Source organism: Podarcis vaucheri (genome assembly GCF_965113315.1).
Source record: "Podarcis vaucheri genome assembly, chromosome: 17".
In the NCBI taxonomy this organism is placed as follows: domain Eukaryota; kingdom Metazoa; phylum Chordata; class Lepidosauria; order Squamata; family Lacertidae; genus Podarcis; species Podarcis vaucheri.
This window is the reverse complement of record NC_138755.1, coordinates 2,283,675-2,355,763: the sequence shown is the minus strand read 5'-3', so window position 1 is coordinate 2,355,763 and position 72,089 is coordinate 2,283,675. Positions and strand designations below refer to the sequence as shown.

The following is a 72,089-nucleotide window of genomic DNA, read 5'->3' as shown; positions in this document are numbered from 1 at the left end:
TAAAGTCTGGAAAATCAAAGGCATATTGCTAGCACTGGGAGCTTTCCAGGAGACCCTGTGGTTAACTTTTCAAAACTGCCATCCCTAGAACATTTTAAGTGCCAAAAAGGAGCAAAAAATAGGCTTCTGGTGGAGTTGTAAATCAACCAATGATAGATTCCTCAGCTGTTTCCACTTAGATGAAACCTAATGAGAATGGCTCTACGTTTTATATGACAGTCATATATGCTGCAGGACATTGTTGTTTCTGTTGGGAAATAACCACGGAATACCAACTATTCCTGGAGTCCCACATGTGTGGGAAACTGCAAAAGAAAAATGGCTGACTGCCTGAATTGAAAATGTGTGGGCCTTGGCTCTAGTCAAAAGAGCTCCCCCCCCCACTGGAATATACCATTTTGGTCTGAATATAAGCCCCCCCCCACCACATTTCGACCGTGAAAAGTTAAAGTGCAGCTTAAAATTGTGACCTTACAAAAATTGGCTTTTATGATATCGCTACTGAAACAGAACGTTATGGTAAAACATATGGTAAAACGGGTGTGAGTGCCTGCGGATTTTTAAGGGAGCTGCTTATATTTGGGTATTGCCCTTTTTTCTCTCCTACCCCCCTTTAATTTTAAAGGTGTGGCTTATATTCAGGTGCAACTTATATTTGGGGTAATACGATATTTAGCGTTTGCAAAGCATGGGGAAAAATGGTTCTTAGGCTCCCACTCTCTGAGAAAGGCTCTACCACTCTCAGTCATTGGACCACAACCTTAAGCAAGTTTAAATGCTTTACTTAGTAATCAGAGATCTCACTCGTGCTTTGTAAAATGCTACAGCAGAAACAACACAGGTAATGTAGTGTTGGTTGCAAAATAGCCAAGTGTTCAAGGGTGAGAAAGGAGTCATAATGTTAAGAAAAGGACCAAAACTCAGCAGTGGAACACACTCCTTATATGAGCGAAGCAGAAACATTAGCACATCAGGTGCTGTTGGAGTCCAGCTCCCATCAGGATCAAGGTGCATGGGAGGAGAGCTTGTTCCACACCAATGGGTCCTGCTAAAAATCCCTGCCACCTCCCCCAAAGCCCTTGGAGGGAAGCTTCCTTTGGCGCCTCCTCGGGCAACAGCAGCTTCTGTGAGTGGGGATTTTCAGTTTCCAGTATAGAAACACAAAAACACATACCATAATAACAAAGAAAAACAATAACACCCCCCTACACCCACACACCACTTAAACGTCAAAATTTCAAGTTGAGTTCTGAAATGGGAGTCCCAGATGGGCGCTGAAGGGCCAAAGGTTCACTACATTTGCTTTTAAAAAAACCTTTCCATTACTTGCTGCAGCTCCATCCAGCGACGACTTGTATGTTCTCATACCAGAAACAGAACTAGGTATCTCCTCAGACCCCATGCTTTCCATTGGAGTCAGAGGGACATATGAAGCTGCCTTATGCTGAGTCAGGCAGACGACTGCTCCACCTAGCTCAGTGTTGGCAGCCGTCACTCCCAGCCCTACCCGGAGAAGCCAGGGATTGGTCCTGTATGCAAAATGCAAATGCTCTGCCGCTGAGTTGACTTTGCACCTTTCTTGATTCCAAGGCACTGGGCAATACATGCATATGTGTGAAGCAATCCTCACCATCTCTGCTATGCTTGTGTTCGCTTCCTTGTTTTTTACCTGCAGCAGATCCTGACTTGTGTCCTTGGTCCCACTCCTGATTCTGATTTTAGGACAAAGGAATAAATAAGGTATAGCAAACATCTCACAGCATCCCCAAAGTTCTAGCATGGATGCTTTTCTATTATGAGATAATAGCCTTTAACTGAGGCAGGACTACAACTCCCACCATCCCTAGATGTTGACAATGCTGGCTAGGGCTGATGGGGACTGAGTGTAACAACATATGGAGGGCATCATAGTGGCTCTCCCTACACTTTGGAAAATAGTTGTAAAATTGCCTTTTATAACCCCTTATTGTTTATCACTTACAACATTTGCTCTTGTGGGTTGAGCACATTGTCTATTGTTTTGTCTATATGATTGTCTATATGATTTGACCTGCTCTGAGACCTTCTGCTGAAGGTGGGTAAGAAATCTAATGGATAATATAATGGTGAGGAAGAAAAATAGTGGGCAGACAGACCGTTGAAATTTGGACAGCTGGCAAGATAAAACACACATAAAAATATATCACTAAGCTTAGGGCCTAGCCTGAGAGTTCTGTGTTGCTCTTCCATAACCATTTTTTTAAAAAAATACCTATGAAAAGCAGCCTTGAAAGGCTCTTGATGGAGGTGGACAGAAAGAGTGGATGATCTCCCATTGTCATTCTGCTGGTTGTCCTCTAAAAATCACTTCCCCCAGGTGCTTTCCCACCCATGCACATAACTTGTTATTAATTAGGATAACCCTAGCATAGATAACAGGATAGGATGCTGTTGCTTTTGAGAAAACGAATGGGCAATTTAGAGATTACTATGAATAGTGTGATATGATTGGGAGGGGCACAGTTTTACTGAAAGTTATATTAGCTTCACATAGCCAATAAAGTGGGCACGCAGGGACAAGTATGGTGGTGACAGAAAGAGCAGAGTCCTGGCAAAGCATTTCATTCATCTCTGAGCTTAGAATTCTGGCACGCCATTGTTGAAGTTATGGTAAAGAAGATTTCATACTCATTTCATTCCCAAGTAGGGAATTTTTTGCATGACACTATGGGAATCCTGGTAACTGCGTGGCATCATTTCCCATCACCCTGGGCATGTGTCATTGTTGCGGCATTGTGATGGGACAGAAGCATGCTAATGTGGATTGTAGCATAATTGGTAGGAAAGCTTGGGAAACCTGGAATAATGTGTGCCTCTGTGTGTCAACATGAATCACCAAGGGTTCATCAAGAGTGGGATGGAGGACCTGGGATTCTATCAGATGAAAGGGAAACTGATTTGCTTCAGGGCCACCATATTTACAGTACATGGCGTTCTGGCACTTACACTCTCTACTGTCTTTGAGAACAGGATCTCCTGCATATAGCCCTTCTCAAAGCAGCCTTGACCTCCTTGTTGCGTAGGGTGTAGATCAACAGGTTCAAAACAGGTGTGACTGCTGTATACAACACAGTCACAGCCCTGTCTGTGTCCAGAGAACCCTCTGAGTGTGGCCGTAGATACATAGCTCCAGCACAGCAGTAATGGAGGGCCACTACAGTGAGGTGAGCCCCACAGGTGGAGAAGGCACGTTGGAGACCTTTTGCTGAGCGCATGGCCACCACTGCCCTTAGAATGAGAGCATAGGATGTCAGAGTTAAGGCAAAGCAACCCATGATGATGGAGCCAGTGACCCAGTGGAGCCAGTGGAGTCAGAGTTTGCAGGGCATCAGTTGAAGAAGGAGCAAAAAGGGTTTTCTTGTGTCTGTGTGTTTCTTTCTGGCTGATTAGCTGTTTTCCCTGTGTAAAGGTCAGAGGGGGCAGGGTTTCTGTTGAGGCAGGGGATTAGCTGTGGGAGGAGCTTATCAGAGTTTGCAGGGCAGCGGCGCGCGCCTAGCGGCACGCGCAGTTAGATCCATCTTTTAGATTTAGGGGAGCTAGTCTCAAACGTTTGTTGGGGGAGATCTAGGTGTTTTTTTTGTGGGGGGAAAGTTATTTGTCCTGTCTTCAAGCTTTTTATGATGGAGGACCTCTGTAGCCAACCCCAACGACACGATCTCAAGATGGAAGGGGAGGGAACAGCTGCAGTCGCCTGCGATTCCTGCGCAATGTTTGCCATCTTGCCAAAGGTTGCAGGCAGCTTTACCTGCAGCAATTGCATGTTGATTGCCCTCTTAAAAGACAAAGTCCAGCAACTGGAGGAACGTGTAGCTACGCTCCAAAGAATTAGAGAGCTGGAGCTCTTCTTGGAAGCAACAGAGCACACCGTCTCCACCAAGGAGGAGACAGGGGACTCCCCTGAGAAGGAGTCTAGTTCACCAACACAGGAGCCAGATATATGGAAAAACGTGACTCAAAGAAGTAGGAGGCCCAGGGTTCACTCTGATTGCTTAGAAATACACAATCGCTTTGAGGTCCTCTCCCCTAGCATGGAAGACGAAGAGCAGACTCCATTTGAGGATCTCTCCCTCATTACAGTCGATCAGGTATATGAAGACGAGCAGCAAAGTCAGTCCTCAGGGAATGTGCAGGCGACCTTGGAATGGACAGCTCACGGAAGAACCCCGACCAAACCCAAGAGGAGGCGTGTAGTGGTGATAGGGGATTCCCTACTGAGGGGAACAGAAGCAGTGATCTGTGGGCCTGACAAGATGTCTCGGGAAGTGTGCTGTCTCCCCGGGGCTAAGATCCAAGATGTAACTGAACGACTGCAAGGAATCATAAAACCCACTGACAAATACCCCTTCCTCTTGGTTCATGTGGGAACCAATGACACTGCAAGCAATAGCCTCCAGAAGATCAAAAGAGACTACGAGGCTCTCGGCAGGAAATTGAAGCAACTAAATGCACAAATTGTCATCTCGTCTGTCCTCCCAGTTGAATGACGTGGCCCAGGGAGAGAGGGGAAAAGAGTGGAAGTGAACAGCTGGCTTCGCAAATGGTGTAAACAGGAACGGTTTGGATTCTTAGATCACGGACTGCAGTTTCTTGAAGATGGACTTCTGGCAAGTGATGGGCTGCACCTCACAACGGTTGGGAGAAATGTTTTTGCCAAAAATCTCAGAAACCTCATCAGGAGGGCTTTAAACTGACTAATGTGGGGGAGGGAGACAGTGCTCCTGAAGGTAGGGGTCTATCAATTAATGAAGATGATCATCCAAATGTCATAGACCAAATGGAGCAAACAGCACGCGGACCTAGTGGTGGGAGGAAAAAATCCTTAAATAAGAGACACGGGGGAATGATTAATGGACTTCAATGTCTGTACACTAATGCGCAAAGCATGGGAAATAAACAAGATGAGCTTGAGCTCTTGGTACAGCAAACTAAATATGACATAATAGGCATCACTGAAACCTGGTGGGATAAGTCCCACGATTGGAATGTAATAATGGGGGGATACAATCTATTTCAGAGAAACAGACCAGACAAGAAAGGAGGAGGAGTGGCGTTATATGTCAGGGATGTGTATACCTGTGAAGAGATCCAAGATTTAGATCCTCAAAGCCAAAGTGAGAGCATTTGGATCAAAATTAAGGGAGAGAAGAATAACAGAGACCTCATAGTGGGAGTTTACTATAGATCCCCAAGCCAAACGGAGGACATAGATGATGCCTTCCTGGAACAGATGGCCAAGCATGCAAAAGGAAGGGAGATAGTAGTAATGGGGGACTTCAATTACCCGGATATTTGTTGGACGTCAAACTCAGCCAAGAGCATAAGGTCAAACAGATTCCTTACTGGCCTTGCAGACAACTTCATTGTCCAGAAAGTGGGAGAAGCAACAAGAGGAACAGCCATTTTAGATCTGGTCCTAACCAATGTTGATGACCTGATTAGTGGGGTAGAAGTGGAAGGATCATTAGTGATCATGCTCTTCTGAAGTTTACTATACAGCGGAAAGGAGCAGCCAAGCATACTAGGACTCAATTTCTTGACTTTAAGAAAGCCGACTTCATAAAACTTAGGGAAGTGCTGGGTGAGATCCCATGGACAACAATACTAAAAGGAAAGGGAGTTCATGATGGCTGGGAGTTTGTTAAGAGGGAGATACTAAAAGCACAACGTCAGGCAATACCAATGAGACGGAAACATGGAAGGTGCCTAAAGAAGCCAGGGTGGCTATCTAAAGAACTTTTAACTGAATTAAGATTAAAAAAGGATGTGTACAAAAAATGGAAAAGGGGGGAAACCACCAAAGAGGAATTCAAACAAATAGCCAGCACGTGTAGACACAAAGTCAGAAAAGCTAAAGCACAAAATGAACTCAGGCTTGCTAGAGAGGTTAAAAGCAACAAAAAAGGCTTTTATGGGTATGTTCGTAGCAAAAGGAAGAACAAAGAAACAATGGGGTCACTCAGAGGAGAAGATGGTGAAATGCAAACAGGGGACACAGAAAGGGCTGAACTACTCAATGCCTTCTTTGCCTCAGTCTTCTCCGATAAAGAAAACAATGCCCGACCTGAAGAATTTGGAGCAAATGATTCAGCAAAGGAAACACAGCCCAGAATAACTAAGGAGATAGTACAAGAATATTTGGCTAGTTTAGATGTATTCAAGTCTCCAGGGCCAGATGAACTGCATCCAAGAGTATTAAAAGAACTGGCAGATGTGATCTCAGAACCACTGGCAGTCATCTTTGAGAATTCCTGGAGAACAGGCGAAGTCCCGGCAGACTGGAGGAGGGCAAATGTTGTCCCTATTTTCAAAAAGGGGAAAAGAGAGGACCCAAATAATTACCGCTCAGTCAGTCTGACATCAATAGCAGGGAAGATTCTGGAGCAGATCATTAAGCAAACAGTCTGTGAGCACCTAGAAAGGAATGCTGTGATCACCAATAGTCAGCATGGATTTCTGAAAAATAAGTCATGTCAGACTAACCTGATCTCGTTTTTTGACAGAATTACAAGCCTGGTAGATGAAGGGAACGCAGTGGATGTAGCCTACCTTGATTTCAGCAAGGCATTTGACAAGGTGCCCCATGATATTCTTGTAAAGAAGCTGGTAAAATGCGGTCTTGACTATGCTACCACTCAGTGGATTTGTAACTGGCTGACTGACCGAACCCAAAGGGTGCTCATCAATGGTTCCTCTTCATCCTGGAGAAGAGTGACTAGTGGGGTGCCACAGGGTTCTGTCTTGGGCCCGGTCTTATTCAACATCTTTATCAACGACTTGGATGATGGACTCAAGGGATCCTGATCAAATTTGCAGATGACACCAAACTGGGAGGGGTGGCTAACACCCCAGAGGACAGGATCACACTTCAAAACGACCTTGACAGATTAGAGAACTGGGCAAAAATAAACAAGATGAATTTTAACAGGGAGAAATGTAAAGTATTGCACTTGGGCAAAAAAAATGAGAGGCACAAATACAAGATGGGTGACACCTGGCTTGAGAGCAGTACATGTGAAAATGATCTAGGAGTCTTGGTTGACCACAAACTTGACATGAGCCAACAGTGTGATGCGGCAGCTAAAAAAGCCAATGCAATTCTGGGCTGCATCAATAGGAGTATAGCATCTAGATCAAGGGAAGTAATAGTGCCACTGTATTCTGCTCTGGTCAGACCGCACCTGGAGTACTGTGTCCAGTTCTGGGCACCACAATTCAAGAAGGACACTGACAAACTGGAACGTGTCCAGAGGAGGGCAACCAAAATGGTCAAAGGCCTGGAAACGATGCCTTATGAGGAACGGCTAAGGGAGCTGGGCATGTTTAGCCTGGAGAAGAGGAGGTTAAGGGGTGATATGATAGCCATGTTCAAATATATAAAAGGATGTCACGTAGAGGAGGGAGAAAGGTTGTTTTCTGCTGCTCCGGAGAAGCGGACACGGAGCAATGGATCCAAACTACAAGAAAGAAGATTCCACCTAAACATTAGGAAGAACTTCCTGACAGTAAGAGCTGTTCGACAGTGGAATTTGCTGCCAAGGAGTGTGGTGGAGTCTCCTACTTTGGAGGTCTTTAAGCAGAGGCTTGACAACCATATGTCAGGAGTGCTCTGATGGTGTTTCCTGCTTGGCAGGGGGTTGGACTCGATGGCCCTTGTGGTCTCTTCCAACTCTATGATTCTATGATTCTATGACCCCAGCTAACAAGGCCTTGTTGAGCCAGGTGTCTGAGCAGGAGAGTGCCAGGAGTGGAGATATATCACAGAAGAAGTGCTCCACCTTGTTGTCTTGACAGAAAGAGAGCTGGGACATCATGATGGCATGGAGGAGTGAGTGGAAGAAGCCAGCTGTCCACACCAAGGCAGCTAGGGTCCAGCGCAACTGGCGATTCATCAGGACAGGGTAGTGGAGTGGATGGCAGATGGCCAAATAACGGTCGTAGCCCACGATGGACAACAGCATAGCTTCAGTGCTGCCTAGAAAATGGAAGAAGAACATCTGGGCAATGCGCCCTGCATAGGAAATACGATTGCTATGGGAGGCTAGCCCCACAAACACCTTGGGGACGGTGGTGGAGAAGTAAAAGATGTCAATGAAGGCCAGATTGCCAATGAAGAAGTACATGGGTGTCTGGAGCTGCAGGTCCCAGAAGGTGACTCCTGCCACCACCAGATTTCCAGAGATGTTGGCTAAGTATAGGAGTGTAGGGGTCAGATGGGATTACCATGAGGAATTATAAAATATACATCAAGCCATCGTGTCCACGATGAAGACATTGTGTTGACTGGGTTTGATATATTGACGACATGCAGGCAGATGATGAGGATGCAATGCCTCTCCCCTCTTAAGCTTCTCTGTACACAATAAATAAAAATAAAAATAAAAAAGGGTGAGATGTAGGGGTCAGATGGGATTACCATGAGGAATTATAAAATATACATCAAGCCATCGTGTCCACGATGAAGACATTGTGTTGACTGGGTTTGATATCTTGACGATAATTTCTGATTAAATCCCATAAGATTCTACATTCATGCCTTTTTAATGCCCTTTGGCCTCTGCTGCCCATTTCCCCTTGCCTGACAAATCACGTACACACTTAGACAGGCAGGCATCCTGGGTCATCAAAGACAGTGGGCAAGTTTATTTGATGTAGGATGTTAATCTTAGGAGTAGGAAGCAGATCTCACATTAAGGTGATAATGGTTGCTGTCCTCCTGGCCATCCTCCTTATCATATGTGTATTGCTTGTTTATTACCTCCGGGGTTGCCAGATACTCTTCTTTGTAGTTCTCAACTTATTTACCCCAGAAATATTTGTGCTTAATTAGTTTTAGTAGTTTAACTTGTCCCCACGTGGGATTGTGGAAATTCTCAGAAGAAATCTGATTGGTTCTTATGAACACTCTGTAAAAAGCTTTTTTGTGAATAAAAACGGCCTGGGCCAGGGGGCTGCAGATTCGGACAAGCACAGAGAGACACGATTATACGCACTTTCTCCGAGAGCCTTGCTGGTCAAAGCCTCATGTCTTGTTTTTAATCAGGGTCCAGTCCTTCCTTTACTTTGCAAACGCAACATAGGAGCAGAAAAAGACCAAAGGGGAAGCCATGAAAATTATGGGCATCTGACACACCGATCAGGATGAATTCAGTGACTGATGTCCCGCTCTGCATCAGCCTGATGAATTTAGAAAGCAGGGATGAAAATTGCTGCAGGTGAAAAAAAGAAAATCACCAAGACATCCTGGAAAATGAGAGTTACCTTAGCTTCTGTGAGTTACCTAGAAATTGCTGTAAAACCCAATCTTATAAGGCCATTTACATTACACCATGATCTGCTCTCTCAATGATACAATTTGGTTCTCATCACTCTGTCTTCTGCTTCCTGGCCATTAGCAATTATTATTATTTTATTCCTACCCTATTTATTCGATGCAGCTTAAATCCCTCCCCCCAATTATTATCTATTTTTTTTGCATGGATTCTCCAAAGAATCAATTCAGCTATTGGGTTTAAATGAATAAACAGACATGTCAAAAGTTCCACTAAGACTGTAATTCCAGCCCAGTGTGCAGAGAAGATTCTCTTACATCTCATCCGGGAGTCATGAGCCTTTGCATGAGTATTTTGTGCTTTGATGTTGATATTCTTCCCCTCAGATGAGGGCAATTTGGTGTACAAAGGAGAATTTCAGTGATGTATCTTTCCCTGATGCCCTATCTGCATCCATTGCTATCGTAGGAGGTTGTGAAGGGGCTCCCATGGCAGTTCAAGCTTCAAGGCCCCCCAGATGTAGGTCCACCACTAGGTAGAGGTTGGGCTAGCTGGCCCTTGTGGACCCTTCCAACCCTACAATACCATGATGCTGTGATTCTGTGATTCTTTCAACAGTCCAGCCTCCCCTCCTGACTGGTCAACACCTTCCTCCACTGCTAGGGAATCTCACCACACCATGGATGAGGTGTGGCAGGGAGCTGTTGTGGGACTGTAAGGAATTGTGGGACTGAAGCTGTTGTGGGACTGAAAGGAATGCTGTGATCACCAATAGTCAGCATGGATTTATGAAAAATAAGTCATGTCAGACTAACCTGATATCATTTTTTGACAGAATTACAAGCCTGGTAGATGAAGGGAACGCAGTGGATGTAGCCTACCTTGATTTCAGCAAGGCATTTGACAAGGTGCCCCATGATATTCTTGTAAAGAAGCTGGTAAAATGCGGTCTTGACTATGCTACCACTCAGTGGATTTGTAACTGGCTGACTGACCGAACCCAAAGGGTGCTCATCAATGGTTCCTCTTCATCCTGGAGAAGAGTGACTAGTGGGGTGGCACAGGGTTCTGTCTTGGGCCCGGTCTTATTCAACATCTTTATCAACGACTTGGATGATGGCCTCAAGGGCATCCTGATCAAATTTGCAGATGACACCAAACTGGGAGGGGTGGCTAACACCCCAGAGGACAGGATCACACTTCAAAACGACCTTTACAGATTAGAGAACTGGGCCAAAACAAACAAGATGAATTTTAACAGGGAGAAATGTAAAGTATTGCACTTGGGCAAAAAAAATGAGAGGCACAAATACAAGATTGGGGACACCTGGCTTGAGAGCAGTACATGTGAAAAGGATCTAGGAGTCTTGGTTGACCACAAACTTGACATGAGCCAACAGTGTGACGCGGCAGCTAAAAAAGCCAATGCAATTCTGGGCTGCATCAATAGGAGTATAGCATCTAGATCAGGGGAAGTAATAGTGCCACTGTATTCTGCTCTGGTCAGACCTCACCTGGAGTACTGTGTCCAGTTCTGGGCACCACAGTTCAAGAAGGACACTGACAAACTGGAACGTGTCCAGAGGAGGGCAACCAAAATGGTCAAAGGCCTGGAAACGATGCCTTATGAGGAACGACTAAGGGAGCTGGGCATGTTTAGCCTGGAGAAGAGGAGGTTAAGGGGTGATATGATAGCCATGTTCAAATATATAAAAGGATGTCACATAGAGGAGAGAGAAAGGTTGTTTTCTGCTGCTCCAGAGAAGCGGACACGGAGCAATGGATCCAAACTACAAGAAAGAAGATTCCACCTAAACATTAGGAAGAACTTCCTGACAGTGAGAGCTGTTCGACAGTGGAATTTGCTGCCAAGGAGTGTGGTGGAGTCTCCTACTTTGGAGGTCTTTAAGCAGAGGCTTGACAACCATATGTCAGGAGTGCTCTGATGGTGTTTCCTGCTTGGCAGGGGGTTGGACTCGATGGCCCTTGTGGTCTCTTCCAACTCTATGATTCTATGATTCTTTCCCATGGCTTCTCAAGGCCACAAAATGGAGCCCTGTCCTCCTTCTCAGGCCACTCCTTGGTGGCAGCACCCTCTGCAGCCTTTTCCTCATTTGACAGCAACTGCAGCTCCAGCCTTGAGCCATTTGGGACCACAGGGCTTACAGCATCTGACCCCACCTCTTTCTCAGATGGGCGCAGGAGTGCTGACTCTCATTTCTGCTCACTATATGTACAGTAATTTCCTCTTTATAGCTTTGATTCAGGGCTCAGTGAAAGGTCAAAGAACACCTGAGACAGGGACATTGCTGATGCTCTGCAGGTGTGGACCTGATCAGTCCCTTGGATGGGTGGGTCCCTGGGAGCCCCACAAAGCAGCAGAAAATAATAAATTGTTATTTTAAAATATTAAATATGAATAAAGAGCAGAAGGTTCAAGTTATATTTTTACCAAACTATGGAGTGAAAATGTGACTTAGAAGCCACTGTACCAGCTGACCTGGTAGGATGTGGGTCTTCTTCTCCCCTAGATGAGAAAAGGTCTTTCCGATGCTGAAGGTGCTGTGCTTTCTTTGCAGTGGCAGAGCAGAAACTGGGAGCAGACACCCGCTCAGGGACTTGTAACTTGCTTACAGCTGAGGTGAAAGGGAACTATTTCTTAACTGGTTGGCTGTGGTGCCATAGGCCTTTGGAGAACAAATATAGACACGAGAACCTTCCTCAGGAGAAGGAGGAGGCCACATCCTCCAATTGAATGGAAGAGCTTTTGGACTTCCGGTCAGCGCCAGCGGCAAATGGCGGATTCCCTCCGAGCTCCGGAGGGAATCGGCTCTGCGGGGACTGGGTCTGACATCTGTGGCGAAGCGGAGACCCAAAGAAATCTCAGGAGGTGAAGCCTGAAACCCAGAGACTCGGCGGGCTCCATTTGCGCCCCCCCCTGCTGCAAAGGAGCCTTTTTAAAGGCTCCGGAACGGAATGGGGGTGTGCGGCGCGGAGCTGAGAGTCGTCTACCGCCTCCGCGGAGTGAAGCCGCAAGCCATAGCCGGAGAGCGCTGATTCCTTTCTGGACAATTGGATATCAAAGCAACTACCCGTGAGTAGGATTAAGCAATTAATTGGAAGAAATTTTTTTAGTAAATTTGGCACAAACAGGAAGTCTGCCTCTTCCGACTTGTAAATAGACTAAAGCAAAGAGATTGCAAAGCTGTAACTTGGAAAGACGATCTTTAAAGCTTAAATCCAGCACCAAAATAGAAGAGACTCCCCTCCTGTTGGCAGGAGTGGAGGGGAGAAAATTGGACAATAATTTACCTGCATGAAAAGAGGGAGTAAAGATATATCTGCCGCCTTGGAAATCTGGGAACGGACTGCTTTTGACAGAGAAAGTCAGTCAGTGTGAAGAGCTGCTTGCATGTCAAGGGTAAAGAACATTGTTACTTTGAGAAAGATATATTGTTTATAGACTTGCCTTTGATTACAAAGTAACTTTTTAAAGACATTGGAATTGTGCTTCTGAGGGATATTGGAACTTTTAAGAACTATATTTGTTTCCAACTGTTGCATAGAGAAGCTGGAAGAGTGTCCCCCTAGAGGACACTCTACAACAACTATTCTTCTATTAAATTACCAAGCTCTGGAAAAGTACTGGGCAAAACAATCTTGCTGAGTGTGTGACTGACCTTGGGCTTGTTATGGCAGATGGGAAAGGAAGGATAGAACTGGCGAGTGGCGTACAGGAAAAAACTACTACCAGGTCCGGTAGACAATACAAGACTGATACTGCATCTCAGAGAAGGGCTTCAACGTCCGGTACAGCTGGCATAGCAGGAGCTGCTGCCTTGCAAGTAAAACCAAAAGCTATGTCATCTGAAGAGCTATTGGCTCAGGCACTTAGCAAGATTGATGCATCTTTGGAAAAATTAGCCAAACAGGTTGCAGAGACAAATAAACAAGTAGCCGAGGCCTCAACAAAAATTGATTTGAACACGACAAGTATTAATGAACTGGGGAACAAGGTGAACTCTAATACACAGTCCATTGAAAAATTACTAGAGGAATCGGCCTCGACTCGACAGATTGCTGAGGAAGCTAAGGAAATTGCGACCGCGGTTCAAGAAAAGATACCACCGGTATACAAGAAATTAGAGGATCACGATTTGACACTGTCGATGACTGAACTACAAAGAAAGGAGAGAAATTTAAGGATCAGAGCAGTACCTGAAAGTGAGAAAGACAACCTGATAGACTTCCTTACAAAGGAATTTACAGACTTTTGGCAACAGGACCTGGGGAAAGATGAATTCAAGATAGTGAGTGCATTCAGACTCGGCAAAAGACAAGGAAGGAACAGAGCAAGAGACTGTTTGATCACTTTAAGAACAAAAGAAGAAAGAGATAAAATTTTGAATCTGCACTACCAAAGAACCTTGGAAATTGAAGACTCATTTGTTGAGTTCTTTAAGGACATCCCTAAACACATTTTGGATATAAGGGCTTACTATAAAGATCTTGTTGGCCTACTTAGAAGAAATAAAATACTCTTCAGGTGGGAATTTTCCCAAGGTCTATCATTTAAATACAAAGGAAAGAAAATAAGAATAAGGACAGTGAACGATAAAGACAAGTTTTTGAACGATCACGAGGAGGACTTACAGAAGGAAGTGGAAGCAGGAGAGGAGCCGACTGCATCAGGAAAAGGAATTCTAGACATAGCAAATCTATCATTTGGACTCCCTGGCCCAGGGAAAGACATACTACCGACAGAAGAAGAACAACAACTTGGTGCAGTTGGAGGGAAAGCTAAGTAACCCACCATGGCTCTGCAACTTTTAAGTTGGAATTGTAATGGACTGAACTCCCCTCGGAAGAGAAAATCTGTTTTTCATGTATTAAGGAAAGAACAATTGGACTTGATCTGTTTACAAGAAACACATATAATGAGGTCACACAGGAAAATGCTTATTAATAAGAGATTGGGACAAGAATTTATTTCGTCGGACAAAGTCAAAAAGAGAGGTGTGGTGATATATGCAAAGGAGAAATTGCTACCGAAATTTATCTTTAAAGATGAACAAGGAAGATATTTGGCAATTGAAATTCAACTGCAAGGAGAGAAATTTCTGATTGTAGGAGTATACGTGCCGAAGGAGGGGAAATCTGAATTTTTTAAGAAGTTGCATGAGATCTTGTTGGACTATATGGACTATAATGTTATTCTGATGGGTGACATGAATGGAGTAGTATCTACAAATATGTACAAGGCACAAAAACAGGTAGTCACCAAAGATGGTAGACTACCTAAAACCTTCTTTGAACTAACTGACAATATGGACTTGATTGACATTTGGAGAACCAAGAACCCTTTGGGGAGAGAGGGAACTTTTTTCTCTGAAGCCAAGATGACATGGACTAGAATTGACCAAATTTGGATTACTAGAGGAATAGCACCAAAAATAAAGTGGAAATCTGTCCCAAAACTTACTCTGACCATAATGCTGTAAAGATGGAGATGAACCAGATAACAACCGGCTCTTTTAGATGGAGGATGAATGACACCCTTTTTAGAGATGAAGAAATTTACAAGAAGGCCCAAAAAACTTTGAAAGATTATTTTGAAATAAATATGGCTACCAACGTTGAAAAAAGAATAATATGGGATGCAAGTAAAGCTGTGATGAGAGGGTTTTTGATACAACAGAACGCATTAAAGAAGAGAAGTCGAAATGAGAAAAAAGATACAATTTTGGAGAAAATAAAAGAAGGGGAGAAAAAACTGAGAGTAAAGCCAAAGTCACAGGAGATTTTGAGAGAAATAAAATTATACCAAGTACAGTATATGGAATCAATGAATCAAGAAATAGAATGGAAAATTAAACAAATGAGACAGAAGACCTTTGAATCTGCGAATAAATGTGGGAAACTACTGGCTTGGCAATTGAAAAAGAGGCAAAAATTAAACACCATTACAAATCTGGATGTAGATGGGAAAGAGGTATACAACCCAACTGAAATTAGAAATTGCTTTCAGAAGTATTTTAAGCAATTGTATGCACAAGGGCCACAGAATGAAATGGACATTGACCGTTTTTTTGGAAACAAATGGATTACAAAAAATTTCACAAGAAAGTAAGTTAATGTTGAACTGTAAAATATCTGACCAGGAGATAGAAGGGGCCATTCAAAACATGCAATTGGGCAAATCTCCAGGGCCAGATGGCTTGGCTTCCAGATACTACAGATCTTTGAAGGACTGCCTAATACAACCTTTGAAGGAAGTCTGTAACGAAATCTTGGAGGGGAAAAGGGCACCAGAAACGTGGAAAGAGGCTTATATTACACTTATACCGAAAACAGAGACTGAAAAGACTCAACTTAAGAACTACTGTCCCATATCCTTATTAAATGTGGATTACAAAATTTTTGCTGATATTTTGGCTAAGAGACTGAAAAGAGTACTGATTGAAGAGATTCATAAGGACCAAGCGGGCTTTCTGCCGGGAAGACATCTATCTGATAATTTGAGGAATGTAATTGACATTTTGGAAAAGCTAGAAGTGAATATAAACACTAAAGCAGTTTTGATATTTGTGGACGCGGAGAAAGCCTTTGATAATATATCTTGGAGTTTTATGAAAAAGAATCTACAGGGTATGGGGGTAGGCCAAGGTTTTGAAAATGGTATAGGTGCAATATACTCTGAACAAAAGGCTAAATTAATTGTAAATAATGTGGTTACGGAACAATTTAAAATAGAAAAAGGGACATGACAGGGGTGCCCAATTTCCCCATTGCTTTTTATATCGGTCCTGGAGGTTTTGCTGAATATGATTAGAAGAGACCGGTTGGTTAAAGGTATACAGGTCGGAGCTAAGCAGTATAAATTGAGAGCATTTGCAGATGATTTGGTTTTGATGTTACAGGAGCCAGAATCTAGTACTAAAAGAGTATTAGAATTAATTCAAGAGTTTGGTCAGGTGGCAGGATTCAAATTGAACAAACTAAAAACTAAGGTTTTGGAGGAAAATTTAACATCAATAGAAAGAGAGAAGTTTCAGAATGAAACAGGTTTGACTGTGGTTAAGAAAGTGAAATACTTGGGGATTAACATGACAGCTAAAATGGAAATTTGTTTAAGGATAACTATGAAAAAAGTTGGACGGAAGTTAAAAAAGATTTAGAAATTTGGTCAAATTTGAAGCTTTCCTTGTTAGGCCGAATTGCTGTTATAAAGATGAATGTATTGCCAAGAATGTTATTTTTGTTTCAATCATTGCAAATTTTGGACAAAATAGACTGTTTCAAGAAGTGGCAGAGAGACATTTCTAGATTTGTCTGGCACGGCAAGAAGCCCAGAATAAAATTTAAAATATTAACTGATGTAAAGGACAGAGGTGGATTTGCCCTGCCAGACCTGAAACTCTATTATGAATCAGCAGCATTTTGCTGGTTGAAAGAATGGCTGCTTCTTGAGAACACAGATATTTTGGATTTAGAAGGCTTTAATAACGTTTTTGGGTGGCATGCATATTTGTGGTATGACAAGGTTAAAGCTCATAAAGCATTTAAAAACCATATTGTTAGAAGAGCATTGTTTAATGTCTGGATAAGATATAAGGATTTATTGGAAAATAAAACCCCAAGGTGGCTGTCACCGATGGAAGCAAAAGCTCAGAAAAAGCTCAATATGGAGGTCAAATGGCCAAAATATTGGGAAATCTTGGAACAAGAAGGAGATAAATTGAAACTGCAGAGTTTTGAGAAACTAAAAAACAAAGTGAGAGATTGGCTTCATTATTACCAGATAATGGAGGCTTACAACCAGGATAAAAGAATTGGTTTCCAGGTGGAAAAATCTAAATTGGAAACAGAACTGTTAGAACCTAAAGCTAAGATTTTGTCAAAAATGTATAACTTGCTGTTGAAATGGAATACTCAGGATGAAACGGTTAAATCGGTCATGATTAAATGGGCACAAGATGTTGGTCATAATATTATGTTTGCTGACTGGGAACAGTTGTGGACCACCGGAATGAAATTTACGGCATGTAATGCCTTGAGAGAAAATATTATGAAAATGATATATAGGTGGTACATGACCCCAGTCAAGCTTGCAAAAATCTATCATTTGCCCGATAATAAATGCTGGAAATGTAAAGAAACAGAAGGTACATTCTTTCACCTTTGGTGGACATGCCCAAGGATTAAGGCTTTCTGGGAGATGATATATAATGAACTGAAAAAGGTATTTAAATATACCTTCCTCAAGAAACCAGAGGCCTTTCTCCTGGGCATAGTCGGCCAATTGGTGTCAAAGAAGGATAGAACATTTTTCATGTACGCTACAGCAGCAGCAAGAATACTCATTGCAAAGTATTGGAAGACACAAGACCTACCCACTTTGGAAGAATGGCAGATGAAGCTGATTGAGTGTATGGGACTTGCAGAAATGACTGGCAGAATCCGGGACCAGGGAGAAGAGTCGGCAGAAGAAGATTGGAAAAAAATTAAGGACTATTTACAAAAATATTGCAAAATTAAGGAATGTTGAATGATGCTGGATTGAAATTAAGTGGTTCCAAGCTGTAACTATGACAAAATGACTTTCTTTTTGTAAGCAAGAATTTAAAGCTACAATAATTTAAGATGTTGAGATAAGGATTTGCTGTATAGGCAACTCAAACTGGGTATGCAAGAAGGGGAGGTATGAGGAGGTCGGGGAAATAAGTTACAAGAAAGTAAGTTGTGAAATTTAAGTGTTTTTAATATTTTTATGTTTGTTTTTTCTTTTGTTTGTAAAAAATTGGAAACTCTAATAAATATCTTTATATAAAAAAAGGAAGAGCTAATAAGCCACAGCATCTGTAGAAGACAAAAAACCAAAACAAAAAAAAAAGAGTGGTAACCCCAAAACACCTCAGGGAGCTCAGAACATGAAATGTTGGGGAGAGGGATGGGAAATGGAGTGGGGGAAGTTGGGGAATGGAATGGAGTGGCTGGAATCATGGAAAGAAGTACTCCACAATGGAATCTTAATTTTATTTATTTTAAAGTTTGTTTTTTCCTCCCAGGGTCAATAAACTGGTATTCAGCAGTGGAGTCAAACATGGCTGTTGTGGCCAGCAGACACGGATAGCCTTATGCTCTATGGATTTGTCTAATCTTTGCTTAAAGCCATCCAAGTTGGTGGCCACTGCTGTCTCTTGTGGGAGCAAATTCCAAAGCTTAACTGTGTGAAGAAACGTGCACAAAATTGCCCAAAAAGAGAACGAAAGAGGGCACTAATTTACATAAAATTTACATGAAATGTTCATATGGTGATCAATGTATAGACACACATGTAGCAATAATGGATTGGATCCCCCTGTACACCCAAAATTGTCTTTTGCAGGGGGGGGGGGTCATCTAGGATAACCCTCAGAACAGTGTGTGGGTTATTCTTCCATCTGTCAAGCTGCAATGCTTGTGCTGATGGAACATTAATTCCACCTAACTGCTATAATTTAGAAAGAAACCCAATGCGTCTCATCATAGTGGAGAAGGCATCAGATGACTTTGTTGCCAGCTCCATCAAGGCAACTTCTAGGCCTTTTTCCTGTTTTCCGGTTCCATATCTTTAAAGCAGACCTGGCCTGAACAGTCCTCACAGAGAGGACAACTCCAAACAGAGGACTCTTCCTTATAAAGCTGGACACATGGTGACCCTAGGTCAGTGGTGGCGACCTATGGCACATGTGCCAGAGGGGGCACTCAGAGCCCTCTCTGTGGGCATGCGCACCGTCACCCCAGCACAGAGCCGGCAGAAGGCCAGGGTGGCGCATCAAGTCCTCAGCTCAACTTGGGCAGCCGGAGTGCCACGGGCACGGCGGGTCGGTGCAGGAAACTGCGCGGCAGGAGAGGGATGTGATGCCTGTCAGGGCACCGACTCTCCAAAATGGAGGGCACAGCTATTCTTTGGCCTGAATTCATTGTGCCCAACTGCTCAGAGGCTTCCGGAGCATATTGTGGTGATTAGTATTTTGTGTGAGCCGGTTGCAAAATAGCACTGGCAATGATTATGGTGGGCCCTCAGTTTCAGATGCTGCTGCAAGGTTGAGGCCAGTTGGGGCTGGGCAAGAGAGAAGGACTAGCCCGTGGGGCAGCCCCACGGCCATTTCAGGAAATGGTGGTGAGGTGAGGGGGCACCACTCTGCACGCACTCAGAGGGCCACGCCAAGAACGCTTGCTTGCTCGGGCTGGAGGTTAAAAGCAGGGAATCCTTAAAGTGTGGAATTCTCTGCCAAATAATTTCAAGTCAATGAAAGCACTTGGGATTGCTTTCCTTACTTTGTTTGGATCATCTTAATGCAAACTTCTACCTTTCAATAAAAAGTTGTTTGTATCATTGAAAGCTCTGTTGTTGTGTTTTTCTTTTAAGTCAAAAGATGTTAATGTATGAGTTGTTTTTTCTAAACTAAAACCTCAGTATTCAGGTTAAATTGCTGTGTTGGCACTTTGTGATAAATAAGTGGGTTTTGGGTTGCAGTTTGGGCACTCGGTCTCTAAAAGGTTCGCCATCACTGTCCTAGGAGCCTGGTCACACGTGGAGGAAAGCCCAGGAGGAATTATGTCGTAAACTGCCCTGTGATCTTCGGATAAGGGCTGGTATGTAAAATCATCATCATCATCATCATCATCATCATCATCATCATCATCATCATCATCACAGCAGCTCATTTCTCCTTGAATGTGCTTTGTTTTTCCTATCCTAGGCCCCATTGTGCTCATTAGCATGCATTGCAGCTGAGGGCATTGTTACAAGTGACTGTCTCTGTGGATTATTTATTCCTGTTGCGTCAGCTTCTTCTAGTTCTGGGACTGCATTCTCCTGGTGCAGAAAGTGTGGTGGAGTAGTTTCAGATCTTGTCTAATTAATGGAAGGCCAAGGACGATAACTTTTAATTAGATCTTTTCCCAGCTGACCTTCTTTCATTTCTGTTCACTGCCATTGCTTCCCCTCTCAGCTGAAGTTCTGGTGCTGTGTTAAACAGACCCCTTGGTGGTGGGTGAGCTGGGTGGGCCCCCAGCATGCTGAAGTGAGGGATTCCAAGCTGAGCTCAGGGGCCGCGCTTCTTCTCAGTGGCTGCACTGCCCAGAGGGAGTGAGGGTGTCAAAAGGCAGGTGTGCCCAGGAGCTTTTTCTTCAAGGTTCTACAAGTTGTTTGGGTGCTAACTACAAAAATGATCATCCTTCAACTAGCTTTAAAGTACATCTCCACTTTGATGTCATTTGTTTTAGGCGAATGTTTTACGATAGTGCATAAAATCAAAATTGTGTATCCTCAAAACACATTCTCCCTGCACCTCAAAACATTGTTCCAAAGTAAGTATAATGTCAGGTGGGACTGCCAGTGTTTTCCCCCTACAATGCCAGCCCCCCATTATTATTATTATTATTATTATTATTATTATTATTAGCCAAGTGCATAAGCTGAACTCACACAAGTTAAATTCACACAAGTTAAATGTGCATAAGTTGCAAGTTGACGCTACAGTAGACCCACAACTTCTGCACATTTAACTTGTGTGAATTCACTTTTTCACACTTGGCATTAAAAAATAGAAAGAGGGTGGAAAGGAGGTCTGGGGTTTTGTGTGTGTGGCAGTTCTTCCTGCCATAGAAGCCGACTCCTAGGGGCCAAGGTCCCTTCACAACCCCCCTAAAATATTTGAGGAGGCTGAGCCCCCCCAAGTTGATGGGCATTATTCAAACAGTGTGCATGCATGGCAACATTTGATTATGTGGGGCAGGACTTACCTGCCCCCCTATTTTATTCAAGTTGGCACTCCTGCCACCCGCCATTGCATCCAATGTTTTGACCTGGCATAGACAAACTCGGTCCTCCAGATGTTTTGGGACTACAACTCCCATCATCCCTAGCTAACAGGACCAGTGGTCAGGGATGATGGGAATTGTAGTCCCAAAACATCTGGAGGGGCGAAGGTTGCCTATGCCTGGTTTTGACTATATGCGATTCTGGCTTTGGGCACAATTCTTGGAGTGTAACCCCCTTGTAAATTGCAGACTTATTGTACTATAAACACTGTAAGTACTGTATACATGATAATAAAATCAAGTTGCAAGCTGGAAGAGGTCAACTGGATACCTTTTTAAATTTATAACGTTTCTTTATTATTTTTTAAGATAAAAAATGGGGATTATGAAAATAAAGATTGCTTACCAAAAGACAGGAATGGTGACAATTATTAAATGCGGAGTAAGGCATTTGCTAGGCTTGGTCACATTGTTACTACAGCTCTATATTCTGGGGGCAATGGCAGTTTTCAAAGTTATGAAAAAGCAGCAAGGGAAGAAGACTGAAGAAACAGCTACCGTAGCCTGGGAGCCGATGGATACTGTCTCTTTCTCCTGCCAACCTCGCAATTCGAAAGCACATCAAAGTGCAAGTAGATCAATAGGTACCGCTCCGGCGGGAAGGTAAATGGCGTTTCCATGAGCTGCTCTGGTTTGCCAGAAGCAGCTCAGTCATGCTGGCCACATGACCCGGAAGCTGTACGCCGGCTCCCTCGGCCAGTAAAGCGAGATGAGCGCCGCAACCCCAGAGTCATTTGCGACTGGACCTAACGGTCAGGGGTCCTTTACCTTTTTACCACTCCAGTAGAGGACCTTCTCCTTGTAGCTGAAGAGGGAGTGTTGATGGTCTGGGAAGAGAGCTTGCAGCAGAAGCCATTTCACCAACATAATAAAGAATATAGGACAACTCCCTGAGCCTACAGTTTTGTGAGAGCCATCCTTTGAGAGCCATCCGACCCACTTGACAGGGACTTCATGGGATCCTAGAATTGGAGCACTTAAATCAGAGGCTGCTCACTCTGGGCCCTTTTCATAGGCAGAAAACATGGAGGTTGCAGGCCGGTGGTCCTGCTGTGTTTTGCAATGCCACACAAGCCATGCAGCTTGGAAAAGTGTGAATTTCAAAGGGCAGCTGTCTTTTGGTTTGTGTGTTGTTTTGGAAAATGTGTATTTTGAAATTTGTCTTTACATGCAAACAAACAAATATCCTATTCTTTTTATTATAAAAACCTCAGTATTTCAGATCTGGCATAATGTTTACCCGGTACATCCCAATGTTGAATACAATTAGTGATGACCAGTAATTTTTTTTAAAAAATGTACCTTATCATTTTGTAAGTCAAATATGACCTTTGCTTCTTTTCTAATTCCATGATCTGATATTTCAAAAACTTGATTTGTTGTTGTTTAGTCATTTAGTCGTGTCTGACTCTTCGTGACCCCATGGACCAGAGCACGCCAGGCACTCCTGTCTTCCACTGCCTCCCACAGTTTGGTCAAACTCATGCTGGTAGCTTCGAGAACATTGTCCAACCATCTCGTCCTCAGTCGTCCCCTTCTCCTTGTGCCCTCCATCTTTCCCAACATCAGGGTCTTTTCCAGGGAGTCTCCTCTTCTCATGAGGTGGCCAAAGTCTTGGAGCCTCAGCTTCATGATCTGTCCTTCCAGTGAGCACTCAGGGCTGATTTCCTTCAGAATGGAAAGGTTTGATCTTCTTGCAGTCCATGGGACTCTCAAGAGTCTCCTCCAGCACCAGAATTCAAAAGCATCCATTCTTCGGCGATCAGCCTTCTTTATGGTCCAGCTCTCACTTCCATACATCACTACTGGGAAAACCATAGCTTTTACTATATGGACCTTTGTTGGCAAGGTGATGTCTCTGCTTTTTAAGATGCTGTCTAGGTTTGCCATTGGCTTTCTCCCCAAAACTTGATATAGACACCTTAAAGCAAGGATGGGGAGTCCTTGATCTGCCAAATGTTGTTGGACTGCTTCCCCCAGGGGATGATGGGAACTGAAGTCCAAGACCTTCTAGAGGGCAACGGGTTCCCTGCCTTAAGGCATTCCTACTACATATGCCAATATACACCTTGTGTTAATGTTCAGTGTTATAAATTGTTCACATAGAATCATAGAATCATAGAGTTGGAAGAGACCACAAGGGCCATCGAGTCCAACCCCCTGGCAAGCAGGAAACACCATCAGAGCACTCCTGACATATGGTTGTCAAGCCTCTGCTTAAAGACCTCCAAAGTAGGAGACTCCACCACACTCCTTGGCAGCAAATTCCACTGTCAAACAGCTCTTACTGTCAGGAAGTTCTTCCTAATGTTTAGGTGGAATCTTCTTTCTTGTAGTTTGGATCCATTGCTCCGTGTCTGCTTCTCTGGAGCAGCAGAAAACAACCTTTCTCCCTCCTCTATCTGTACATCTGTCTGTATTGAGAGAAAAAGGAGGAGTGCACCTTAGGGGTGAGGTCAAGCCGTTGGAGAGTTACAGTGCTTGCTGTGGCCATAGAGACTAAGACAGGAGAAACATGTCTTGTTGCAGGTGGGGCAGACAAAGGCATCCGGTTTCACTGTTACAGATGTGCTATGGCGTTTCTTCTTTATGTGCTCCTCCCAGCGGTCACTACTGGTCTTCTTCTGGCCACTACTGAGGATATACAACCTGTCTCCAAGCATTGCGGTCATCTGCAAGGGAATCCCATACAATGGGGTTGATGTTGCCAGTCTTCATGTCACATTTGCAGACATCTTTGTTGCACAGAGTTGGTCTGTCAACAGGGTTGGTGTCTGAAGACAGCTCCTCACAGAGCACATCGTTTGGGATCCTACCAACTTCCGTTCTGTGGGCATGACCAAGCCAGCATAGACGTCACTGGGACAGGAGTACAAACATGCTGGGAATGTAGACTGGGGAGAAGACATCTTTGTTTGGGACTGTCCTGCCAGGTAATGTTACAAATAAATGAGTGGAATTCAACCTTGCACTATGTTTATTGTTCTGTCTGCACAAGTGCATCAGCTTGGCGGGTGGAACAATCTGCCTCCCCTCCTCACGTGTGCTGTTTTGTGGGTTCTCCTGACCCCCCAAGTCAATTTGGGGGTTGCGGGAGGAGAAGAGATCCATTGCGCAAGTGGAAGTCCTTGCACAGGGCTTCTGCTGATGGTGTTCATGAGGTGAATCCTGCCCATTAAGTGGTTGTTGTTATTTTAAAAACTTTCTACTGTTTGTGTTACTGTTTTCCCTTCATGACTTTGCTCTGTTAGCTGATTACATTGGTGTTTAAAATAATTCAATAATAATAATAATAATAATAATAATAATAATAATAATAATTTATTATTTATACCCCGGCCATCTGGCTGAGCTTCCCCAGCCACTCTGGGCAGCTTTAAAAAGCATGGGGGAGAGGACGGAACCCTGAGGCACCCCACAAGTGAGACCCCCGGGGTCTGAAAACTCATTCCCCAACACCACTTTCTGGACACGGCCCAGGAGAAAGGAGCGGAACCACTGTATAACAGTGCCCCCAGCTCCCAGCCCCTCTAGATGGTCCAGAAGGATGTCCTTTCTCCTTTCTCCTGGGCCGTGTCCAGAAAGTGGTGGTGGGGGATGAGTGTTCAGACCCCTGGGCTCTCACTTGTGGGGTGCCTCAGGGTTCCGTCCTCTCCCCCATGCTTTTTAATATCTATATGAAGCCGCTGGGAGAGATCATCAGGGGGTTTGGACTGGGTGTTCATCAGTATGCAGATGACACCCAGCTCTACCTCTCCTTTAAATCAGAACCAGTGAAGGCGGTGAAGGTCCTGTGTGAGTGCCTGGAGGCTGTTGGAGGATGGATGGCGGCTAACAGATTGAGGTTGAATCCTGACAAGACAGAAGTACTGTTTTTGGGGGACAGGGGGCGGGCGGGTGTGGGGGATTCCCTGGTCCTGAATGGGGTAACTGTGCCCCTGAAGGAACCGGTGCGCATCCTGGGAGTCATTTTGGACTCACAGCTGTCCATGGAGGCACAGGTTAATTCTGTGTCCAGGGCAGCTATCTACCAGCTCCACCTGGTACACAGGCTAAGACCCTACCTGCCCGCGGACTGTCTTGCCAGAGTGGTGCATGCTCTAGTTATCTCCCACTTGGACTACTGCAACGCACTCTACATGGGGCTACCTTTGAAGGTGACCCGGAAACTGCAATTAATCCAGAATGCGGCAGCTAGACTGGTGACTGGGAGTGGCCGCCGGGACCACATAACACCGGTTCTGAGAGATCTGCATTGGCTCCCAGTACGTTTCCGAGCACAATTCAAAGTGCTGGTGCTGACCTTTAAAGCCCTAAATGGCCTCGGTCCAGTATACCTGAAGGAGCATCTCCATCCCCATCGTTCAGCCCAGACACTGAGATCCAGCACCGAGGGCCTTCTGGCGGTTCCCTCATTGCGCGAAGTAAGGTTACAGGGAACCAGGCAGAGGGCCTTCTCGGTAGTGGCGCCTGCCCTGTGGAACGCCCTCCCAGCAGATGTCAAAGCAATAAACAACTATTTTACTTTTAAAAGTCATCTGAAGGCAGCCCTCTTTAGGGAAGTTTTTCATGTTTGAAGCTGTACTGTTTTTAATATTCAGTTGGAAGCTGCCCAGAGTGGCTGGGGAAACCCAGCCAGATGGGCGGGGTATAAATAATAAATTATTATTATATTATTATATTATGGTTGATGGTGTCAAAGGCCGCTGAGAGATCCAGCAGAACTAGGAAACAGATTTCACCTTTGTCCCTAGCCCGCCTCCAGAGATCATCGAGCAGTGCGGCCAAGGCAGTTTCAGTCCCAGGGTGAGGCCTGAATCCCGATTGGAAGGGATCCAAATGGTCTGCATCCTCCAGGTGTGCTTGGAGTTGTTCAGCAACCACCCGCTCAATCACCTTGCCCAAGAATGGAAGATTTGAGACTTGAGACTGGGTGATAGCTGGCCATAATGGCCGGGTCTAAAGATTTTTTTTAAGAAGTGGTTTAATGACCGCCTCTTTCAGCGGGTCTGGGAAGGCTCCCTCACCGAGGGAAGCATTCACCACCCCACGAAGCCCATCGCCCAACCCTTCCCGGCTAGCTTTTATCAGCCAGGATGGACAAGGATCAAGGAGACAGGTGGTTGGTTTTACTCCTCCAAGCAGCCTGTCCACATCCTCAGAGGTTTAGGATGATTCTAGTAAGATGTCATGCGTTTTTGTCATCATCTATCTCTGCCCCTCTCTTGATTAAAAAACAAAAATGTTGGCGCTTCTGACAATTCTCTTGAAGTACTGACTTGACCAATTATCTTGTCTTACATGTAGATACTAGAACATGATGGTGACAGACAGTGATGAACATTGAACAGGAAATAAGATGAGATTTAAAAGTAAGAGAAACCTTAGCAGAAGAAATCCAAGGATATCAGTCGGAGGTAGTCTAAATATTTTTGGACTACGGCTCGCATGATCGGACATGCATGCAGGACTTTTTCCTGGATCTGACTTCCTCAGCTCAAGAACACCATGTCCAGTGGCCCCATTTGCCTAGCCTCCTCCTGGCAGCCCGCTTGACCTCAGTATTACGGAGACTGTAGATGCCAGGATTGAGGGTAGGGATTACCACCGTGTAAAAGACAGAAGCCATCTTGTCGGTCTGTGGTGCATAAGTGCCACCAGGCCGTAGGTACATGAAAATAAGAGTTCCATACAGCACCCCCACAGCTGTCAGATGGGACCCACAGGTGGATATGGCTCTCCTTGATCCTGCTCGCCCCACACTGCAGAGGATCATGCCATAGGAAGTGAGGATGGCTGCAAGAGTGCTGCTCTGGATGGTTCCACAGACCACATAAAGCAGCAGCTGGTTGAGGTCTGTATTTGCACAGGCCAAAGCCAGCACTGGAGGGATGTCACAAAAGAAGTGGTCCAAAGTATTAGCATTGCAGAAGGGCAGGCAGAATGCCATGCCGGAGTGGATGGCTCCAGAGGTCACACCAGCTGTGCAGGACACTGCCACTAGGAGGCGACAAAGGCGCTGTGGCATGGCTGCTCCATAGTGCAGAGGGCGGCAGATGGCTGCATAGCGATCATAAGCCATAGCAGCCAAGAGGCAACACTCAGCATCAGAAGCAGCTGCAAAGAAGAACATCTGGAGGGCACAGGCGGGGAGGGGGATGGTGTTGTGTCCTTTCAGAAGGCCCAGGAGCAACTTGGGGGCCACGGTGCAGCAGGAGCACAGGTCCATCAGGGCCAGGTGGCTCAGGAAATAGTACATGGGAGAGTGCAAGGATGGCTCAGCCCTGATGAGGATGGCCAGAAACAGGTTCCCGGCCAGGCCAAGGAGATAGATGGGCAGGAAGAAGCTGAAGAGAAGGAGCTGAAGGTCACGCTGGGAAGTGAAGCCCAGGAGGACAAACTCTGTCACCACAGTGCCATTGTGATGAGCCATCGGATCTGTTGGAGGGAGAAACGACTTTTGAATCCTGTCCTCCACACATTCCATCAAGAGAGCAGACCCAGCCCTCTTTTTATTAATGATAAATAAATAACAATTAATCATTATTTTATTGCTCAACCCTACATGCCCAGACATTCCTCAAGGAGGATGCCCCATTCTCTTCCACTAAGAGTAGATAAAAGCTCATAGCCCTGGGCATGATTTACCACTGAGCTGTTCAGAACCACAGCCTTCATTCAGCCATGAAAGATAGAGATAAAGAGACTGGATGACCATTGCTTCAGCTCCAATATTCAGAGGAAGGGAGTGTATTGGGTGTTAGGTAGTATCTCTGGTGGAGGACACATGGTGCTCCTTCTGGTAGTTTGTCCGCCTTTGGTCCCTACCCTGCACTCAGCTCTCACCTGTGGCTCCTAGAAACTTTCAGCATGCAACAGTGGCTGCACCCCTGAAATGGTGTTGACTGGCTGGCTAAAGCAGGTCAGAGGAGCCAATAGGTCTCAAACCCTCAGTGTGTTAGGGACTTCCCCTGCATATGAAGACAGGCTCCAGCAGATTGAGCAGACGATACTGAAAGTGGGTCCAATGGTTAAGAAGGCGGTTTCTGCACATGCTGTAGAGGGAAGTGAGGGACAGGTGGTGCTTGTCAACCTAAGAAGGTAGCCCATCTAGGAGAAGGAAAACTCTGATCCTAAACCTTTGCTGCCTTGCAGGACATCTTCAGAAGAAGGAAAGGCTAAGGAGTAAACCCTACATAAATCCGGAGTGGAGGCCCTGAGACTGTTGGGTGGCGCTTTGTACGCCTCTTTCCAACAACTCCTGTATTGCTCTGCTTTCCTTTGCACCACATCAGCAAGGCTGAGGGGTCTTGTCTGGGCAGCCCAGGACCTCCATGCACACTGCCAGGGATTTTTTCCCCAGCTGGAACTCAGTTCCAGCACCTCTCAGGTGGGTGCCATTGGCATTATAAGAGAACAAGGGAGGCGTTCATGGTGAGTTCCAGCACCTCTTTCCCCAGAAAAACAGAACTGCACACTGCCCTTGTGTCCTAGGAGGTCACTTCAGAGTTACTACCACAGTGGTTTGACGTCAAACCCAGAGGTGCACTCTGTTGTTTCTCAGGACAGACAGATACCAGCAGTTCAGAGGAAAGCAGGAACTCTTCATGCCCACCAGATGGTGATGGAACACATATCGTGGAGAACATGGAGAGTGGAATTGTCATGGACATGGACACACAAACATACAGGATTGAATCCAGTGCTAGTCCTTCTCAGAGTAGACCCATTGAAATTACTAAACTTAAGGTAGTCAGGCTTATTATTATTAGAATTTATATTCTCCCCAATATCCAGAGTGCTCAAGGTGGTTCACAGAACAAACTCAAAATATAAAACCATAAAATATATAATCAAAATAAAAACAACTACCCAATAATGCCCCCTCATTATCTGAATGGGTGTTAAATACAACCCACAATCACCATAGCTTTACTCAGCTCTACATGGTATCCATTGTCTACATACCTTTTTTTAAAAAAAGAAGCTCCCCAAGGAATTTACAGTCCAAAGGCAGGGAAGAAAAGGGAAGGGAGGAATGGGAGATAAAAGAATAACAAGGGATGAATATGCCCAGATGTTGTTATAGGTATTTAAGGTTCATGCCAGTTGGGAATGTCAGGCAATAGGTTGACACTCTATGGGAAAGGCATGCTTTGAGGAGGTATTTAAAAGAGGAAGCAGAGATGGCAGCTCAGAGGTATCTGGAGCTATCAAGGGAGAAGGAGTGGAGAGACAGCAGGAGGCAGTAGAGTTGGAAGAATGAAGATATGGGGGGAGTAATTGAAGGTCAAAAGAGAAGGATGAGAGTAAATTCTTTGAAGAAAAGGACAAAGAATTTGTACTGGATGCAGGAAAGCTTGGGAGGTGAGAGGAGCAACTTGAGCAGAGGTCCCTGAGGGTGGAGAACCTGTGGCCCGACAGATTTTGATGAACTCCAACCCCTCTTATTATCCCTTCTGCTGGGAGTTGGAGCTCAGCAACATCTGGAGAGGACCAGGTTGGTGAAGGCTGCCATAGATCATAAAAGTTTCCCTATCCAAGTGCCTGATACAAGTCCAAAAACATCTGGAGGGTCACAGCCTCGGAGGAAAGCCAACCGTAGACGCAGAAGTGCTTTTAATAAGCTCTGGAATCTTATAAGGTAGAACTGGATGTGATTAAGTTTAGAGTCAGGACTGGTCACTACAAATGTTGATCTGATATCTAACAGCCCCCATAATCCCTCACCACTGGCCATTCTGACTGGGTCTTCTGGGAGCCTGAGCCACAAAACAGCTGGAGAGACCCTTACCACAGATCAGGACAGGCCTCGATTCCGTTATTTAGTTCCCAGTTCCCATCATACCTGTGCAGAAAGAGAACGTGTGTCTTTGTTAGTTCTTGTGTGATGACGCTCAGGCTGCTTTTTTAAAGCTTTCTTATGCTGCTCTGGAAGTCATGATTTGCCTCAATCTTTTTCCTGTGGGAGAGAGAAGATGATCTAATGCTCCTTTCCCTTGGTGCAACTCCCTGAAAAAGACCCCTTTGGGGACAATTGTAGTTTCTTTAGCTAGTACTGGTGTCTCTGCACTCAGAGGGACTTGTTATCCAGCCCAGAAGCCTTTCTCTTTCCAGCTGATGATTATTCTCCCACTAATTAAAAGAAATGTACAGGATTGATTAATAAAAATAAAATAAAATTAGTTTGCAAGTTCTGGCAAGTTAACTCTGTGTCCAGGGTGGCTGTCTACCAGCTCCATCTGGTACACAGGCTGACACCCTACCTGCCTGTGCACTGTCTCACCAGAGTGGTTCTTGCTCTAGTTATCTCCCGCTTGGACCACTTCAATGAGCTCTATGTGGGGCTACCTTTGAAGGTGACTCAGAAACTACAACTAATCCAGAATGTGATAGCTGGGAGTGGCCACCGAGACCATATAACTCTGTTCCCGTAGGTGACAGCTCCCTGGGGACCACAAAATGCCCCATAATGGGGCTGGGCATCCACAAATTTTGGTGCCAGGGCCATGCACACTGCCTGGCACCCATGGCCCCAGGCATCCACGGGTACAGAGCCAAGCTGGCACTCCTGACTAGTCCTAAAGGATCCACACTGTCTCCTGGTACGTTTCTGAGCACAATTCAAAGTGTTGGTACTGGCCTTTAAAGCCATAAATGACCTTGGCCCAGTATAACTGAAGTAGCGTCTTTGCCCCCTCATCCAGCTCTGGTCCAGAGGTCCAGCTCTGAGGGCCTTCTGGTGGGATAAGTCCCACGATTGGAATGTAATAATGGGGGGATACAATCTATTTCAGAGAAACAGACCAGACAAGAAAGGAGGAGGAGTGGCGTTATATGTCAGGGATGTGTATACCTGTGAAGAGATCCAAGATTTAGATCCTCAAAGCCAAAGTGAGAGCATTTGGGTCAAAATTAAGGGAGAGAAGAATAACAGAGACCTCATTGTGGGAGTTTACTATAGATCCCCAAGCCAAACGGAGGACATAGATGATGCTTTCCTGGAACAGATGGCCAAGCATGCAAAAGGAAGGGAGATAGTAGTAATGGGGGACTTCAATTACCCGGATATTTGTTGGACGTCAAACTCAGCCAAGAGCATAAGGTCAAACAGATTCCTCACTGGCCTTGCAGACAACTTCATTGTCCAGAAAGTGGGAGAAGCAACAAGAGGAACAGCCATTTTAGATCTGGTCCTAACCAATGTTGATGACCTGGTTAGTGGGGTAGAAGTGGAAGGATCATTAGGCGCGAGTGATCATGCTCTTCTGAAGTTTACTATACAGCGGAAAGGAGCAGCCAAGCATACTAGGTCTCAATTTCTTGACTTTAAGAAAGCCGACTTCATAAAACTTAGGGAAGTGCTGGGTGAGATCCCATGGACAACAATACTAAAAGGAAAGGGAGTTCATGATGGCTGGGAGTTTGTTAAGAGGGAGATACTAAAAGCACAACGTCAGGCAATACCAATGAGACGGAAACATGGAAGGTGCCTAAAGAAGCCAGGGTGGCTATCTAAAGAACTTTTAACTGAATTAAGATTAAAAAAGGATGTGTACAAAAAATGGAAAAGGGGGGAAACCACCAAAGAGGAATTCAAACAAATAGCCAGCACATGTAGACACAAAGTCAGAAAAGCTAAAGCACAGAATGAACTCAGGCTTGCTAGAGAGGTTAAAAGCAACAAAAAAGGCTTTTATGGGTATGTTCGTAGCAAAAGGAAGAACAAAGAAACTGTGGGGTCACTCAGAGGAGAAGATGGTGAAATGCAAACAGGGGACACAGAAAGGGCTGAACTCCTCAATGCCTTCTTTGCCTCAGTCTTCTCCGATAAAGAAAACAATGCCCGACCTGAAGAATTTGGAGCAAATGATTCAGCAAAGGAAACACAGCCCAGAATAACTAAGGAGATAGTACAAGAATATTTGGCTAGTTTGGATGTATTCAAGTCTCCAGGGCCAGATGAACTGCATCCAAGAGTATTAAAAGAACTGGCAGAGGTGATCTCAGAACCACTGGCAGTCATCTTTGAGAATTCCTGGAGAACAGGCGAAGTCCCGGCAGACTGGAGGAGGGCAAATGTTGTCCCTATTTTCAAAAAGGGGAAAAGAGAGGACCCAAATAATTACCGCCCAGTCAGTCTGACATCAATAGCAGGGAAGATTCTGGAGCAGATCATTAAGCAAACAGTCTGTGAGCACCTAGAAAGGAATGCTATGATCACCAATAGTCAGCATGGATTTCTGAAAAATAAGTCATGTCAGACTAACCTGATCTCGTTTTTTGACAGAATTACAAGCCTGGTAGATGAAGGGAACGCAGTGGATGTAGCCTACCTTGATTTCAGCAAGGCATTTGACAAGGTGCCCCATGATATTCTTGTAAAGAAGCTGGTAAAATGCGGTCTTGACTATGCTACCACTCAGTGGATTTGTAACTGGCTGACTGACCGAACCCAAAGGGTGCTCATCAATGGTTCCTCTTCATCCTGGAGAAGAGTGACTAGTGGGGTGCCACAGGGTTCTGTCTTGGGCCCGGTCTTATTCAACATCTTTATCAACGACTTGGATGATGGACTCAAGGGCATCCTGATCAAATTTGCAGATGACACCAAACTGGGAGGGGTGGCTAACACCCCAGAGGACAGGATCACACTTCAAAACGACCTTGACAGATTAGAGAACTGGGCAAAAATAAACAAGATGAATTTTAACAGGGAGAAATGTAAAGTATTGCACTTGGGCAAAAAAAATGAGAGGCACAAATACAAGATGGGTGACACCTGGCTTGAGAGCAGTACATGTGAAAAGGATCTAGGAGTCTTGGTTGACCACAAACTTGACATGAGCCAACAGTGTGACGCGGCAGCTAAAAAAGCCAATGCAATTCTGGGCTGCATCAATAGGAGTATAGCATCTAGATCAAGGGAAGTAATAGTGCCACTGTATTCTGCTCTGGTCAGACCACACCTGGAGTACTGTGTCCAGTTCTGGGCACCACAATTCAAGAAGGACATGGACAAACTGGAACGTGTCCAGAGGAGGGCAACCAAAATGGTCAAAGGCCTGGAAACGATGCCTTATGAGGAACGGCTAAGGGAGCTGGGCATGTTTAGCCTGGAGAAGAGGAGGTTAAGGGGTGATATGATAGCCATGTTCAAATATATAAAAGGATGTCACATAGAGGAGGGAGAAAGGTTGTTTTCTGCTGCTCCGGAGAAGCGGACACGGAGCAATGGATCCAAACTACAAGAAAGAAGATTCCACCTAAACATTAGGAAGAACTTCCTGACAGTAAGAGCTGTTCGACAGTGGAATTTGCTGCCAAGGAGTGTGGTGGAGTCTCCTTTTTTGGAGGTCTTTAAGCAGAGGCTTGACAACCATATGTCAGGAGTGCTCTGATGGTGTTTCCTGCTTGGCAGGGGGTTGGACTCGATGGCCCTTGTGGTCTCTTCCAACTCTATGATTCTATGAAAGTCCAATGCTGTAAAGAAAAATATTGCATAGGAACGTGGAATGTAAGAACTATGAACCTTGGTAAGTTGGATGTGGTAAAAAATGAGATGGGAAGAATAAATATTGACATCTTGGGCATCAGTGAACTAAAATGGACAGAAATGGGCGAATTCAGTTCAGATGACCATCATATCTATTACTGTGGGCAAGAATCCCATAAAAGAAATGGAGTGGCCCTCATAGTCAACAAAAGAGTGGCAAAAGCTGTATTGGGATGCAATCTCAAAAATGATAGAATGATCTTGATACTAATCCAAGGCAGACCTTTTAACATCACAGTAATCCAAGTTTATGCGCCAACCACTGTTGCTTGAGAAACTGAAATTGACCAATTCTATGAAGACTTACAACACCTTATAGAAATGACACCAAAGAAGAATGTTCTTCTCATTATAGGGGATTGGAATGCTAAAGTAGGGAGTCAAGAGATAAAAGGAACAACTGGCAAGTTTGGCCTTGGAGTTCAAAATGAAGCAGGGCAAAGGCTAATAGAGTTCTGCCAAGAGAACAAGCTGGTCATCACAAACACTCTTTTCCAACAACACAAGAGACGACTCTACACATGGACATCACCAGATGGGCAGCATCAAAATCAGATTGATTATATTCTCTGCAGCCAAAGATGGAGAAGCTCTATACAGTCAGCAAAAACAAGACCTGGAGCGGACTGTGGCTCAGATCATCAGCTTCTTATAGCAAAATTCCAGCTTAAACTGAAGAAAGTAGGAAAAACCACTGGACCGGTAAGATACAATCTAAATCAAATCCCTTATGAATACACAGTGGAAGTGAGGGACAAGTTTAAGGATTTAGATTTGGTGGACAGAGTGCCTGAAGAACTATGGATGGAGGCTCGTAACATTATACAGGAGGCAGCAATGAAAACCATCCCAATGAAAAGGAAATACAAGAAAGCAAAGTGGCTGTCCAACAAGGCCTTACAAATAGCGGGGGAGAGAAGGCAAGCAAAATGCGAAGGAGATACAGGAAATTGAATGCAGATTTCCAAAAAATAGCAAGGTGAGACAAGAATGCCTTCTTAAATGAGCAATGCAAAGAAATAGAGGAAAACAACAGAATGGGGAGAACCAGAGATCTGTTCAAGAAAATTGGAGATATGAAAGGAACATTTCATACAAAGATTGCCATAATAAAGGACAAAAGTGGTAAGGACCTAACAGAAGCAGAAGACATCATGAAGAGGTGGCAAGAATACACAGAGGAATTATACCAGAAAGAGATGAATGTCTCGTACACCCCAGGTAGTGTGGTTGCTGACCTTGAGCCAGACATCCTGGAGAGTGAAGTCAAATGGGCCTTAGAAAGCACTGCAAATAACAAGGCCAGTGGAAGTGATGGTATTCCAGCTGAACTACTTAAAATTTTAAAAGATGATGCTGTTAAAGTGCTACACTCAATATGCCAGCAAGTTTGGAAAACTCAGCAGTGGCCAGAGGATTGGAGAAGATCAGTCTACATCCCAATCCCAAAGAAGGGCAGTGCCAAAGAATGCTCCAACTACAGTACAATTTCACTCATTTCACATGCTAGCAAGGCTATGCTTAAAATTCTACAAGGAAGGCTCAAGCAGTATATGGACCGAGAACTCCCAGAAGTGCAAGCTGGATTTAGAAGAGGCAGAGGAACCAGAGACCAAATTGCAAACATGCGCTGGATTATAGAGAAAGCTAGAGAGTTCCAGAAAGACATCTACTTCTGCTTCATTGACTATGCAAAAGCCTTTGACTGTGTCGACCAGGGACGCGGACTTAGAAAAAATATTGGGGGGGCCCTGGGAAAGCTCATGAATAATAAATAAGCTCATGAATATGCAAATAAAGTGGCTCCGGCCCTAAATAGGGCAAGCCACGCCCCCCCAGCCAGCCGATTGGCTGGCTGGGAGGTGTGGCCAGTCGGGATTCCCCTGTTCTCGCGGGATTTCCGGCAGTGCCTTGGCGATTAGGGCGCGCGGCTGGCTGGCTGGCGAAGGAGCAGGTGGGGAGGAGGCGGGGGACGGCGGCGGCGCTCTGCTGAAAGGGCGCCCGCCCGAGATTATTGGGGGGGCTGAGCCCCCCAAAAAAAATTTTTGAGGGGGCTCGAGCCCCCTCAAGCCCCATGGAGTCGGCGCCTATGGTGTCGACTACAGCAAACTATGGCAAGTTCTTAAAGAAATGGGAGTGCCTGATCACTTCATCTATCTCCTGAGAAATCTCTATGTGGGACAAGAAGCTACAGTTAGAATTGGATATAGAACAACTGATTGGTTCAAAATTGGGAAAGGAGTACGACAAGGCTGTATATTGTCTCTCTGCTTATTTAACTTATATGCAGAATTCATCATGCAAAAGGCTGGGCTGGATGAATCCCAAGCCGGAATTAAGATTGCCAGAAGAAATATCAACAACCTCAGATATGCAGATGACACAACCTTGATGTCAGAAAGTGGGGAGGAATTCAAGAACCTTTTAATGAGGGTGAAAGAGGAGAGTACAAAATATGGTCTGAAGCTCAACATCAAAAAAACAAAGATCATGGCCCTGGGCCCATCACCTCCTGGCAAATAGAAGGGGAAGAAATGGAGGCAGTGAGAGATTTTACTTTCTGGGGCTCCATGAACATTGCAGATGGTGACAGCAGTCATGAAATTAAAAGACGCCTGCTCCTTGGGAGAAAAGCAATGACAAACCTAGACAGCATCTTAAAAAGCAGAGACATCACCTTGCCAACAAAGGTCTGTATAGTTAAAGCTATGGTTTTCCCAGTAGTGTTGTATTGAAGTGAGAGCTGGACCATAAAGAAGGCTGATTCCCGAAGAATTGATGCTTTTGAATTATGGTGCTGGAGGAGACTCTTGAGAGTCCCATGGACCTGCAAGAAGATCAAACGCATCCATTCTTAAGGAAATCAGCCCTGAGTGCTCACTGGAAGGACAGATCCTGAAGCTGAGGCTCCAATACTTTGGCCACCTCATGAGAAGAGGAGACTCCCTGGAAAAGACCCTGATGTTGGGAAAGATTGAGGGCACAAGGATAAGGGGACGACAGAGGACAAGATGGTTGGATAGTGTTCTCGAAGCTACCAGCATGAATTTGACCAAACTGCGGGAGGCAGTGGAAGACAGAAGTGCCTAGCGTGCTCTGGTCCATGGGGTCACGAAGAGTCGGACACGACTAAATGACTAAACAACAACAAAAAGTTACAACAATAAATGTTGGAGATGCAAATCCCATGAAGGAACTTTCTTCCACATGTGGTAGACGTGCCTAGAAATTAAAAAATCTGGGACACGGTCTTCAAAGAGTTAAAAAAAATATTAAAATTAACATTCAATAAAAACTCGGAAGCATTCCTACTAGGGATTCTAACAAATAACATTCCATATGAAAGAAGAAGAATATTTCTCTATGCAGCAACCACAGCTAGAGTATTAGTGGCAAAGTACTGGAAGAGCGAGACTATCCTTTCAAGAGAGGAATGGCAACTAAAACTTTGCGAGTACTTGGGACTTGCAAAAATGACAGAATCAATAAGAAATAAGTCAGCAGTTAATCTTTAAAAAGAGTGGGAATGCTTCAGTAATTACTTAAGGAAACAAGGTTCCACCTCTGAGATTGGTTGTTTTTGGAATAACTCCGTAAATAGGGATACATCGCTCCCTCATACCAAGGTGAGGAGAAAACATTAAATGCAGGGGGGGGATTAGTAAGATGAAAGTCCACCACATCAGAATAATTAAAATAGGTAAAGAGATTCAATCCATATGGAAAGGTATCATATATGAGAAATGCTATGATAGGACTGAATCGTATTGAATTGTATCTAACAAAAGATACTTATTGGATCTTTTTAAATTTTTTGTTATTGTCTTTGTTTTTTCTCGTTTCTTCTTTCTTTCTTTTTTATATATGTTGAGATGTAAGGTTTCAAAGTCTGATATTATTTGATTTATATAGAAGTTAGCAATGTATGTATTTGTTATCTATGTATTTACTTGTATATTTTAAAAAGCTGAACAAAAACAAACAAACAAAACCCAAAATTATACGACTGTTGACTTCCTGCTTGAGCCACCATGGTCAACAGCAGTTCCCATGATAGCAGAAGCTGGGCGTTCAGCCAATTAAGGATAATCTGAGAGTAATTATCCTTGCAAGCCCCCCTCCCCAGGTTGGGGGGCTGAGCTCACACTCGCAGATCGTCCGATACCTGCTTTTTACTTCTACAATGCGGGGGCAGAGGATGCCGAATGCATAGCACTGCACGTATCGGTAACTCTCCAACGCAGTCACTATGAGCAGCGTTCCTCTGTTTTTTAAGATAGATATGAATTTGGATTTAAGAAACAGACATGTTCTGGAAGGAGATAAGATAACCTGCTAAATGAATCAGCCACTGAGTGCCAAGGTCTCGATCTGGAGAGGACTACCATTGCACAGTGGTACCACCCGTTACAAACGCTTTGGGTTACAAACGCTTCAGGTTACAGACTCCGCTAACCCGGAAGTAGTACCTCAGGTTAAGAACTCTGCTTCAGGATGAGAACAGATATCGTGCAGTGATGGCGCAGCGGCACCAGGAGGCCCCATTAGGTTAAGAACAGTTTCAGGTTAAGAACGGACCTCCAGAACGAATTAAGTTCTTAACCCGAGGTACCACTGTAACTGGATTGGAAGGTGGGTGGAGGGAAGCCTTTGTTTCCTTACGAGAGATGGCACCCCCGGGTTTCTCCGTCCTCCACCAGTCGCAGACTGTGGGCCAGGGGGGAGGGGTGGCATTATTAATCCAAGAAGACTGTTCTTTCAGGGCTCTACCATCGCCATCGATCCCCGGCATTGAATGTGTTGGCCTAGTGTGGGGCTCCGAGGAGAGCTTGGCTGTCTGGCTGGTGTACCGGCCACCTAGCGCACCAGCAGCCACCCTGTCAGGCCTGCTGGAGGCGGTGGCCGGCTGGGCCTTGGAGTTCCCCAACCTATTGGTACTGGGGGACTTCAACATCCATGCTGATGCCACTCCCTCCTCACAGGCTCTGGACCTGGTGTCTTCCATGGCGACACTAGGGCTCTCCCAGTTTGTTTCGGGCCCCACACATCAAGCAGGCCACACGCTGGATTTGATCTTTGGTGCCGGTATAGATGTGATCATGTCTCCCTCGATGAAGGTGCCATGGTCTGATCACTACGCACTGAAAGCCAGGATTGATTTTCCACCCCCACCCTGCTTAGGTGGCGAGCCAATTTGGGCTCGCCCGCGGAGGCTGATGGACCCTGATAGATTCCGTCAGGCCTTGCGGGACCTTGCTCCCCCTGGCGACTCATTGACTGAGCTTGTTGAGGGCTGGAATATCCAGCTCCTGGCAGCCATCGATGAGATCGCACCTAGGCGCCCTCTGCGACCCCGCAGAAACCGGGCTCCCTGGTTTACCGAGGAGCTTCGGAAAATGAAGCGGGACCTCAGACGGCTAGAGCGAGTATGGCGGGGTGCCCGTGACGGAGCTTCAAGAACATCTTATAGGGTTTTTATGAAAACCTACGAGATGGCAGTGAAGGCCGCTAAGAAGTTCTACTTCTCGGCCTCCATTGCCTCCGCTAGCTCTCGCCCGGCGCAATTATTTAGTATAATTAGGTCTTTAACGTCCCTCGAAGGACAGCCAAATTTAAATAACAATTCGACACACAGCTGCAAGGCATTTGCGAGCTTTTTTGCGGAGAAGGCCCTTTTGCTCCGCCATGACCTCCCTGCCAATTTGGATACAATGAAGGAACTGGAGGCCCCTCGACTGTCCTCGGGTCCAGTATTGGACCACTTTGACCGGATATCCCCAGCCGATGTGGACAGACTCCTCCAAGCTGGAAAGCCCACCACTTGTCCTCTTGACCCGTGCCCGTCCTGGCTGATTAGAGCGTGTCCAGACGAGGTGCGGGCCCCCCTGGGTGATATCATCAATTTGTCCCTTGGCACTGGGATATTCCCAGGGGAACTGAAGGAGGCAGTGGTGCGTCCGCTCTTAAAGAAAACATCATTAGATCCTTTAGATCTATCCAATTACCGCCCGGTCTCGAATCTTCCATTCCTGGGTAAGGTGATTGAGAGAGCGGTTGCTGAACAGCTTGGTAGGTTTCTGGATGAAACATCTGCTCTCGATCCATTCCAGTCCGGCTTCCGCGCTGGTCATGGGACCAAGACGGCTCTGGTCGCCCTAACAGATGATCTCCGCAGGCAGCTGGATCGAGGCGGGTCGGGGCTGCTGATTCTTCTAGATCTGTCAGCAGCCTTCGACATGGTCGATCACGAACTCCTGGACCGCCGCCTTGCCGACGTGGGGATCCAGGGCACAGTCCTTCAATGGCTGCGCTCGTTTCTCTCCGGTCGGGGACAGAGGGTGGCGCTTGGGGGGGAATTGTCATCGCGCCACTCCTTGGTGTGTGGAGTGCCTCAGGGTGCGATTCTCTCCCCGATGCTTTTTAACATCTTTATGCGCCCCCTCGCCCAGCTTGTCCGGAGTTTTGGGCTGGGTTGCCATCAGTATGCCGATGACACCCAACTCTATCTGTTGATGGATGGCCATCCTGACTTGGCCCCAGATACACTGACCAGATGTCTGGAAGCTGTGGCTGGATGGTTAAGTGGGAGCCGGTTGAAGTTAAATCCTTCGAAGACAGAGGTCCTCTGGCTGGGACGGAGCGATATGGGATTGAGGGGGCAACTCCCGTCTCTTGCGGGGGTGCAATTAGTTCCAGCATCATCCGTGAAGAGTTTGGGTGTAATCTTGGATACCTCCCTCTCTATGGAGGCGCAGATTACAGCTATAACAAAGGCGGCATTTTTTCATCTCCGCCAAGCTAAGCAGTTGGCTCCTTATCTCTCTCGCCCTGACCTAGCCACTGTGATCCACGCGACGGTCACCTCCAGACTGGATTATTGTAACTCGCTCTACGTGGGGCTGCCCTTGAGACTGACCCAGAAACTCCAGCGGGTGCAGAATGCCGTGGCGAGACTCCTTACGGGGTCTTCGCTGCGAGATCATATCCATCCGGTGCTGTACCAGCTGCACTGGCTCCCGGTGGAGTACAGGATCAGGTTTAAGGTGCTGGTTTTAACCTTTAAAGCCCTATACGGCCTAGGACCCTTGTACCTACGGGACCGCCTCTCCTGGTATGTCCCACAGAGAAATTTACGGTCTGCGAATAAAAACACCCTAAAGATCCCAGGCCTCAGAGAGGTTAGGCTGGCCTCAACTAGAGCCAGGGCTTTCTCGGCCGCGGCTCCAATCTGGTGGAACGCTCTGTCACAAGAGACTAGGGCCCTGCAGGACCTGACATCCTTCCGCAGGGCCTGCAAGACAGAGCTGTTCCACCAGGCCTTTTGTCAGGGCGCAGCCTGACCCCCTCCTCTGGCAATCTGCACAAAATTTTGCTTGATGGTTGCCATTAATTTGATTTTAATTTGATTTAATTAATTTTATAATGAATGTTTTAGAATGTTGAACTATTTTGATTGTTGTTAGCCGCCCTGAGCCCAGCTTCGGCTGGGGAGGGCGGGATATAAATAAAATTTATTATTATTATTATCATTATCATGTGTTTTTATGATTTGGTAACCCTTCAAAGAAGAAAGGAAAATAATTTCTAATGGAATATAATTGGATTGCAACTATTAATGGTATGCGAGAGGGAATCAACAAAAACATAATTTGTACGGACTAATTGAAAGAGTGGAACTGTGTGGAATATGGGATGTTTTGTATACCCCCCTAATGAGGACCCTGACTTTGATTTATTACGGCTCGGAAGAGATACCAGCTTGTTAAAGGACGGTAAGAGATAGAAGAGAAATGCTGGAAGTCTGCCTGGAGCAAAGGCTAGATGCCAAAGAAAGATGGCGGAGAAGATTGCACAGTAAGAAATAAGTTCTCGGAGTGGTGGCGGTGGTGGGATGCCAGCAACAGGAAAGGAAAGACAAACATTAAAATGTATTCCACACAGAAAGTTACAAGATATAAACCCCTCTGGCAAACTAACAGATATGGAACAGTTAAACATGAATGAAAGTCATTATGTCAATTGCTGCTAAGATAAAGGATTAACAATGGAACTGTATTACTTGGATTAAAAAAGAATGGAAGCAGGAAGAAGGAATAACAACAGCATCTCCCCAAAATCAGAACACGGGAAGTCACCCAAAAATGTTTAATTTCATATGGAATAATTTGCTCTTTTAATTGTATTATAATCATAATTGTATTATGATTTGGTATTGTATTTGTGGCTCATAGCCGCCCAGTCAGTCTGACATCAATAGCAGGGAAGATTCTGGAGCAGATCATTAAGCAAACAGTCTGTGAGCACCTACAAAGGAATGCTGTGATCACCAATAGTCAGCATGGATTTCTGAAGAATAAGTCATGTCAGACTAACCTGATCTCGTTTTTTGACAGAATTACAAGCCTGGTAGATGAAGGGAACGCAGTGGATGTAGCCTACCTTGATTTCAGCAAGGCATTTGACAAGGTGCCCCATGATATTCTTGTAAAGAAGCTGGTAAAATGCGGTCTTGACTATGCTACCACTCAGTGGATTTGTAACTGGCTGACTGACCGAACCCAAAGGGTGCTCATCAATGGTTCCTCTTCATCCTGGAGAAGAGTGACTAGTGGGGTGCCACAGGGTTCTGTCTTGGGCCCGGTCTTATTCAACATCTTTATCAACGACTTGGATGATGGACTCAAGGGCATCCTGATCAAATTTGCAGATGACACCAAACTGGGAGGGGTGGCTAACACCCCAGAGGACAGGATCACACTTCAAAACGACCTTGACGGATTAGAGAACTGGGCAAAAATAAACAAGATGAATTTTAACAGGGAGAAATGTAAAGTATTGCACTTGGGCAAAAAAAATGAGAGGCACAAATACAAGATGGGTGACACCTGGCTTGAGAGCAGTACATGTGAAAAGGATCTAGGAGTCTTGGTTGACCACAAACTTGACATGAGCCAACAGTGTGACGCGGCAGCTAAAAAAGCCAATGCAATTCTGGGCTGCATCAATAGGAGTATAGCATCTAGATCAAGGGAAGTAATAGTGCCACTGTATTCTGCTCTGGTCAGACCACACCTGGAGTACTGTGTCCAGTTCTGGGCACCACAATTCAAGAAGGACACTGACAAACTGGAACGTGTCCAGAGGAGGGCAACCAAAATGGTCAAAGGCCTGGAAACGATGCCTTATGAGGAACTGCTAAGGGAGCTGGGCATGTTTAGCTTGGAGAAGAGGAGGTTAAGGGGTGATATGATAGCCATGTTCAAATATATAAAAGGATGTCACATAGAGGAGGGAGAAAGGTTGTTTTCTGCTGCTCCGGAGAAGCGGACACGGAGCAATGGATCCAAACTACAAGAAAGAAGATGCCACCTAAACATTAGGAAGAACTTCCTGACAGTAAGAGCTGTTCGACAGTGGAATTTGCTGCCAAGGAGTGTGGTGGAGTCTCCTACTTTGGAGGTCTTTAAGCAGAGGCTTGACAACCATATGTCAGGAGTGCTCTGATGGTGTTTCCTGCTTGGCAGGGGGTTGGACTCGATGGCCCTTGTGGTCTCTTCCAACTCTATGATTCTATGATTCTATGAGATGAGCACCGCAACCCCAGAGTCAGCCACGACTGGACCTAATGGTCGGGGGTCCCTTTACCTTTACCTTTATTGGATTATTATTAATGAAAAATTAATAAAAAGTATTATAAAAAGCAAAACAATTATACAACCGTCTGTAGACACCTGAAGTCCGCCCTGTATTCAGGGGTGGAGGAAGGGGGGGGGTGCGGTAGGTGCAGGCCGCCCTGGGTGTCACCACTGAGGGGGGTGACAAAATGACGGGTGGCACTCACCACCTGCAGCCACACATCTCTCCTGGAAGTGAGGCGGTGGCTTGGGCGCGTGCAGGCTCCATGCTGCCCAGATAGTCCGCCCACTGCCTCACCCCCCCCCGCAGCTGTAGGACGGCTGAGTGGGAGGAGGCAGGCAGACTCTGGAGGCCCCATGGTGTGCCCCGCCCCATGGATGGCTTGTCCTGCCCTCACCCCACCACTGCCTGTATTGGGAAGCTTTCAATGTCTGTATTGTGTGTTCTTTAATTCTCTGCTGGAAGCTACCCAGAGCCAAGTACTACTATTATTATTAGCAGTAGTAGTAGTAGTAGTATTTTAGTACCCAGACAAACATTTGGAGGAAGTAGTACAGCGGTCACTCAAGGGTCGCGAAAAAAGAGGACACACACAGAGAGATTTGCATAAAAATTGTATATTCTGTATATGCAAATTTAGAAAAGATTACCATAATTTAAACAGAAGTACAGTGCATCTCACCCAAGTGGGGAAAATGTTGACAAATGAACTGTGTGCCTTCCCAATCAGTTGTTCAGGTTCTCATTGCTGAAGGACAACGTCAATACCTCTGTGCTCTTTTCTCAGTCTTTGTCTTCAAAGCAGACTTAAGGAAGACAGGGCTTCAAACAGGGAACACCTTCAGACGGATGGCTGTTTTCTTATAGCCCTTCAAAATAGAAGACTGTCCTCTGTAAAGTAAGATGCATGGTCACCATAGGAGGAAGTTAAGTTTTGCAGAAACCTGTCTTGGCATTCAGACATGCATCTAGTGTTATATATATTTAGATGGCAATCCAGTCAGATGGGCAGCGATCATCATCATCATCATAAAATAACAACAACAACAACAACAACAACAACAACAACAACAATCACTTTAATCACTGACAGCCTCTCATCTAAAGGGGAAAAAATAGAGGAAAGTAATTGAAACAGCCCCCATTCAATGGAAAGAGAACCCAGCATTAGGGTGATTTAGAGAATTACGGTATCTGAGGGGCAAATTGGAGGCTATCCAGCACTCCCTGTACACACCAGCAGGAAACAACAGAACAGGCTTGCAAACTTGCAGACTTGCAAACAGAAGCCTTTCATTTGGTGTTAGAAACCTTTGCTGAATGAAATGTACTTGTGACCTTATTGAAGGATCCTGCCTATGGGGAAGCAGATCCCTTCATAATATTGCAGTTTAGTCTTGTGTGGAACCTATTTTGATTGTATGCAATGCTTCAGTGGTTCTGACCTTGAGTCAAATCTGTTTTATATGTAGGGTGGTTACTTAAACATTGCAAAAATGAAGATGCAATACAGCCTAGATTTGCATAAAATTTGCTGGCACATATTAAATTTGCATAATTCTTACAATTCAAATAAAAATGCAATACATTTCACCATACTGGGGAAGACAGTGTTTGTTTGTTTGTTTGTTATTATGGCAAAACAGCCAGCATATTAGAGGGAAGACAGTGAGCAGATACCCAGTGTGCCTCTTCAGTCTGCTGTCCTGATGTTACTAAGTGCAGATAGACAAAGCTCTCCATTATTATGGTCTTGTAATATTAATATGGACTTGGACAGGACACCCCTTCAAATAGAGGACTGTGCTCTGCAAAGTAGGAGACATGGCCAGCCTCCTGATAGGAGAGCTTCATGGGATGCATCAATAGGAGTATAGCATCTAGATCAAGGGAAGTAATAGTGCCACTGTATTCTGCTCTGGTCAGACCACACCTGGAGTACTGTGTCCAGTAGGGGGCACCACAATTCAAGAAGGACACTGACAAACTGGAACGTGTCCAGAGGAGGGCAACCAAAATGGTCAACGGCCTGGAAACGATGCCTTATGAGGAACGGCTAAGGGAGCTGGGCATGTTTAGCCTGGAGAAGAGGAGGTTAAGGGGTGATATGATAGCCATGTTCAAATATAGAAAAGGATGTCACATAGAGGAGGGAGAAAGGTTGTTTTCTGCTGCTCCAGAGAAGCGGACACGGAGCAATGGATCCAAACTACAAGAAAGAAGATTCCACCTAAACATTAGGAAGAACTTCCTGACAGTAAGAGCTGTTTGACAGTGGAATTTGCTGCCAAGGAGTGTGGTGGAGTCTCCTTTTTTGGAGGTCTTTAAGCAGAGGCTTGACAACCATATGTCAGGAGTGCTCTGATGGTGTTTCCTGCTTGGCAGGGGGTTGGACTCGATGGCCCTTGTGGTCTCTTCCAACTCTATGATTCTATGATTCTATGATTCTATGTGTGAATGTGCCACTGCATTATTCTTACAATTATAATCAATATGCCATAGTTATGCACTGAATGGCTGGACAGTCAGCCATTCAGTATGTCAGCCTAAGAAGTGGCACCTCTTGGCATGGAAAATTCAAAAGACAACAAAGGGCTGACCCATAGAAGAGGGAGCAAGCTTGTTTTCTCCTGCTCCGGAGGGTAAGACATGAACCGATGGCTTCAAGGTACAAGAAAGGAGATTCCAACTAAACACCAGGAAGAACTTTCTGACAGTAAGAGCTGTTGGACAGTGGGATGGTCTCCCTTGGGAGATGGTGGACTCTCCTTCCTTGGAGATTTCTAAGCAGAGGTTGGATGGTCTTCTGTCATGGGTGCTTTAGAAAGAAGATTCCACCTAAACATTAGGAAGAACTTCCTGACAGTAAGAGCTGTTCAACAGTGGAATTTGCTGCCAAGGAGTGTGGTGGAGTCTCCTTCTTTGGAGGTCTTTAAGCAGAGGCTTGACAACCATATGTCAGGAGTGCTCTGATTGTGTTTCCTGCTTGGCAGGGGGTTGGATTCGATGACCCTTGGGGGCCCTTCCAACTCTACGATTCTGTAATTCTGTGACATAGAAACCCTTGGATCAACATGAAAACCATTATCTCTCTTTTCACCAGTTATTCTCATCAACACTTCCTGTGTGAAATGCTGTGATCATAAGGATTCTACATTGATACCACACGAAGGCAGAAACCATCCCCATTCATCAGAGGCATTCACAAAATACTGGCTTACATCCTTTAGGAGTTTAGTTGACTTTGCTTCCAATAAGCTTCCTCAGGGCTTCCTTCATCTTGTCATTTCTCAGAGTGTAGATGAAGGGGTTCAGCATGGGTGTAACCACAGTGTACATGATGGCAGCCAGTGTATCCTTCTCAGCTGAGAAGCTGGATGAGGGCTGGAAGTAGACCCAGATGACAGTGCCATAAAATAGGGTCACCACAGCCAGGTGGGACCCACAGGTAGAGAAAGCCTTCCACTTTCCCTCCTTAGATGGAACCCTCAACACAGCCATCAGGATGCGTGTATATGACAGGACAATGAATGCTAGAGCTCCATTAACAATCAGAGCTCCTTCGGTGTGCACTATCAGAGTGTTCAGATAGGTGTTGGAGCAAGAGATCTTCAGCAATGGGAAGACATCACAAAAGAAGTGAGGTACTTGATTGGAGGCACAGAAAGAGAGGCGGGATGTTAGGAGGGGGTGCAGGAGAGCATGGAGGTGAGAGGTCAGCCAGGAGGCAGCCACCATTAGTAGGCATGTCCTGTTGCTCATCACTGTGGCATAATGCAGAGGCCGACAGATGGCCACATAGCGGTCCAGTGCCATGGATGCCAAAAGAAAGCTGTCACTGATGCCAAAAGCAATGAAGAAGTACATCTGTGCCAGGCACCCACCATATGAGATCTTCCTCACTCCCGAGACTGTATTGGCCAACATCTGGGGCACGATGGTTGTTGTGAAGCAGACGTCCACAAAGGAGAGGTTGCTGAGGAAGAAGTACATGGGAGTATGGAGGAGGTGGCTATCCAACCTTATGGCCAGTACAATAGTCAGGTTTCCCAGCACTGTGATGATGTATATAATCAGGAAGGTAGTGAAGAACAACATGTTCCAGTCTTGCTGGCTCGTGATGCCTAGAAGGATGAATTTAGAGACAGTGGTCCTGTTGTCTGTCTCCATCCTGTTAGAAGACTCTATCCTGCACTTCAGAGGGTTGGACTAGATGACTCTTGGGGTCCTTTCCAACTTTGCAATTCTATGATCCTATGTAGGGAAGTAGAAGAGAGAGTGTAAGACAATGAACACAAGGCAAAGAATGCTGGAGATACACAGTCATTGCAGAAAAACCTATCAGAGATTTTTTAAAAAAAATTGTGAGTACCATTATTCTGCAAGAGAAACAGGAGATACAACATGCTTTGAATCATGAATCTTTCCCATCCCTGCTATTTTTCAATCTCCCTTTGAAAAACAACCCAACCCCCCATAACCATAAAGAAAGTTTGTGAGACAGCTTGTAAAAAAGATCATGTTGGAGGAATTGCAAGCCCACATTAAAAGAGTTGATTTAATTCAGAGAAGTATATAACTCTGGTAGGGGAACATCCCTCCAGCTGTAGGTTGTGGCGCCCCAGATTCACCTCCTCTCTAGGTGAATCTCGCGTATGAGCCCAGCAAATGCACTCAGCCCCACAGTCAAATGTTTACCTAAAATGTGCATCCCACTCCCAAAAGGCAGACCTCTCAGGCCCACCAGGCATGAGCACGAGCAAAGTCCTGAACCCAAAGTTGTCACATTCCCCCACCTCTTTTCTCACTCACATTTTCCTTCTTACCTGCTCATACTCAGTTCACACTATGGGCTATGAGACCATGCCACTCCCAGAGGGCTGAAATCTATAAACCACTTGATTGTAAACAAACAAACAAGATCCCTGAAGCAGTTAACAAAAACATAAAACTTTAAAATGGTCGATAAAATATTTTAAAATATGCAAATGGTGCTTAAAATCAATGGTAGCGAAAAGGAAATCAAATACATTTACCGGTAACTTCTGAATAAAAATGTTTTAAGCAATTACTGAAAAGAGCACAGTGTGGAACAAGAATTACATGGCACCTGGAACTGTGTCCATTGCACAGATTGAAGTAGTTGGGGATGGGGATACAGGGGGTCAGGCCATCCTCCAAGTAAACTGGTCCCATGCTCTGAAGGCTTTTGAATGAGACGGTGTCTGGCTTTCTAATGATACTAGGTCCAACTAAATCCTCCACCCAAAGAAGCTGAATGCCCACCCAGATGGGTGGTTTTGCAAGTGCACTGATGCAAAGGTAGTCCATTGTTGGTGGGTTTATACTGGACAATCCATACATCCATCCACTTTGTCAGGTGCTCCCCATGTTTCAGCGTTATTGCTGTCTGGAGGGGCACTCTTGCACTACAACACAACAACAGCAGAACAAAGCCCTTCATAAGGTGACATTTGCCTGATCCAACAGGCTCTTTTTACGTTCTTGTGTAAAAACCTACAGCTTTCCAAGAAACTGAGGAAGAGAGTAGGATCATCAACTCCTAACCAATAAATTAGCCCTGATCTGTTAATCCCCACATCCTTTTTCTTTCTATAAACCCAATGAGAATTGCAATGCGCCTTGGATTCTAGTCTTCCATTCTCCCAAACCTCATTGGAATGATGCGCTGCATTTCTAAATACAATAGACCATAAATCTCATCTTTCCCACAGCACGAATTGAGTCTTACCTGTGGTAATTTTGGAGGAGGCTGTTCTTGCTCTAGCCTTGCAGTGAACCGCAGGTGAATGAAAGGAGGTAAAAGCACAGTCAGTTGACATTGGTCTGTAGTCTGTGGCTGGTTTTTCACCCTGTGCAACAGGCAGGACGCACACCAAGCTGGAAAAAAAACATCCTAGATCCTTTCAGGGGGGTTTTAAGTACTTTCTCAAATCTGCTGGGAAGAATTCCCAAGGGTGCAAAGAGACAGAACTATTTAGAATATTTCCTGTGATTGCAACTCCTATGTTTATATGCAGTTTTGCCAAATCTATCCCTTTGTGTAAAGCAATTTCCCCATATACAATGCATTTTAATGTTATTTTAACAAATATGTGTATTTTATGCCCACTTTACCCTAGTACATGTATTTGTGTACACATTATTTGGCTGAAGAACTGTGTTACAAATTTCAAAGGATGGCTGTGTTTCACTTCACATTATTGATTTGAAAAGTGCAAATTAAGTAGGTTTGCCTTCAAAAGTGAACTGAATCTCTCCCCCATCCGTTGCCTCCTCCAATGGATAGAGTGGAGAGATGATGCTTCTGAACCAACTTCAAATCAGGATACTTGTTTTTTGGGGGTCCTGTGTTCCTGTGGGAGTTGGGTGAATTGTGAGAGAGCAAAAAAAAACCACAATTGTCTTTTGGTTTGGCACTCTGGCACAAACCAGCTGATTTGCACCAGAGCACTGAACCACAAAATGGGGCATTCTGAAATCCATTCAGAAGCCAGTCTGTAATTCCAGGGTGTCCTGCTCAAATCAGGACAGTTGATGGGTATGTGTTCTACGCCTAAACGTAGAATCACAGAATTGTAGAACTAGAAGGGACTATGAGTGTCATCTAGTCCAGACCCCAATCTTTTGCCCAATGTGGGGCTTGAACCCATGACCCTGGGATTAAGTGTCTCATGTTCTATCAACTGGATGAACTCTAAATGGATTTTAATATGGAATGCTGAATATTCAAGGTCCTGTATATTCAAGGTCCTGTAACAGAATTGTCCAGCTTCTCCTCTGGTACATGCCCTGTGTGGTTTAACCCCACTCAATGTTGTTTTTGTTGTTGATGATGATGATTGAATTTATATACCGCCCTATACCCAGAGGCCTTGCTGACTCCATCTCTCTCGAGGTGCATGCTGGAGTGAATTAAAGGCCATGTGAGCTGCTCTGCCTGAATCAAAGCTACCTGCATTTACATATCCCCACCTTCGTGTGGGGAGGACTGTTTCCTATAGATGTTGGGGACTTTGCCCTTTATTGACTCCTCCAACATCACAACTCCACCATTTCATAGAATCATAGAGTTGGAAGAGACCACAAGGGCCATCGAGTCCAACCCCCTGCCAAGCAGGAAACACCATCAGAGCACTCCTGACATATGGTTGTCAAGCCTCTGCTTAAAGACCTCCAAAGAAGGAGACTCCACCACACTCCTTGGCAGCAAATTCCACTGTCGAACAGCTCTTACTGTCCGGACGTTCTTCCTAATGTTTAGGTGGAATCTTCTTTCTTGTAGTTTGGATCCATTGCTCCATGTCCGCTTCTCTGGAGCAGCAGAAAACAACCTTTTCCCCTCCTCTATATGATATCATGGAACTTTATGCTAAAAAATTTAGAATATATGGAAGTGGGTAAGGAATTTTATAATGGGATAAAGGCAATATATACAGAACACAAAGCGAAGTTGATAGTAAACAACTATACTACAGAAGATATTAAAATAACCAAGGGTACAAGGCAGGGATGCCCATTGTCGCCATAAAAACATGAATCAAGAATTAATTGAGGAAATACAACAAAGGACAGAGATAGAAGTGGTGAACAAAGTGAAGTATTTAGGAATATGGTTAACCCCCAAGAACATTGATTTGTTTCAAAACAACTATTTACCTGTGTCGAACCAAATAAAAAGGGATTTGGAGGTGTGGGGAAGACTGAAACTGTCCTTTTGGGGGAGAATATCTACGATAAAAATGAGTGTGCTGCCAAAGATGTTATTCCTTTTCCAATCATTGCCGATAATCAAGGGGGCATCAATTTTTAAAGAATGGCAAAAAATAATTTCAAGATATATCTGGCAGGGCAAGAAGCCAAGGATTGAGTTTAAGTTATTAACAGATGCGAAAGAAAGAGGTGGCCTCGCCCTGCCAGACTTGAAATTATATTACGAAGGATCATGCCTCTGTTGGATAAAGGAATGGATTAAATTAGAGAATGGAGAGTTGTTAGATTTAGAAGGATTTGATAACAGATTTGGTTGGCATGCATATCTATGGTATGAAAAGAAAAAAAATCACAAAGGTTTCGAAAACCACATCTTTCGAAGATCATTGATAGAGGTGTGGGAGAGGTACAAAAATTTGTTGGAACCTAGACTCCCCCACTGGATTTCGCCATTAGAAGTGATGAGCGTGAAAAAAATCAATATGAGGGGGAGGTGGATAACGTATGGAGAACTGGTAATAAGAGAGGGGGGGAAATGGAAAATGAAAACTTATGAAGAGGTGAAAGAATCTGTTTATGACTGGTTACATTACTATCAGATTAATGAAATGTTTAAAAAGGATTGTAAAATGTGTGGGTATGAAGGCAAAGAATCAAAATTTCAAGCGGAGGTATTGAATAATGAGTATAAAAATCTGTCCAGAATGTATAAAATGTTGCTGGAGTGGCATACAAAAGATGAAGAGGTAAAATCAGTAATGATACATTGGGCAAGAGATTTTGGTTATAATATACAATATGACGACTGGATGAAATTATGGAATGAAATGTTAAAATTTACAGCATGTACTGCATTGAAAGAAAATGTAATGAAAATGGTTTACAGATGGTATATAACGCCAGTTAAACTGGCTAAAATGTACAAAACATGCAATAAGTGTTGGAAATGTAATGAAAAAGAAGGTACTTTCTATCATATGTGGTGGGAGTGTAAAAGGGTGAAAGGCTTCTGGGAAATGATATACAATGAATTGAAAAAGATGTTAAAATATACGTTTGTGAAAAAACCAGAGGCCTTCCTATTAGGAATGGTAGGAAATGAAATTACAGTGGTGCCCCGCAAGACGAATGCCTCGCAAGACGGAAAACTCGCTAGACGAAAGAGTTTTCCGTTTTGGAGGTGCTTCGCAAAACGAATTTCCTATGGGCTTGCTTCGCAAGACGACAATGTCTTGCGAGTTCCTGCTGGTTTCCCCCCCCCTTTTCTAAGCTGCTAAGCCTCTTATCAGCTGATCCGATCAGCAGATAAGCCGCTAAAAGCCGCTAAAAGCCACTAATAGCGCTAATCCGCTAATCCGTCAATGGGCTTGCTTCGCAAGACGAAAAAACCGCTAGACGAAGAGTATCACAGAACGGATTCTTTTCGTCTTGTGAGGCACCACTGTAATAAGAGAGACTGTAAACTGTTTCAATACGCAGTGACTGCTGCAAGAATACTTCTGGCCCAAAGATGGAAGCAGGAAGAAATTCCAACAGTGGAAGAATGGAGAAGGAAATTGACTGAATATGCAGGATTGGATAAATTCACTGGGAAGATTTGATATCAGAAAGACCAAAAGTTTATCGAGGACTGGGGGAGATTTACAGAATATCTGAAAAACATATGTGATGTACAGACATCGCTTGTTGGTTTTGAAGAGACTCTGTGAGTTAGTAAGAAATATTGCAAAAAAGAAAGTAAGAGGAAAAGGAGTTCTAAAAGGCAATATTATGTTTAGAAATGCGTTAACAAATAGAAATTTTACAAAAGATTGACAGAGAAACTGAGGGAAGTCGAAAACTGAAGAATGAGTGTTAAATAATGTATTGACTGTATAAAATTGTTTGGAAAATGAATAAAAATTATTTTTTTTTAAAAAAAGCAAATACTGGAATACATCTGTAAAGCAGAAGCTTTGAGATGCACAGCAAAAAAAATGGGCAGCTAGGCTCAAACTGCTAAGTTAAAATGCTGTGTGCTTTCTTCACACAATTTAGACAAAAATGGATCATGCGTTTTCCCAATTGGCTTCATTAATATCCATACCTCTGTCAGTTCCACATTGTCAGGGACTAAGTGGATGACGATGGGGGGTGAGATGCTTCAGAGGAAGAAGGCTCAGAGCCCAGGGATTGGTGGTGGGACACTGAGGAGAGATCAGAGAGAGAATGGGGGGTGGAATGGTTGGATGCTGAAGAGGCAACAGGCTTTAGTGAGCAAGGAAAGCCTCTTGCAGGGAGCAGTTCAGACTCAGACACTGAAGCAGAGGAGGCAGGACCAGAAGCTGCAGAATCATGGAATCATGGAGCTGTGGAGTTGCAGAGCACCCTCAGGATCATCTAGTCCAACCCCTGCAATGCAGGAATAGGCAGCTGTCCCAGATGAGGATCAAACGTTTAACATTGGCATTATCAGCCAACTCTAACCAGCTGCTCTGGTGTAGTGATCAGATGGGATTACTTTGAAGAATTATAAAATATACATCAAGCCATTGTGTCCACAATGAAAGCATTGCGTTGACTGGGTTTGATTCATTGACAGTAATTTCTGATCAAATCCCACAAGGCTCTGCATCTCTGGCCATTTTCTCTACTGTCCTATTTCTCTGCCTGACAGGCACATATCAGCATTCCAGAACACAGGCCAGTTGTTCATCAGGCATCCTCAGTACATAAAGAGAGTAGGTTACTTTGATGTAGTTTAATCTTTAGATAGATCTTTGGGCCAGGAAGAGAGTTCACAAAGAGATGGTAAATACTACCCATCCTTCCTTCCTTCCTTTACTGCTTGTTTCTGACCTCCGGGTTTGCTGGATGCATTCCTCCTTTCTAGTCCTGTTTTATTTACTCCCAGATATGTATGCATGCTCAGAGCAGTCTTTGTAGTTAACAGAATTTCTTCTAATCTGATCTGACTTTGTCCCATGTGGGGGTTTTGAAATGCTCAGAGGAAATCTGATTGGTTCTTACAAACACTGTGTAAAAAGTTATTTTGTGAATAAAATGACCTGGGCCGAGGGGTGGACAGGAATTATTATTATTGGCACGCCTCCCAGAGTCTTGCTGGTCAAGCCTCGTGTGTATTCTATTAATCAGAGTCCAATCCTTCCTTGCTTTGGGAACGCTACATCTGGTGTGACCTTTTTATGATAGTTGGGCACTTTCCTGGAAGGTGCTTTGGCAATTGTTAAAAGGTCCTCCGGGAAGCAGTGGAGGAGGCGGAGAATGAAGCAGGGTGGGAAGTGCGATGCGGGAAGGAGTGGGTGGGTGGGTGGGTGAGTGAGCAACAGCAACTGTGGGATGGTGGTGGGGAGAAAAGAGGTGGCAGTATGGCATACCAGCGCAGGCCGTCTCAAAAAAAGCACTGCTCCTGCCTCTGTCACCTGTCTTAATAATATTTGGAAATGCTCCAACAGGCAAGAAGGGAAGATTCATTATATTGGCCCTAATGCAGATATTAGAAGAAATATGCCCAGGTTAGAGGCCCCAAACTCCTATCCTGTTAGCAATCTATTTTCCAGAAACCAAAGAGATTCTCCATTAACAAATGCTCAAGATAACCCAGGGTCTAGGGGTAATTATACTAAAAGCAAATCATGATAACTTTAGCTCTCCTTTAAGATACAATACCTGACTAGAAAACATCTGGAAAGGTCTTAACTTTCTTTCCTGAAAGCTGGGATTTTGGGATAATAAGAAAGCAGATAAGGATTTTATTTGTATGTTCCAGCAAATTGTTATAGTAAATTTGCAAGCAGAGTTTCTTTGCTCAAGCTGCTATCACTTTGGATTTGGCACACAGAAAGAACTGTCAATTAATAGGCAATCAGGGGTAAGAAACATGCGGCCCTCCAGATGTTGCTAGACTACAACTTCCATCATTTAAAAAAAATCACTTTATTTGGTGGAAATTCTCAGTAAGAATAATAATAATAACAACAACAATAATAATAGGAGAGCACAAATGGAGGCATGATAGACAGATATAAGCTGCAATATTCGCTAACTAACTTGGTTCCTGAACAAACTTCTAATGAGCTCCATTCCCTTCTATGATTAACCACACGGGGTTTTTCTTAAAGACAGTAGAAATCCTTGGAGAGTTGAGCCCCGAAGCATCTGGGGACGCAGATGAACACAGCATAGAAGGGAGGGAATTATCTGGGTATCTTGGGTGCAATTTCCTAGACAGGGTTATCTAGTCTGGTTCTTCTGGAGCCATCAGGTCCAGATTTGCCAACTGGTGTAAATCTGCATTGAGCAAAATGAACTGGATTTGCAGCTATTGTACCTTTGGATCAAAGGGGATGGCTAATTGGCTGGCCTTACTGCACCAAAGCAACTTGGCCAAATTCTCACCTAGCATAAATAGACTTTGTCAAAAACTTTGGGGCAATAGCCCTTGCATCTGTTTAGAATGGCAACTTTTGAAATTATCTCCAGGAGGAAATGTAAATGTATGAATAACATTGGAAGAATAGACACAGAACATAGCATTGCCTTAGCAATTAAGCTCCAATCCTATAACATGTTTCTCTGAAGTCCCCTTGATCTCAGTGAGGCATTTGCACTGTTAAGTTATCTAAACCCAGCAAAAAAAAAACACTGCTTTGGGCAGATCCAGTCCATACACTTTCATTCAACACTTGGCTACACCCAAAAAAGTCTGTGGTCTGTAGTTTGTTAAGGGTGCTGGAAATTGTAGCTGTGTGAGGGGTAAACTACAGTTCCCATGAGTCTTCAGGGGACATAATGTGCTTTAAATGTGATCACCTTACTCTGTGGCTCTTACCCTCAGGCAAGCAAGGAGAGGTGTTTGTGCCTGGAGAGAGGGGATGGAGAACTCCCACTAGCTGGCCCAGCTGCTGCAAATTCCCCCAGCCTACCAACTTTCCCTCTCCACAAGGTATCATCCAGCAGTTTAAGGTGGCAATCCAAATCCCTAGCTGGCAGCACAGGGTTGAATGGGATGGTGTAGCTGCCACCACACCCACAGCTCATGCCAGACAAGGCAGAAAGGGGCAGGCAGAGGACAGCATGTCCCTATGCTGGGCTGCAGCAGCAAAGAGACCCAGATTGGTCCTGCTACTGTCTTGGATGGATGGCAGCAGGGCTGACTCAGGATCCAGCCCGCCCTGTGTTGGCCCATTTCCCACTGCCAGTGCAGATGGGAATACCACTGCCGTAGCTTCCCTCTGGCTGCTTCTTGGATGGCTGCACTGGGGCAGGGGCATAGCTAGCTGCTCTGGCACTTGGAGCGGTGGGGACAGGGCGATCCATCCATGGGGGCGCTGTGGCGATCTGCACATGGGGGCATCACATGGAGGTGCTGTGGCGATCTGCCCAGGGGAGCGGCGTGGCAATCCGCCCAGGGGGGCAGTGTGGCGAGCTGCCCACGGAGTCCGCCTGGTGGACGCAAGCCCCATGCTGCTGTTTCAGGCAGCGCGGGGCCCAGAGCCACCGCGTCACTCCCAGGAGAGACGCGTGGCTTGGGCGTGCTGCAGGCCAGGCCCCACGGTAAGTGCCGACCCCCACAGTGTGCCATTTTGTCACCCCCTTCAAGGACGACACCCGGGGTGGACCACACCCACCACACACCCCTTCCCACGCCCCTGCACTGGGGTGCTCCTTCATGGTGAGGCTCACACATCAGGCAAGAGAGGCTTTTCTGAACTATTGAGCTGGGTCTCTGCTTGGTGTCACCTCAGGGAACTTCCAAGTTTTTAAAGAAGACTAAATAAATGTTTGTTCTCTTTCTCCCCCATGTGTTGGCCCCCAAGTGATCCGTGTCTCTGTCTGCTACAGAATTATAGCTCATGGGGATGCTGCTTGAGTGAGCTTTATGGTAGCTATAAATATAACCCCCCTTAATTTGTGCTTCTCATTGCTGCATATTAGAACACAGCTTTGTTATTTGGCTTTTTATCCAGGTCTTTGTTGCTTTCTGCTGCTCCCAACTCCCTCCATGATGAAGCAATCTTTGGACAGCTGAGCACAGCTGGGCAAGTAACCTCCATGGAACATGGTCAGGGGTTTAAATATCCAGCTTTTGAGTTACTATACTTGGAATTCCTGCTGTACCTTTGTGTGTGATAAAGGGGATCTTTGGAAACAGGTTGAAGGATGGCAGCAGCGCCATTCTTTTTCCCTTGGCCAGCATGAGATCCTTCTCAATTTACAATGAAATAAACTTCCACAACTCCCATGAAGCTACCTCTTGCTTTGAGCTGGCATGGATCAGGAAAATTATGATTCAGGCAGCCAGGAAGGGTTGGAGAGAGGATGGAGGGATTTTTTTAATTTTTCTCCCTCCCTACTCTGTCGTCTACTGATCAACCTGTCTGCAGGCTTATCCACCCTTACCTTTCTTCTGCTCTTTCCAGGCACAGTCTGTGCTTTAAAGCTCTGCATCTGAGCCCCTTTGTTTTGCTCCAGAAAGCCTAAATTAAGGGTTGCTCTGATTGAGCACTAAAGAGTGAGTTTTCAATGGGAAAACTCTGGAGCAAAAAAAGCAGGGTGCTTGGACACAAGAGTTTTAAAGTGCAGGTCTGTGCCTGGGAAGAGCAGGCCAATAGCTAAGTGTGGATAAGCCCTACCTTTAGGGTCCAGGGAGAAGGGGGTGGATACACAGATATATAAGCACCATTGATGTACTTGGGGCTTTAAGGAATAATAGGTAAAAGAGCAAGGAAAAACAACAACAGGTGCCTGTTTCAAGGGAGAGAGGAAGCAGGGAAGTTAACATAGATGCAAATGTGGAAGAGGAAGAATATAGGTGATGGTTACATGTATCTGGGTTCAGGGTAGATCTGGGTAATATGACACCCTGAGCAAAGAACACATTTGGAGTGCCCCACCCATATTTCTCATTTTCACAATCATTCCTTTTGGTGCAGTTCTTCTTCTGGCTGTTGCTGCTGCTGCTGTTTTGTGCCTCCTCAGCTTGGCGCCTGCACCACCCTAAACCCGGCACTGCTGAGTTTAGTTCCTGTAGAGCAGGTGTGGCAAATCTTTCCAGGGGTTGTATGCCAGTGGTGGGTTGCCCACCCCACACCCTCACACACACACCCTTCCATGCACCAGCATGCAGGTCACACACAGGCACACACAGAGCCCAGCTCCTCCAGGTGAGCTGGACAGAGCCATAAGGAGGAGGCGTGATCATTCCTTGTCCAGTCCTCAAATGATCTTTTTTTCCTTTGCTGCCGCCAGCAGACTTGATGGGGGGAGCAGAAACATTTGCTTGGGTGGCCAGATTAGACTCCCAAACTGAGGGCTAGCCACCACTGCTCTGCTTTAATGGTGTTCCCCAAACTTGGGTCTCCAGCTGTTTTTTGGACTGCAACTCCCATCATTCCTAGCTAGCAGGACCAGTGGTCAGAGAAGTTTTGGAAACACTGCTCTTGAGGGTTACATCAACACCTTCCCTGAAACAGGAGAGATTTAAGAAGATCGGAAGGGAGAAAGAGAGGAAAGGTGTCAGAGTAAGTCTTAGTGGCTGGTGGGTCCTGATCTATGTTAACATCTCCAAATGTCACCTCTCCCTCCATTGAATAGTATTGAGCCTGAGCATGCCACACTCCAAGTGGCCCTGTCACCAAATTTAGGAAATAAAAAGGCCAGGTGAAGTGGAGGGAAAAGACAGAGGAGGGGATCTCATAGAATCATAGAGTTGGAAGAGACCACAAGGGCCATCGAGTCCAACCCCCTGCCAAGCAGGAAACACCATCAGAGCACTCCTGACATATGGTTGTCAAGCCTCTGCTTAAAGACCTCCAAAGTAGGAGACTCCACCACACTCCTTGGCAGCAAATTCCACTGTCGAACAGCTCTTACTGTCAGGAAGTTCTTCCTAATGTTTAGGTGGAATCTTCTTTCTTGTAGTTTGGATCCATTGCTCCATGTCCGCTTCTCTGGAGCAGCAGAAAACAACCTTTCTCCCTCCTCTATGTGACATCCTTTTATATATTTGAACATGGCTATCATATCACCCCTTAACCTCCTCTTCTCCAGGCTAAACATGCCCAGCTCCCTTAGCCGTTCCTCATAAGGCATCGTTTCCAGGCCTTTGACCATTTTGGTTGCCCTCCTCTGGACACGTTCCAGTTTGTCAGTGTCCTTCTTGAATTGTGGTGCCCAGAACTGGACACAGTACTCCAGGTGAGGTCTGAAGGATCTGTTCTTTAAGGCCAGAATAAAGCATGAAGCTATAAACAAGCTTGTATGTCCAGGGTGGCACTGTGGGTTAAACCACAGAGCCTAGGACTTGCCGATCAGAAGGTTGGCAGTTCGAATCCCCACGACGGGGTGAGCTCCCGTTGCTCAGTCCCTGCTCCTGCCAACCTAGCAGTTCAAAAGCACGTCAAGTGCAAGTAGATAAATAGGTACCGCTCTGGCGGGAAGGTAAATGGTGTTTCCGTGCACTGCTCTGGTTCACCAGAAGCGGCTTAGTCATGCTGGCCACATGACCCGGAAGCTGTATGCCGGCTCCCTCAGCCAATAAAGCAAGATGAGCGCTGCAACCCCAGAGTCGTCCACGACTAGACCTAACGGTCAGGGGTCCCTTTACCTTTACCTATGTCCAGCTGAGGCCAGGCTGAACTTCCCTTACTGGCATAGGAGCCAGCTCCCAGAGGCCAAGGTCCTTCCCCCTCCATAAAATATTTGAGGGGTCCAAGTCCGTCTGCCCGCCATTGATGGGCATTGTCATTCAAATGGTGTGTGATTGATTAAGCTTGTTGGTGCTTAAGTCCCACCTCCCATATTTTATTCAAGTTGGCACCCCTGCTTACTGAGGTTGTTGCTTGAATAGTAATTGATGGTTTTCACTTCTTTGGCCAATGGATGTGGGACAGAGTGTCCCCCCCCCCTTGTAATTATGGTCCTAGGGAAAGTGACAATTGAAGTATGTGAAATCATAGATATTGCAACATACTTTTAAAAAGCAAGATTCTACCCCTATATAATGCAGATATAGGAGGCAAAATTTACATGCCACAATCTGCAATAGTTTTATGAAATAATGAGCCTGCTCCTGATTCCCGTTGCTCATAACCAATGCGATGGAATCACAGCTGTGATTTACATTTAGGGAAGCAGGATATTCACAGACAGGGTTGGCACTAGCAGTTGGCATTCTGGGGTACCTGTCAAGGCCCACATCACAGCAGACGGCCTGCTGTTGATCTTCTGAGCCCCCTGACCCCACTGCTTTTTCTCCATGATGCAACTGCCTGCTCACCTGTCCTCTGTGACCCTGCAGGCTGTCAGCAGAGTGATGAGATGGAGTAGCCTCCTTTGCTTCCCTTGTGCTTTACGCTCTGGATAGTTGCACGGATTGAGCTGTGCAGGGAGAGGGCAGATTTGTTTTTCATGCTTTCAAAAGTATGCATGGCATAGGAAACCCTTTTTGTAGAGAATGTGCCTAATAAGGCTTTAAATACATCATATGTGCTGGGTGAACTGCTTGCAGAGACTTCATGAATTTTAATCTAGTTCCCTTTCAGGCTCCTCAGAGACATGGCCAGTGCAAACCATTCCACTCACTCTGACTTCATTCTCATCGGTCTGTCCTCCCAACCAGGACAGCAGAAGTTCCTCTTTGCCATCTTCCTGGTGATGTATATAGTGGGCATCCTAGGGAACCTCCTGATCATCCTGTTGATCCTTTGTGATGCTCATCTGCACACCCCCATGTACTTCTTTGTGGGGCACCTTTCCCTGGTGGATGCCTGTTTCACCTCCGTCACCGTGCCCAAGATGTTAGTCAACCTGGTGTCAGAAGCCAAGAGCATCTCTTATGCTGCCTGCCTGACTCAAATGTATTTCTTCTTTGCCTTTGGGGTCACCGACAGCTTTCTTCTGGCTTCCATGGCTTATGATCGCTATGTGGCCATCCGTAACCCCCTGCAGTACACCATCATGATGAGTCGAAGCCTGTGTGTGGGGTTTGTGGCCGGCTCCTGGATTGTCTCCCACCTCCATTCTTTGTTGCACATAATCCTGATGTCCCGCCTCTCGTTCTGCGCTTCCCACGAGATTCCCCACTTCTTCTGTGATCACCAGCCTTTGCTGGCTCTGTCCTGCACTGATACCAGCTTAATTGAGATGTTGATCTTCACTGAGGGGGCCTTAGTGGTGCTGAGCCCCTTTGTCTTCATTGTGATCTCCTATGCCCTAATCCTGGTCACAGTCCTGAGGCTGCCTGCGGGTTCTGGGTGGCGCAAGGCATTCTCTACCTGTGGGGCTCACCTGCTGGTGGTCACCCTCTTTTACGGCACAGTAATTGGGGTCTATTTCCAGCCCACTGCTCGCTACTCAGCAGAAAAGGGAAGGGTCGCCACCATCATGTATACCATTGTCATACCTATGCTCAACCCTTTTATATACAGCCTGAGGAATGACGATGTCAAAGGAGCATTTCGCAAAACTCTATGCAGGGAGGTGGGAACACATTGAGTGCCTTTCTTCCAAGACACCTTGCTGAACAACACCAATGTTGGAACCACATCATCCACTGTAACTGAGTTTTCTGGGATTCATGGAACAGTCTCCATGGTTTACCACATTTACATGATGTTAAAAGGTGAATTTCCCTCTGGATTCCAATAGCCATTTTACACAGGAAAATTGTTAGATAAATGCTTGTCAGTGTGCCAAAGGTAGCCATGTTGTCATGGAGTCTACCACAGGGTCACTTTCCAATCATTCCTTTTTGACTGTGGTTTGAGTGACCAGGAAAAAAGTTGGATATGGGTGTATGGTTGGGTGGTTCAGAGCAGGGGCACCATCTGGGGGCCAGGGTCCAAACACCCTCAAAAATTCAAGGGGGCCCAGGCACCCCTCAATATTTCACACACGCCGCCTAGCCCCCAAAGTGGGGGGAACCCAGCACAAGTGGTTGAGAACAAGCTAAAGACCTGGGGGAGGAGGAGCTGGCTGGAGCATAAAAAGCAGGGAGCTGGGAGGGAAATATATGGTATTTTGTTAAAGAATAAAATATTGTATAATAAAAAGGAGAATTCCCTGGATGTCAAGATCCAGGTTTGGGGCAAGTACTCTTTGGTGAGAGAGCCCCAGCAGAGATCTAAAATCACAAAACATGCAGGCAAGTAAAGCGTGGACATATATAGTCTTCTAGACCTTTATTGGAAGCTGCCCCTCTCTGCACTGAATATTGTTACCTGCCTGTCTGAGGTGGGAAATATATGTAGGAGCCACAATAAAATGAAAATGTTACCTCACCATTGCCTAGATTTTCCTATTTTCTTTTGCCCTGGGCTAGACGGGCACATCAAACACATACAAAAACAAGGGGGTGAAGGAGCAGATCTAGTCCATCTTCAAAAAGCAGCAATTTCACATTTGGAGCTACAGGTGGTCCTTAACGAAGGGGTTGTTTATGTGTGAGCCCCCATATTTTAAATAAGCATAAGAGACACAGACAAAAAGGTGATCCATTTGGGGTCCTTCATACTGGTGGCTTTTAGTGGGCATATTCTGCAGAATGCCATCGACACAATAGAATATGCATGTCCCACTTACCAAACACAATGCATTCTCTGGAAATCCAGCTGTTTTGTTTTGTTTTTGAACATATTTATTGGTTTTTCAATTGATTTACAGCCATCCTTTTCATACACGACAACATTTACAATAAATATTTGAGATCTCTCAACATTACACCATTGAATATGTATGCATAAACAAAAAAATGTTTCAGCAGGAAGTTAAGGACCTGCACCAACTGAAAACACAGTAGCCTGTCTGTCCCTGAACATCTGCAAGTGCAACCAGTTACCATCATGATCACAAATCATCATGAATGCTGAATTCAAAAAACATCTGGAAGGGCCCTATAAAAGGGGGGGGGAATTCATGTTGATATTTATTATCATATACATTTACAAAAGGAACAAGTAATGTGAAAAGAAAGCTTAAAGAAAAATGCTAGATATATTACAAACAATACAGATGTAGATACATTTGCCAGACGAAAAAGGAATTGTCAAGAGGGGAAAGGGTGAGCAAAGAGTTTCAAGCAGATTTAGACTTCCGGTTCGGCGCCAGCGCTAATGGCTGCTCTCTCTCCGAGCTCCGGAGAGAGGAAGGCTCTGCGAGTTCGGGTCTGACCCGCTTCGGCAAGCGGGGGACCCCTAAAATCACAGGAACGGATCCTGTGAACAAGGAGATTCGGCGGGCACCCGAAGCGCCCCCTCTTTACCGCAGAAAGAGCCTTTTTAAAGGCTCCGGAACGACAACGGGGGAGCGCGGTGCTGAGAATCGCTACCCAGCCCGCAGAGTGAAGCCGCGTCGCCATTAGTGGAGAGCGTCGATTCCCTTCCTAAACAATCTGGACAAAAAGGACCCGTGAGTAAGACTGAACCTGTATTCGTGTCAAAATTATTTGAAATTAGGCTGAAAACGGGGAAGGCAAAAATTAAGGAAGTCTGCCTTCCCCCGACTGCATGACAATTGAAGCAACGAAAGTTATTAAGCTGCATCCGTAAGGGAAAATTGTTCTTAACTGCCTGAATCCGACATTCGGACTTTGATCATCCCCTCCAGCTTGCAGGGCAGAGGGGAGGAAAAAGTGACTTTACAAGCTGCATGATTAATTTAACGGAAAACGAAAACTTCTGCAGCCCCCAACCTGGTACGAACTGCTCATAAAACAAAGGAACACTGAACTGACTTTAAAATTCTTGTGAAGGTTACAAAGTGGAAGCTTCACTGTTTACTTGATACAAAGTTTTGGGACTTGGTGGATACAATTTATCAGGGAAGGCTGGGACTTTATCTATTGGGAAAGTGCTGCAATATACATATAGGAGCCTCCTGATAAATTTGTGTTATAAATACTCGTAATTTCGGTTTGCGGACATTTTGATTTGCTCCCTCTAGAGGGTAAACTGAAAGTTGCTACGCTTTGAGACAGTGGAATTTTCCTTTTGGTGAAGGCTCCTGTGGGAAACGACCTTGGGACATGAGTGGCCCAGCAGACGAGATAACCACGAGAGCAAAGACAAAGCAGCTACAGCAATTCAAGAAAAGAGGCTCGATCTCAGGAATAACATCTACAGTGACAACAGGACAAGAAAGAGGTGCAGCAGTCTCCATGGATGCAGTATCGCAAGCCCTTCTCAAGATAAACCAATCCCTGGAGAATTTGACAAAGCAAACGGCAGAGAATACTAAGAAATTGACAGAGAATTCACAGAAATTGACAGACTTGACAGCTAGACTTGACTTGAACACAGAATCTATAAACAAGCTTACGCAAGAGAACTCTGCCACACGTCAAATTGCGGAGGAAGCTAGAACTATTGCTGGAGAGACGCAGGAAAAATTAGAACCGATTGCCAAAAAGGTTTATGATCACGACGAAACTCTGGCATTGTGGGAACTACAAAGAAAAGAAAGGAATTTGAAATTACGATCAATTCCAGAGGATGAAGGAGATAACCTTACAGACTTTTTAATGAAGGAGTTTGCAGATGCCTGGGAAGATCTAGAGGAAGACGAAATCCAAATTACAACGGCTTTCAGATTGGGCAGAAGACAAAATAGAAAGGTACCGAGAGACTGCTTGATTACCTTGAGATCAAAGGAGGAAAGAGATAAAATACTAAGACTGCATTTTGAAAAAGCCCTACAAATTGGAAATTCACCGATACAGATTTTTAAAGATATCCCCAAACATATCCTGGACTTGAGAGCTTTTTATAAGGACCTGGTCTACTTGCTCAAGAAGAACGATATTCGTTTTAGGTGGGAATTCCCACAGGGACTGTCCTTTGACTACAGGGGAAAGAAGGTTAAAATAAAGACGATACAGGATAAAGACAGGTTCTTGCATAAAAATCAAGAAGATTTACAGAAAGGAACTGTAGACCCAATTGCTGAGCAAAAGGGTGTAATAGACATCTTGAACCTTTCGTTTGGACAGAACCTTCCACTACCAACAGAGGAGGAACAACAATTGGGAGCAGTTGGAGGAATACCAGAAAAATAACAAGATGGCCCTGCAATTCCTCAGTTGGAATTGTAATGGGATGAACATGCCTTTGAAGAGACGACAAGTATTCCATATTTTGTACAGAGAACAACTGGACGTGACTTGCTTACAGGAAACTCACATAACTAGAGCCCACAGGAGACTACTTATGAATAAAAAATTGGGACAAGAATTTATCTCGTCGGATAAAGTGAAAAAAAGAGGAGTTGTGATCTATGTAAAAGAAAAATGGGCTCCAAAAATGATTTTTAAAGATGAAGAGGGAAGATATTTAGCGGTGGAGATACAAGTACAAGGAGAAAAATTTTTGATAATTGGGATTTACGCACCAAATGAAGGTAAAGCGGAATTCTTTAAAAAACTTCATGAAACTCTGATGGACTATTTGGATTACAATATGATAATTATGGGAGATATGAATGGTGTAGTTTCTACAAATATGGACAAGACACAAAGACTGACACTCACTAAAGATGGGAGACTCCCTAAGACTTTTTTTGAAATGACCGAGAACATGGACCTAGTAGACATTTGGAGAACAAGGAACCCTCTTGAAAGAGAGGGAACCTTTTTCTCCCAAGCACAGATGACCTGGACCAGAATTGATCAAATTTGGATCACTAGTGGAATGGCTCCGAGGATTAAGACGGTAGAGATCTGCCCAAAAACCTGCTCCGACCATAACGCCGTGAAGATGGAAATGAAACTTACAACAACTGGTCAGTTTAGGTGGAGAATGAATGACACCCTGTTTCGAGATAGAGAATTCCACTTGAAGGCCCAAAAAACTTTAAAGGACTATTTCGAAATCAATCTAAGGGGCAATGTGGAAAAAAGAGTGGTCTGGGATGCAAGCAAAGCTGTGATGCGAGGGTTTTTGATTCAACAAAACTCAATAAAGAGGAGAAGGCAGAATGAGAAAAGAGAAAAAATTTTGGAAAAGATAAAAGAAGGAGAGAGAAAATTAAGGTCAAAACCAAAGTCCCAGGAGATTTTGAGGGAGATTAAATTATATCAAACACAATATATGGAATTGATGAACCAAGAGATAGAGTGGAAAATAAAGCAAATGAGACAAAAGTCATTTGAGTCGGCAGACAAATGTGGCAAGCTTTTGGCATGGCAACTTAAGAAAAGACAGAAATTAAATACAGTTACAAGTTTAGAAGTGGATGGAAGGACTATATCTAAACCAAATGAAATAAGAAACTGTTTTGTGAGTTATTTTAAAAAACTCTACTCTCAAGGAGCACAAAATGAAGAAGATATAGATAAATTCCTTAACAAATATGGATTACAAAAAATCTCCCCTCAAAGTAAGGTGGACTTAAACCAGAGAATATCAGAACACGAGATAGAGGGTGCCATTCAGGACATGCAATTGGGCAAATCTCCAGGACCAGATGGCTTGACTTCCAGATATTACAAATCGCTAAAGGAATGGTTGATTCAACCGTTAAAGGACGTCTGTAATGAGATCTTAGAGGGAAAAAAGGCACCCGAATCGTGGAAGGAAGCATATATTTCACTCATACCAAAGACAGAGACTGAGAAGACTCAATTGAAGAACTACCGCCCAATCTCGTTACTCAATGTGGATTACAAAATTTTTGCAGACATTTTAGCAAAAAGATTTAAAAGAGTATTGATGGAAAAGATCCACAGAGACCAAGCAGGCTTTCTCCCAAAGAGACACCTCTCAGACAATGTTAGGATTATAATAGACATTTTGGAAAAGTTAGAGGTGAATATAAACACCAAAGCAGTTTTGATATTTGTGGACGCGGAGAAAGCCTTTGACAACATTTCTTGGAGTTTTATGAAAAAGAATCTTCATGGGATGGGGGTAGGACAAGGTTTTGAGAATGGTGTGGGTGCAATATACTCTGAACAAAAAGCTAAGTTGATTGTAAATAATGTGATAACGGAGGAACTTAAGATAGAAAAAGGAACACGACAGGGATGCCCAATTTCCCCATTGCTTTTTATTTCTGTCCTGGAGGTTTTGCTGAATATGATTAGAAATGACCAGCAGGTTAAAGGGGTACAGGTCGGAGCAAAACATTACAAGTTAAGGGCTTTCGCAGATGATTTAGTCCTGACTTTACAAGAGCCATATACTAGTACGAAAAAGGTGTTGGAGATAATCCAACAATTTGGCCAGGTAGCCGGATTTAAGTTGAATAAACAAAAAACTAAAGTCCTAGGGAAAAATTTGACAGATATAGAAAAGAATAAGTTTCAAGAAGAGACGGGTTTGACGGTGACTAAGAAGGTGAAATACCTAGGGGTTAACCTAACATCTAAAAATTTGAATTTGTATAAGGACAACTATGAAAAATGTTGGACAGAAATCAAAAAAGATCTAGAAATATGGTCAAACTTGAGATTATCAATGTTAGGCCGAATTGCAGCAATTAAGATGAATGTATTGCCTAGAATGTTATTTTTGTTTCAAACTTTGCAAATACTTGACAAGATGGACTGTTTCAAGAGGTGGCAGAAAGATATCGCGAAATTTGTCTGGCAGGGCAAAAAGCCCAGGATAAAATATAAAATATTAACAGATGCAAAAGAAAGAGGGGGATTTGCCCTGCCGGACTTAAAATTGTATTATGAAGCAGCAGCATTCTGCTGGTTGAAAGAGTGGATGCTCCTCGAGAATACAGATATCTTGGACTTAGAAGGTTTTAATAATGCATTTGGTTGGCATGCATATTTATGGTATGATAAAATTAAAGTGCATAGTGCCTTTAAAAATCACATTGTAAGGAAAGCGCTGTTCAATGTTTGGATGAGATATAAAGACTTGCTGGAAAATAAAACCCCTAGATGGTTGTCACCTTTAGAGGCGAAGGCCCACAAGAAACTCAATATGGAGGTCGGATGGCCAAAGTATTGTGAGATTCTAGAACAAGATGGAGAGAGACTGAAACTAAAGAGCCATGAAAACCTAAAACCCAAAGTACAAGATTGGCTCCACTATTACCAAATAACGGAGGTTTTTAAACAAGACAGGAAAATTGGCTTCCAGGTGGAAAAATCAAAACTTGAGACAGAATTGTTAGAACCCAATACTAAGAATCTGTCAAGAATGTATAACTTGCTGTTAAAATGGAATACACAAGATGAAGTAGTTAAATCAGCCATGATTAAATGGGCACAGGACATTGGTCATAATATAATGTCAGCTGACTGGGAAAGGTTGTGGAACACCGGAATTGAATTTACGGCATGTAGTGCCTTAAAGGAAAATGTAATGAAAATGGTTTACAGGTGGTACATGACCCCAGTCAAGCTGGCAAAAATTTATCATTTGCCCGACAATAAATGTTGGAAATGTAAAGAAACTGAAGGTACTTTTTATCATCTTTGGTGGACGTGCCCGAAGATTAAGGTCTTTTGGGAGATGATATACAATGAAATGAAAAAGGTATTTAAATATACCTTTCTTAAGAAACCAGAGGCCTTTCTCTTGGGCATTGTCGGCCAATTGGTGCAAAAAAAAGATAGAACTTTCTTTATGTATGCAACAACAGCAGCAAGAATATTGATAGCAAAGTATTGGAAGACACAAGATCTACCCACCGTGGAAGAATGGCAGATGAAAGTGATTGACTACATGACTTTGGCGGAAATGACGAGCAGAATTCGAGACCAGGGGAAGGAGACTGCGGAAGAAGATTGGAAGAAATTCAAGATTTATCTTAAGGACCATTATAAACTTGAGGAAGTTTAGAATGTCGAGATTCGACAGAGATAAAGGGTTGCAGTAATATAAGATTAGAATAAGAAAGGACTATAATAAATTAGAGTTGGAAAAATATGTATAAGTTGCTGTAAAATTTGGACATGAGGATGCAGAAAGGGGAGGTATGGGGAAGTCCGAGGAAAGAAGTCTATGAAATGACACTATGAAACCACACTTCTTTGTTTGTTTGTTTGTTTGTTTTTTTTGTGCTTGTTTGTTATAAAAACTTTTGTAAAACTAATAAAAAATATTATAAAAAAAAAAAAAAGAGTTTCAAGCAGATTTAGAGACTACCATAGTATAGAATCATAGAATCATAGCATCATAGAATCATAGAGTTGGAAGAGACCACAAGGGCCATCGAGTCCAACCCCCTGCCAAGTAGACAGTAGCAAACTGACTATTATGTAGCTTTTTATATTATAATTATGAGATCATGCATTTGGATATCTAGCCCCAGAACCAAGCTGGATGCAACAGTGGAAGACTCTCAGTGTTTGTTCTCAGGGAAATTCCTCAGAGAAAAAGGATTCTTTCCCTGGAAAATGGTATATAGAGAGATCTATATATAGATCTCTAATGGTATAGAGAGAGATGATCCTGTTCCAGTTTGGAGGGGCCCCCCATCCCACATCTGCTATCCATTTTTTTTTAAAAAAACCAACAACTGTGAGAGATCTTATTCACTGAACTCCTACCATCTAGTTGTACCATTTGCCACCATTAGGGATGAGAGAGAAATTCAGGGACCTTCAAAGCCTCAGGGACTTCAAGCCTCTTTAAGCAGAGGCTTGACAACCATATGTCAGGAGTGCTCTGATGGTGTTTCCTGCTTGGCAGGGGGTTGGACTCGATGGCCCTTGTGGTCTCTTCCAACTCTATGATTCTATGATTCTATGAAATCCAAAATTTCTGAAACAGTATGAGAACCAATACATGGCCATCTTTTGAAATTTCTACTTATCTGACTTTTGCAATGTAATTCTCCAACAAAACAGCATTTACAAAAATGCATATATTAGTGGAAAGTATAAAAAAAAGATATTTAAAGAAATAACATTATTATATTAGGAGAAGTGGTTTGCAAAAATGTATGACTTGTTCAAAACTGCATGTGAAAATGTGCTTTCTTAAAAAAAAAAGAACACACAAAAATGCTGACAAATCTTCATTAAGACTCTTTTTAAAATGTGATTAGAAGGGACCAGTTGGTTAAAGGTATACAAGTCGGAGCTAAACAGTACAAGTGGAGAGCATTTGCAGATGACTTAGTATTGACGTTACAGGAGCCAGAATCTAGTACTAATAGGGTTTTGGAACTGATTCAAGAATTTGGTCAGGCTGCAGGATTCAAACTGAATAAGTTAAAAACTAAGGTCTTAGAGAAAAATTTAACTGTGATGGAGAAAGAGAGGTTTCAGAATGAGACAGGTTTAACAGTGGTTAAGAAAGTGAAATACCTGGGGATTAACATGACAGCTAAAAATGGGAATTTATTTAAAGACAATTATGAAAAATGTTGGACTGAAGTAAAAAAAGACTTAGAAATCTGGTCAAATTTAAAGCTTTCACTGCTAGGCCGTATTGCTGCAATAAAAATGAATGTATTGCCTAGAATGTTGTTTTTGTTTCAAACATTGCAAATTTTGGACAAAATGGACTGTTTTAAGAAGTGGCAGAGAGATATCTCTAGATTTGTCTGGCAGGGCAAGAAGCCTAGAATAAAATTTAAAATACTAACAGAAGTAAAGGAAAGAGGTGGATTTGCCCTGCCAGACCTTAAACTCTGTTATGAATCAGCAGCTTTTTGCTGGTTGAAAGAATGGCTACTTCTGGAAAACGCAGACATTGTTTAATGTTTGGATAAGATATAAGGACCTATTGGAAAATAAAACCCCAAGGTGGCTGTCACCGATGGAAGCGAAGGCTCAGAAAAAGCTCAATATGGAGGTCAAATGGCCGAAATATTGGTAAATTTTGGACAAGACTGAAATTGCAGAGTTTTGAGAAATTAAAAAACAAAGTGCGAGACTGGCTTCATTATTATCAGATAATGGAGGCATACAATTTGGACAAGAAAATTGGCTTCCAGGTGGAAAAATCAAAATTAGAAACAGAGCTGTTAGAACCCAAAACTAAAATTTTGTCAAAGATGTATAACTTGCTGTTGAAATGGAATACACAGGATGAAACGGTGAAATCTGCTATGATTAAATGGGCACAAGACGTTGGACATAACATAATGATGGCTGACTGGGAACAGTTATGGACCACAGGTATGAAGTTTACGGCATGCAATGCCTTAAGAGAGAATATTATGAAAATGATATACAGGTGGTACATGACACCAGTCAAGCTTGCAAAAATCTATCATTTGCCCGATAATAAATGTTGGAAATGTAAAGAAAACGAAGGTACATTCTTTCACCTTTGGTGGACGTGCCCAAAGGTTAAGGCTTTCTGGGAGATGATTTATAATGAAATGAAAAAGGTATTTAAATATACCTTTCTAAAGAAACCAGAGGCCTTCCTGTTGGGCATAGTCGGCCAATTGGTGCCAAAGAAGGATAGAACTTTCTTTATGTATGCCACAACAGCAGCAAGAATACTTATTGCAAAGTATTGGAAGACACAAGATCTACCCACTCTGGAAGAATGGCAGATGAAGGTGATGGACTACATGGAATTGGCGGAAATGACTGGCAGAATCCGAGACCAGGGTGAAGAGTTGGTGGAAGAAGTTTGGAAGAAATTTAAAGACTATTTACAGAAATATTGTAAAATTAATGAATGTTAGAATGATGTTAGAATGAAATTAAGTGGTTCTAACAGCAATGTCATAAAGGTGTATGAAAAAATGGCCGGTTAATAGGTGAGAATCTAAAGCTATAAAATATTAGGTTAAAGGACTAAGACAAAAACAAAGAGGGAAAGGAATTGCTGAATTAACCAATTGAACTGGAATACAAAAAAGGGAGGTGAGAGGAGGTCAGGGAAGCAAGGAAATGAAATGTAAGATACGGAAGGATTAATTTGTTTTTAAGTGTTTTTTCTAACTTTTTTTCTATATTTTGTATTTTGTATGTTTTTTTTCTTCTATATTTTCCCTTGTCTCTTTTATTTTTAACTATGTAATTTTTTGTTTCTGAAATTTTAATAAATATCTTTTTTTTAAAA

At 44.2% G+C, this 72,089-nt stretch overlaps 3 protein-coding genes across 4 annotated transcripts; 1 reads left to right on the top strand and 2 right to left on the bottom strand.

Annotated features, from left to right (window-relative positions):
• Nucleotides 1–26,676: 26,676 nt before the first annotated feature.
• On the bottom strand, nucleotides 26,677–27,612 carry LOC309522613 (olfactory receptor 5C1-like; the record flags this gene model as incomplete). The annotated part of the gene is made up of 1 exon (XM_082206003.1): nucleotides 26,677–27,612. The coding sequence occupies one exon, from the start codon at nucleotides 27,610–27,612 to the stop codon at nucleotides 26,677–26,679; it is 936 nt and encodes a 311-aa protein (XP_082062129.1).
• A 16,395-nt stretch (nucleotides 27,613–44,007) lies between these two features.
• LOC309522395 (olfactory receptor 1f45-like) lies at nucleotides 44,008–47,607 on the bottom strand. Of its 2 annotated transcripts, none has more exons than XM_082205626.1 (2): nucleotides 46,593–47,607; nucleotides 44,008–44,262 (listed from the first exon to the last, which is right to left on the bottom strand). In XM_082205626.1, exon 1 carries the CDS (start codon nucleotides 47,539–47,541, stop codon nucleotides 46,606–46,608), a length of 936 nt encoding a protein of 311 aa, XP_082061752.1. In that variant the 5' UTR covers nucleotides 47,542–47,607; the 3' UTR covers nucleotides 44,008–44,262; nucleotides 46,593–46,605. The 2 variants fall into 2 exon arrangements, with proteins under 2 accessions (XP_082061752.1, XP_082061751.1); XM_082205625.1 differs by having other exon boundaries at nucleotides 44,008–44,240.
• Nucleotides 47,608–60,663: 13,056 nt separating this feature from the next.
• Nucleotides 60,664–61,602, top strand: LOC309522722 (olfactory receptor 1K1-like; the record flags this gene model as incomplete). Its single annotated transcript, XM_082206193.1, has 1 exon — nucleotides 60,664–61,602. One exon carries the CDS (start codon nucleotides 60,664–60,666, stop codon nucleotides 61,600–61,602), a length of 939 nt encoding a protein of 312 aa, XP_082062319.1.
• Nucleotides 61,603–72,089: the final 10,487 nt, after the last annotated feature.

Excerpts from the sequence above, each read along its gene's own strand:
- LOC309522395 (XM_082205626.1), bottom strand. The coding sequence starts at position 47,541 with ATGGAGACAGACAACAGGACCACTGTCTCTAAATTCATCCTTCTAGGC.